Here is a 70,821-nt window from a genome sequence, read left to right as displayed (position 1 = left end):
CTCCCCTGTTGCTTTCATTGCAATATCTGTATCGAGACCCAAGCGCTAAGAAAGCTGAATAACGCAAAAGACATATTCCCGATTTTAATTTAGATACACATTTTCTAATGCAGCTTTCATTACAAGACAGTCTATTTCTCGAAAGCGTGTTATGTAAAAAAGAGAAAAACGAAAATATATGCGACCCACTATGCCTTCCTCCAAATCTTTTTCTAGATCTCTTCGTCATACCTTCTCTTCCTCCCTGGGCCACTTGCCCGCTTCTCTCACTAAACCAGCATTCCGTCTCTTTACAGCTATCTGTTCCAAGACCAGGCTTTCTAACCACCTTCTATTCCATTACAGATGTCGTCGACATAATATTATCCCTAAAGGATTTCACCTTAAATTTAATACCTTTTCTTTTGACTCTGATACCACCCAGAGTAACACTCAGAGACTTCTAAAACAATTTTCTAGGAAACTAATGCTCTCTACCATTTTCTCCCTCACAAAACAGATTATCCTTTACGACAACAACATCAAAGAGGCTAAGGAATTTCTACGGCTGACAGCTCCACATCATCTTCCCTTCATAACTAACCTCATTAGATCTCTCAACTCTAAACTCTACCAGTTTCTCACTACAGAGAAGGACAAAAAACTCAGTCATCTTCTACAGAAGAAAACCATCAACACCCCGAACACCCTCACCAACCCTAACCTTGTTGTCACCATACCTTCTGACCTTTCCCTTTCACAGGATGAGCGATCCCTCCTCAGCAAATGGCTCAGTTTTGTACCAGTTCCCAGGAAACTGGACATCACCCAGACCAATGTCGACCTCAACCGCTTTTACCGCAGGATCCGTCTCAGAGCACATTTTGCCGACAATTTCTCTTCACAGGCAGCTGATAACAACCCGGTTATTGATGTCATTAACAACATTAATCCCAAACAGAGCTGTTGGACTCCCTCCTCTGGCCGTTTTCCACCAGTTGATTATTTCATCAACCAATGCACTAATCAAGCTCCCAAGGCACTCCCTATACCCAGTAAACATAGGTCTAACCTCACCCAAGGAGAAAATCAGGCGCTCCAGTCTCTCCGCAACAGGGATGATATTGTCATCAAACCAGCGGACAAAGGAGGTGCTGTTGTGGTGTGGCGTAAGGATCTATATATCTTTGAAGCCTCTAGACAACTAACTGACACTTCTGCCTACCTCCCTCTCCAACAGGACCGTACCACTGACTACCAAAAGGAAGTGGTATCCACCATTTCCCTTTTTATCAGCAGTAACGAGCTCCCCCAGGAGGCGAACAGGCTCATCATGGAACATCCACAGGTATCTCAATTTTACCTTCTCCCCAAAATCCACAAACCGGACACCCCTGGACGCCCCATCGTATCAGCATGTAACTGTCCAACTACTTACATCTCAGCCTTTCTCGACAGCCTCATGAGACCGCTGGTTGAAGATCTTCCCTCATACATCAAAGACACCAACCACGCGCTCCAACTTTTTAATGATTTCCAATTTCAGGGTACCGAATGCTACATTTTTACCATGGACATCACATCTCTGTACACCGTCATTCCCCATAATGACGGCCTTACAGCCCTCAAGCACACGCTGGACAAACGCACAGTGCTTGATCCACCCACCCACACCCTGGTACGCCGTGCAGAATTGGTCCTCACACTGAACGCATTCTCTTTCAATAATCTTTTTTACCAACAGGTCAGTGGAGTTGCCATGGGCACCAGAATGGGACCCAGCTATGCCAACATTTTTGTCAGCTGGGTAGAAGAACGCTTCTTCGCTTCCTACACTGGCTATGTCCCTGACCTCTACAAGCGATATATTGATGACTGCGTCGGTGCCGCCACATGCTCCAACGATCAGCTTGAGTTCTTCCTGCACCATTTCACCAACTTCCACCCGTCCCTCAAATATACGGTTAACATATCTTCCACCACTCTTCCGTTTCTAGACATCCACTTGTCTATCAACTTCCCCCGACTGTCCGCTTCAGTTTATTACAAACCCACGGATTCACACAGCTACCTCCTGTACAGCTAATTTCACCCCAACCACACTAAAAACTCTCTTCCTTTTTCACAATTCCTTAGGTTACGACGATTATGCAGCGACGACATCGACTTCGAGAACCAAGCCCTCGAAATGTACTCATTTTTCATCAACAGAGGATACCCAGCAGTGTGATTGACAAGGCCCTTGCCCGAGCCAAAAACACCCCCCGGACCATCAACCCGATCAGGAACTCCCGCCGTAAAAACTGCATTCCTTTGGTGCTTCCTTACCACCCTAACACACTTCCTATCCCCAGGACCATTAACCAGAACTTTTCCATCATACAGGATGATCCCTCCATTGGGGCCCTCTTTTCTGATCGCCCTATCATCTCATATCGCCGACCACCTAATCTGCGTAACCTCCTTGTTCACAGCTCCCTTGACCGCCCTCAACAACCATCCACACCAGGCACTTTCCCTTGCAACAGAGCTCGCTGTATCACCTGCAAGTACACAGCCACCACCACAATCATTCAAGGCCCCTCAGGACAATTTCCGGATCACCCAGACAGCATCTTGTACCTCCAGCAACCTTATTTACTGTATCTCTTGCAGTAAATGCCCAGCCATCTACATTGGAGAAACAGGAAGGAGACTCGAAGACCGCTTCAGAGAACACGTCAGGGCTGTGAAGATTAAAGATCTCTCCAAGCCCATTGTTTCTCATTTCACCTCTGACGGCCACAACCACTCTAATATCTCTGTATGTGTTCTCAAAGACAGTTTTCAGAAACTCATACATCAGAAAGACCACCGAAACTAAAATTATTCTGCAGCTAGGATCACACATTCTCCCTTCCCTTAACGACAGACTACTGTTCTTTTAAATTTTCTCCATTCATTGGAAGTTTCATTTCACACCTCTCTGCACCCAATCTGACTTCAAACCTCTTGATTGGCCTCTCTTTCTGTCCCCTGCTCCCGCCTCTCACTCCTCCTCTCTCCCAGCCTTTGTTCTCCCGCTACTTTACCTTTGCCTACTGCCCTGTCTCTCTCACACCTGAAGAAGGCTCCACGGCCGAAACGTTGTGTTCTCTTTCTTCTTTTTTCAGCATGGAATAAACCTATTACTTGACACTGATTTATGCAGAGAGTAGCGGGGGTGGGATGTCAGGGCCATACGACACTTCTTTACGTAGAGAGTGGCAGGCGTGCAATGTCAGGGCCTGACAACACTGCTTAACGCAGAGAGTGGAGGGGTGGGTCTCAGGGCCATATGACAGTGCTTAATGCAGTGAGTGGCGAGGCTGGGATGTCAGGGCTATACAACAGTGCTTTACGCAGAGTGGAGGGGGCGGGATGTCAGGGCCTGACCGTACTGCTTTATGCAGAGAGTGGTGGGGGTGGGATATCAGGGCTTGACGACACTGCTTTATGCAGAGAGTGGCGGGGGTGGGATGTCAGAGCCTGACAACACTGCTTAACGCAGAGAGTGGAGGGGTGGGTGTCATGGCCATAAGACACTGCTTTATGCAGATAGTGGAGGGGTGATTGTCAGAGCCATAAGACACTTCTTTATGCACAGAGTGGCAGGGGTGGGAAGTCAGGGCCTGACGATACTGCTATACGCAGAGAGTGGAAGGGGTTGGATGTCAGGGCCATACGACAGTGCTTTACGCAGAGAGTGGCGGGGGTGGGATGTCAGGGCCTAATGAGACTTCTTTATGCTGAGTGGAAGGGTGGGTGTCAGGGCCATACGACAGGGGTTAACGCAGAGAGTGGCAGGGGTGGGATGTCAGAGCCTGACAGCACTGCTTAACGCAGAGAGTGGAGGGGTTGGTATCAGGGCCATACGACATTTCTTTACTTAGAGGGTGGCGGGGGTGGGATGTCAGGGCCTGATGAGACTGCTTTATGCAGAGAGTGGAGGGGTGGGTGTCAGGGCCTGACAGCACTGCTTAACGCAGAGAGTGGCGGGGGTGGGATGTCAGGGCATGAAGACACTGGTTTATGCAGAGAATGGAGGGGTGGGATGTCAGGGCCTGACGATACTGCTTTACGCAGATAGTGGCGGGGGTGGGATGTCAGGGCTTGACGACACTGCTTTATGCAGAGAGTGGACGGGTGGGTGTCAGGGCCATACAACAGTGCTTAACGCAGTGAGCGGCGAGGCTGGGATGTCAGGGCCATACGACCGTGCTTAACGCAGAGAGTGGAGGGGTGAGTGTCAGGGCCATATGACAGTGCTTTACGCAGAGAGTGGCGGGGGTGGGATGTCAGGCCCTGACGAGACTGCTTAATGCAGAGAGTGGAGGGGTGGGTGTCAGGGCTATACGACACTTATTTATTCAGAGATTGGCGGGGGTGGGATGTCAGTGCATGAAGACACTGGTTTATGCAGAGAGTGGCAGGGGTGGGATGTCAGGGCCTGATGATACTGCTTTACACAGAGAGTGGCGGGGTTGGGATGTCAGGGCCTCACGAGACTGCATTATGCAGAGAGTGGCTGGGGTGGGATGTCAGGGCCTGACGATACTGCTTATCGTAAAGAGTGGCGGGGGTTAGATGTTAGGGCCATACGACATTTCTTTACGCAGATAGTGGGGGGGGTGGGATGTCAGGGCTTGACGACACTGCTTTATGCAGAGAGTGGAGGGGTGGGTGTCAGAGCCATACGACAATTCCTTACGCAGAGAGTGGCGGGGTTGGGATGTCAGAGCCTGACAGCACTGCTTAATGCAGAGAGTGGAGGGGTGAGTGTCAGGGCCATACGACAGTGCTTTAGGCAGAGAGTGTTGTGGGTGGGATGTCAGAGCCTGACCATACTACTTTACGCAGAGAGTGGCAGGGGTGGGATGTCAGGGCCTGATGATACTGCTTTACACAGAGAGTGGCGGGGTTGGGATGTCAGGGCCTCACGAGACTGCATTATGCAGAGAGTGGCTGGGGTGGGATGTCAGGGCCTGACGATACTGCTTATCGTAGAGAGTGGCGGGGGTTAGATGTCAGGGCCATACGACAGTGCTTTACGCAGAGAGTGGCGGGGGTGGGATGTCAGGGCCTGATGAGACTTCTTTATGCTGAGTGGAAGGGTGGGTGTCAGGGCCATACGACAGGGGTTAACGCAGAGAGTGGCAGGGGTGGGATGTCAGAGCCTGACAGCACTGCTTAACGCAGAGAGTGGAGGGGTTGGTATCAGGGCCATACGACATTTCTTTACGTAGAGGGTGGCGGGGGTGGGATGTCAGGGCCTGATGAGACTGCTTTATGCAGAGAGTGGAGGGGTGGGTGTCAGGGCCTGACAGCACTGCTTAACGCAGAGAGTGGCGGGGGTGGGATGTCAGGGCATGAAGACACTGGTTTATGCAGAGAATGGAGGGGTGGGTGTCAGGGCCATACGACAATTCTTTACGGAGAGAGTCGCGGGTTTGGGATGTCAGATCCTGACAGCACTGCTTAACGCAGAGAGTGGAGGGGTGGGTATCAGGGCCATACGACACTTCTTTTCGCAGAGAGTGGCAGGGGTGGGATGTCAGGGCCTGACGATACTGCTTTACGCAGATAGTGGCGGGGGTGGGATGTCAGGGCTTGACGACACTGCTTTATGCAGAGAGTGGACGGGTGGGTGTCAGGGCCATACAACAGTGCTTAACGCAGTGAGCGGCGAGGCTGGGATGTCAGGGCCATACGACCGTGCTTAACGCAGAGAGTGGAGGGGTGAGTGTCAGGGCCATATGACAGTGCTTTACGCAGAGAGTGGCGGGGGTGGGATGTCAGGCCCTGACGAGACTGCTTAATGCAGAGAGTGGAGGGGTGGGTGTCAGGGCTATACGACACTTATTTATTCAGAGATTGGCGGGGGTGGGATGTCAGTGCATGAAGACACTGGTTTATGCAGAGAGTGGAGGGGTGGGTGTCAGGGCCTGACAGCACTGCTTAACGCAGAGAGTGGCGGGGGTGGGATGTCAGGGCATGAAGACACTGGTTTATGCAGAGAATGGAGGGGTGGGATGTCAGGGCCTGACGATACTGCTTTACGCAGATAGTGGCGGGGGTGGGATGTCAGGGCTTGACGACACTGCTTTATGCAGAGAGTGGACGGGTGGGTGTCAGGGCCATACAACAGTGCTTAACGCAGTGAGCGGCGAGGCTGGGATGTCAGGGCCATACGACCGTGCTTAACGCAGAGAGTGGAGGGGTGAGTGTCAGGGCCATATGACAGTGCTTTACGCAGAGAGTGGCGGGGGTGGGATGTCAGGCCCTGACGAGACTGCTTAATGCAGAGAGTGGAGGGGTGGGTGTCAGGGCTATACGACACTTATTTATTCAGAGATTGGCGGGGGTGGGATGTCAGTGCATGAAGACAATGGTTTATGCAGAGAGTGGTAGGGGTGGGATGTCAGGGCCTGATGATACTGCTTTACACAGAGAGTGGCGGGGTTGGGATGTCAGGGCCTCACGAGACTGCATTATGCAGAGAGTGGCTGGGGTGGGATGTCAGGGCCATACGACAGTGCTTTACGCATTGAGTGGCGGGGGTGGGATGTCAGGGCCTGATGAGACTTCTTTATGCTGAGTGGAAGGGTGGGTGTCAGGGCCATACGACAGGGGTTAACGCAGAGAGTGGCAGGGGTGGGATGTCAGAGCCTGACAGCACTGCTTAACGCAGAGAGTGGAGGGGTTGGTATCAGGGCCATATGACACTTCTTTACGCAGAGAGTGGATTGGGTGGGTGTCAGGTCCATACGACAGTGCTTAATGCAGTGAGCGGCGAGGCTGGAATGTCAGGGCCTGACCATACTGCTTTACGCAGAGAGTAACGGGGGTGGGATGTCAGGGCCATACGAAAGTGCTTAACGCAGATAGTGGAGGGTGTGGGATGTCAGGGCTTAACAACACTGCTTTATGCAGAGAGTGGAGGGGTGGGTGTCAGGGCCATACGACAGTGCTTAACGCAGTGAGCGGCGAGGCTGGGATGTCAGGGCCATACGACAGTGCTTTACGCAGAGAGTGTAGGGGGTGGTATGTCAGGGCCTGACCATACTGCTTTACGCAGAGAGTGGCGGGGGTTGGATGTCAGGGCCTGACGAGACTGCTTAATGCAGAGAGTGGAGGGGTGGGTGTCAGGGCTATACGACACTTATTTATTCTGAGAGTGGCAGGGTTGGGATGTCAGAGCCTGACAGCCCTGCTTAACACAGAGTGTGGAGGGGTGGGTATCAGGGCCATACGACACTTATTTACGCAGAGAGTGACAGGGCTTGGATGTCAGGGCCATACGACAGTGCTTTATGCAGAAAGTGGTGGGGGTGGATTTTCAGGGCCAGATGAGACTGCTTTATGCAGAGTGCGGAGGGGTGGGATGTCAGGGCCTGACGATATTGCTTTACGCAGATAGTGGCAGGGGTGGGATGTCAGGGCCTGACGATACTGCTTTACGCAGAGAGTGACAGGGGTGGGATGTCAGGGCCCGACGATACTGCTTTACACAGAGAGTGGCGGGGTTGGGATGTCAGGGCTAAACGACACTATTTTACACAGAGAGTGGAGGGGTGGGTGTCAGGGCTATGCGACAGTGCTTTACGCAGGCAGTCGCAGGGGTGTGATGTCAGGGCCTGACGATACTGCTTTACGCAGAGAGTGGTGGGGGTGTGATGTCAGGGCCATATGACAGTGCCTTACGCAGGGAGTGAAGGGGGTGGAATGTCAGGGCTTGACGTCACTGCTTTAAGCACAGAGTGGAGGGGTGGGTGTCAGGTCCATACGACACTTCTTTACGCAGAGAGTTGCGGGATTGGGATGTCAGGGCCTGAAGATACTACTTTACGCAGTTAGTGGTGGGGGTGGGATATCAGGGCCATACGACACTTCTTTACGTAGAGAGTGGCGGGGGTGGGATGTCGGGGCTTGATGACACTGCTTTATTCATTGAGTGGAGGGGTGGGTGTCAGGGCCATACGACACTGCTTTACACAGTGAGTGGCGGGATTGGGATGTCAGGGATGACAACCGAGGAGCCGAGAGATCATTTCAGCATTTCGCGTCTGAACGGAAAACACAAACGACCAACTCGGAATGACTTGCCTTTGACGCTTTTCAAAGCGTTCTTTGTGCACGACGACTGCGCCACCTAGCAGATACAAATGGGTTGTACAACTTTGAACTAGCAAATGGAAGAGGGCTAAGCCCCCTCTCTTTTAGCCCAGGTTCGATCTGTCTCCCAGAATCACCAGGGCGCACGCACACACCCGTGCCGTTGAAGTGCTCTGCTTCATTTCTAAGGGCAACTCAACATTCACTCCTACCCCGAGTGCAGAAAAGACAGCGTCCGCAGCAACAACAGCTCAGGTCTCTGCACAGGAGCTAAGCTGCCCCCATCTCCTCTGCTCTGCGGCTCCTGCGGAGTGGAGTCCTGCCTGGAGCCGTGTTTGCAGGCGGCGGCTCCCCGCGCCCTGTCTGTGCGTCGTGTCCAAGAGCTCCTGGGAGGAAGAGAGAGCCCTCCAACTCGGGGGCTTATCCACGGTCTGTGTGAGGAGGGGCGGGTGTCTAAAGATCTAAAGGTCCCTGGTTTGATCCCGGGTTTTGGTATTTTGTTTTATCGCGCCCTTTGTTCCTCTCTCCAGCGCACCCTGCCTAAAGTGACGCGTCCCTTTCTCAGCCCGAAACGCAAGCGAGACACCAGCAGCGGTCCCTGCAGGTTTCCGTAGTGTAGCGGCTATCTCGTTCGCCTAACACGCGAGAGGTCCCCGGTTCGAGACCGGGCGGCAACAGCCTCGTTTTGCACGCTCCTGTACTTCACAGAGGTCTTGAGCGGACATTTGTTCCCAATGTATTTCCGGTGCCTTCGTGCACTCTTGTACCAAACGCACGTTCCTTCTGTACGCGGAGCCGATCATTTGCAATTGGGCTGTGCCGACAGACCAGGACGAGAATCGCCTGAGATGACGGAGTAAACGTGAGTTCCTGAATTCCTCTGGCCCGGGGAAGACACCGGTGTATGTAATGGGTGGTTTGCCGTAAGCCCAGAATTTGGTCTGGCAGGCGGTCCGTGGTATTGTGTACAGGCGTTCGAAGCTGGTGTAGGCGTCCCACACTGACAGATTGAAGAAACTGAGTCTCTTTAGTCTGAAGGGAGTGAACCCAGGTGCCCTGTGCTGAGCCAGGATCAGGGTGGAGAGGCGATTGCCATGATCTGGCGAGCACAAAGCTTCATCAGCTGCCCTTTGCCACAGGAGGTAAGAGGATGTCCAGTGATGACGTGCTTCCCTCTCCGTCGTGGCAGTGAACAGGTCCTGGTTACAGGATCTCTAAAAAAGGAAATAAAGACTGAAATCAGATCCGACCCACCATGCTGCCACGGCGACGGTGCACTGCCCAGTGAAAGTGGCAGCCTGTCCCTGGACTGTGGGTGGAAACTGGAGCACCTGGAGGAAACCCCCACAGACAAGGGAGAGAACATGCAAACTCCACACAGACAGCACCCACACCCCAGGTCCAGAACTGTGACGCATGCCCGACGATGCGGAAGGGCTTTATCAAATGAGTGTGTAACTCACACTGGTGCCCAGGATGGCCTGCTACCGGAATGCAACCTAATTTTCTTAATACAGTTTGTTCGAAGCGGTTCGCAGGAGCTGGAGGTGAGGACTGAGCTGGGGTCCAGTGTGCGAGAGTGACTGCTGATGTCACGTGTGTGTGTGTGTGTGTCTGGATCATTGTGAGCGCCGTCAGGTTTGTGTATTTGTTTAAACAAGAGGACGTGTCTGTGCGGGTCTGACTCTGTGTGAGGGTGCAGCTCTAACTGTGCGCGCGGGCGTGTCTATCTCTCTACACTGCATCAGGGGCTAAATCTGCCTCCGAGAACCCGACTTTTCAGAAGAAAAATCTATGAAAAGGCACGGCCTGGCCCTCTTCTCTTGCTCCCGACGTATAACACACTGGGGGATGAAGCTGGTGTCTTCAGCTGTAACCCTAGCTATTTATGCAAACAGCTCTTTTATGAAAAGCAGCTCTAGGCCTAGACAAGAGGAACAGATAAAACAAATCTTGGATTTATGGCTTATTCAAAGCAGACTGAGCGCTGCTATACTGTATGTAGGAGCCAGAGATGAAGAATGAGCTATTTAAGGAAATCAGGAGTGTGAGAGAGGGACTGTGTGCTTTTCCTCCCAAAAGAGAAGGCTTGTGGTTCTTTATGCTTTTCTGCACAGGCTGCCAACGTGAGTACGTGTTGGGTTCTTGGTTTGAATGCTCGAGTTGTCAGGCTGGCGTTTTTTGTTCCTGTTGGAGCCCATAATTGTGAACAAGGCGCTTGAGGACGTCTCTGTGCGGGTGTGCATTTGTAATGACGTGTGTGTGCCTCTCTGTTTCAGTATAAAAAATGCATTTAAGACATTCAGCCTTTTCATGTTCCTAATATTCTTTCCTTCTCGACAGTAATAACTAAGGTGGCTGCTGGAAGAGGTGTTAATGGGGCCAGCAGGGGGTGCTCACCCTGCGGTCTGTGTGGGTCCTAATGCCCCAGTCTAGTGATGGGGACACTGGACTGTAAACTGGCGCCGTCCTTCGGATGAGACGTAAAACCGAGGTCCTGACTCTCTGTGGTCATTAAAAATCCCAGGGTGTTTCTCGAAAAGAGTAGGGGTTTTACCCCAGTGTCCTGGCCAAATTTCCCATTGACCCTTACCAATCATGGCCTCCTAATAACCCCCATTTATGAATTGGCTTCATTACTCTGCTCTCCTCCCCACTGATAGCTGGTGTGTGGGGAGCGTTACTGGTGCACTATGGCTGCCGTCGCATCATCCAGGTGGATGCTGCACATTGGTGGTGGTGGAGGGGAGTCCCGATGTCCTGCAAAGCGCTTTGAGTGGAGTGTCCAGAAAAGCACTATATAAGTGTAAGCAATTATTATTCATTATAATGTAATAAGTCCATTATTTCTCACCCCTCCATTGTAAGGCATACACAACACAAACACCAGGAACAATTATCTCAGAAGCCAGTTAACCTCCCAGAAGAAATAAAAGGTGTTAAAAGTAAGTATCTCCTTTAGGTGAGGACAGACTGGATCAAACAAAAACAACATTTGAAGTGAATTGCAAATGTATTGAGTTGTGATGCAACTGTAACTTGAACCTAACATGACTGGGGCGTGCATTTTTGAAATTGCATTTTCACAGCTGAATTCAAAATGAAGCTGATCGCAGTCCAAACTCAAGGTATTGTTGTAAAACTAAATATTCAACATGTTTCTACCTGTCCCTTTTCAGCTCACTCAGAAGTCCATAGCCTGCAGCCTGGTGCCTCTCTGTCTCTCTCCCTCCACACTGCTGGTCCAGTGGAGGTGCTGTTTGATCCTGCAGGATCTGTCCAATCTCGTATAGTCTTACTGAGCAGCGCAGGGCTCCCTGGCCCCAGGTACGAACAGTGAGTGTCAGTGCAGAACAGCTCTCTGACACTCCGCTCCCTCACTCCAGCTGATCAGGGCAACTACACAGTGAGGGACCTTAAGGGAAGCAGTATCAGCACTGTGATCGTCACTGTGGGTGGTAAGCAGGTCTACAGTAGGGTCACTAGAGGGCTCTATATTCTTGACAGAGTGTGTTCTTATATCATCCTCTGTCCTGATTGTCTTTTAGCTCACAGAGACACTGTCACCCTGCAGCCTGAAGCCTCTCTGTCTGTCCCTCTGTTCACTGGAGAGCCAGTGGAGGTGCTGTTTGATCCTGCAGGAGGTGGAAACTGGACCTCAGTGTGTTCTGTCCAGAACAGCAAAGCCAGCTGTGTCCCCCAGTACAGTTTTTTTTTATTTTTGATGATTAGCCATATGTTGATTACAATATTGTACATAATGTATAATTTGATCTCGATATTTTTCAGGAATGAATGATTGTATATTTTCAGAATAAATTTCGAAACCATATTATTGTCCCTCGATCTCTGTCTCTCTCTCACCCTGCTGTCTGTCTGTCCCTGCCTCTCTGTCTCTCTCTTTCAGCCCCGTCTGTCAGTCTGTCTGTCCCTCGATCTCTGTCTCTCTCTCTCTCCTTCCTCTCTCTCTCTCGGTTTGTTTGTCCCTCAATCTCAATCTTTCTCTTTGCCCGCTGTCTTTCTGTGCCTTCATCTTTGTCTCTCTCTCTCCTTCCTTTCTGTCTGTCACGCTGTCTGTCCTGCGTTGTCCCAGCTGGGCCTGTCTCCCCGGCTCTCTGCCTTCAGCTCTGTTCGCCGATGTCCCACCAGCCCGTCTCTCTCTCAGCCTGTCTCTTGACTTGCAGGAGGAAGAGGAGGTGGAGACGGCTCCTCCGGCAGGAGAGAGGAAGGAGGTCAGTGCTGGTCCCACCCTGCCTCCTGTCCTGTCTGTGGTGGAGTTTCGCCGTCTTGTCTGTCCCTGGGTCTCAGTGTCTCTCTCTCTTTCAGCCCTGTCTGTCAGTGTCTCTCTCTTCCTCCTCTCTGTCCTGTGGTGTCCAGTGAGTGTGTCTCTCTCCTCCTCCTCTCTGTCCTGTGGTGTCCAGTCAGTATGTCTCTCTCCTCCTCCTCTCTGTCCTGTGGTGTCCAGGCAGTGTGTCTCTCTCCTCCTCCTCTCTGTCCTGTGGTGTCCAGTCAGTGTCTCTCTCTACTCCTCCTCCTCTCTGTCCTGTGGTGTCCAGTGGGTCAGTATTAGTGGGCTACACCCAGGCTCACTCACCGCGAGTGTGATCTCAGCAGAGTCTCTGTGCTCTTGGGACACTTGACTCACCTGTCTCCCTCTTTCTCTCCCTGTGCTGTCCCTCTCCTGCCCCCTCTCTCCCTCCTCGGACTCCAGCTGGAGGAGGTCCAATCACCACCTCCTGTGAGACAGAAGAAAAAGAAGGTGGGTAATGCTCTGATCCTCTCTTTACTCTTGTCCAGTGTCCAGTCAGTGTCCAGTCAGTGTGTCTGTATGAACCCCTCTCTCTCTCAGTGCAGTGTTCATGTACTGGAGTGTCCAGTCAGTGTATCTGTATGAACCCCTCTCTCTCAGTGCAGTGTTCATGTACTGGAGTGTCCAGTCAGTGTGTCTGTATGAACCCCTCTCTCTCTCAGTGCAGTGTTCATGTACTGGAGTGTCCAGTCAGTGTGTCTGTGTGAACCCCTCTCTCTCTCTCTCTCTCTCTCTCGCTCAGTGCAGTGTTCATGTCCTGGAGTGTCCAGTCAGTGTGTCTGTATGAACCCCTCTCTCTCTCAGTGCAGTGTTCATGTCCTGGAGTGTCCAGTCCGACTCTTAACGTGACTCTCCTGTCTCTGCTTCAGAAGCACTGGTGCGTCTTTTTAAACTCCCTGAGCTGCGTGTCGGTGGAGACAGATGATCAGGACGAGCCGATGGAGGCGGTGGAGACTGTAGGTCAGGAGAGGAAGAGTGAGGGAGAGGAGGAGCAGGCTGCCGGGAAGGACAAGAAGAAGAAGAGGAGGTGCAGGTGAGCAGACAGGGGGGCGCCGCCCGGTCGTGTCTGTGATTCAAGGAAGAGTCTCCTCTTGCTGTTTGATGTCATGGTGACGTCTGTGTCTGTGTCCCTCACACCTGCAATAACAATATTCTTTCCAGGTTCCTTTCCTGGTTCTGTGCCTGCTAAGATCTGGACTGGACTGGACTGGACTGGACTGGACCAGAGCTGAGGGACACCAGACGATTGGACTGGAGCCTAGGGACACCAGGCTGGACTGGACCGGAGCTGAGAGACACCAGACTGTGCTGAACCGAAGCTGAGGGACACCAGACTGGACTGGACTGGAGCTGACGGACACCAGTCTGGACCGAAGCTGAGGGACCCCAGTCTGTGCTGGACCGAAGCTGAGGGACCCCAGACTGTGCTGGACCGAAGCTGAGGGACCCCATTCTGTGCTGGACTGAAGCTGAGGGACCCCAGACTGTGCTGGACTGAAGCTGAGGGACCCCAGACTGGACTGGACCGGAGCTGAGGGGCCCCAGACTGGACTGGACCGAAGCTGAGGGACCCCATTCTGTGCTGGACTGAAGCTGAGGGACCCCAGACTGTGCTGGACTGAAGCTGAGGGACCCCAGACTGGACTGGACCGGAGCTGAGGGGCCCCAGACTGGACTGGACGAAGCTGAGGGACCCCAGTCTGTGCTGGACCGAAGCTGAGGGACCCCAGTCTGGACTGCACTGGAGCTGAGGGACACCAGACTGGACTGGAGCTGAGGGGCCCCAGACTGGACTGGACTGGAGCTGAGGGGCCCCAGACTGGACTGGACTGGAGCTGAGGGACACCAGACTGGACTGGACTGAAGCTGAGGGGCCCCAGACTGGACTGAAGCTGAGGGGACCCATTCTGTACTGGACAGAAGCTGAGGGGTCCCAGACTGGACTGGACTGAAGCTGAGGGACCCCGGACCCCAGTGTGGACTGAAGCTGAGGGACCCCAGACCCCAGTCTGGACTAAAGCTAAGGGACCCCAGACTTGACTGTGGAAAACTTTCACATTATCTCCACCTGAGTCCTCAGATCGTCTGCATGACCTTGTATCATTAAGTATTATTTTAAGGTCCTGTGATGATCGTAAGATGGGGGGGGGGTCACTAAATAAACCCCTTGACATTAATCTGTATTGTAATTTTTGTTCTTTTGATAAGCATCAATAAAAATTTTTTTAAAAAAATCTGTTTAGCTTTTGGTTTTTTCCCTCCCCCACTGAAACGAACGAACAGAGTCTGTCCTTCTCTTTCATCCCGGAGAGTTTGTGGTTGACGGATTGAGGCCGAGAGCCCTCGTCGTCGGCGTGCCACCAGTTGGCGGGGATAAAGCAGGGGGAGCATCGTGTCCAATATTCCTTGAAACGAGACAGATTTCTAGCCACCTCCGTCTGAAGAGAAGGAAGTCGACCACGAAGTCCAGGGTGTCCTAGGAAGCTCTTTAGCCATTGTTTGCCCAGCAGCCATCTCACCCTGCAGCTCCCAGCTGGCACCCCCCTCCCCACTGGAGCCCAGCAGGTGTGAGCCTGGTCAGTACCTGGAGGGGAGACTCCTGGGAAAAACTAAGGTTGCTGCTGGGAGAGGTGTTAGTGGGGCCAGCAGGGGGCGCTCTCACCCTGCGGTCTGTGTGGGTCCTGATGCCCCAGTATAGTGACGGGGGACACATGCGCCGTCCTTTGGATGAGACGTCAATCCAATCCATCCTGACTCTCTGTGCTCATTTACAATCCCGGGGTGTCTCTGGAGAAGAGAAGGGGTGTTACCCCAGTGTCCTGGCCTGATTCCCCCCCTGGTCTTTACTCATCATGGCCTCCTAATCACCCCCCTCTCTGAACTGGCTCCATCCCTCTGCTCTCCTCCCCAATGAGAGCTGCTGTGTGCTGAGCGGACTGGAGCATCATCCAGGTGGGGGCTGCACACTGGGGGGGCTGGAGGGGATCCCCCTGACCTGGGAAGAGCTCTGAGTGGAGAGTCCAGACTTATTAATTATTATTATTATTCGTGCTGCACTGGGCTCCTGTCCTGGCAGTGAGAGGGGGACTCTGTGATCAGTACAGATACTTATGACTGTCTAATAATACAATTTAGAAATGGAACACAGGGTAGAGCTGTAGTCCCTTCGAAACGTTTTGAACTGCCAGAAGAAGTTTTCACAACCCGGACTCGTGAAGGTACAGGTCTTCTCCCATCGTCCGGAGCAAGGTGTATCGTGTCCTGGTGATTTCTCCCGTTTCGAATGGAGTTTAATGTCGCGTTTCTACTTTATTAGAGAGAGGCACTGAACTTTGGGGAACGTGACATCCACCCAGTAATACTAGTGGGTTGATAAATATAAATGTTTTTTTTCCCCCCATATTATACCTCGCGAAATATAATATGTGTGCGTGTCCTGTAATGGACTGGTGTCCTGTCCAGGGTGTGTGAGTGTGTGTGTCTGTGTGTCCTGTGATGGACAGATGGTACCCAGCCTGGACACCCTTGAGACACTGGCTGTGATGGACTGGTATCCTGTGAAGGACTGGTGTCCTGTCCAGGGTGTGTGTGTTTCCTGTGATGGACTGGTGTCCTGTCCAGGGTGTGTGTGTGTACTGTGATGGACTGGTGTCCTGTCTAGGGTGTGTATGTGTCCTGTGATGGACTGGTGGATCACAATATTAATTCTCCTCCTTGATTCCCTCCTTCATCGCCAGAGTGAAAGCGGGACACGGCAGTAAAAGCTCAGCCCTGCGGGTGGTGGTCCTCTCGGCCACACGGGGGCGCTCTGGCTCCACGGGGGGGGTTATGTTCAAGTCCCGCTGGAAATTGCACCGACGCGGTGGAGTTCGTGAACGTCCCAGACACCAAGAAAACGAGAGAGAGATAAAAGGTCGTTTTCGGGGTTCAAGAAGCAACCCCGAGATTCAGGGAGTTTCCCCGCTGAGCTTACTTTGCCGAAAACACGCAGGTTTTATTTTTTTCCCGTGCCCCCCTCACACAGGCCGTTTCTGTAGCGTGAAGTTTGCGCGGCGGTCGGTGAGAGGCGAAATTTTATTTATTTTTTTCCCATGGTTTGAAACAGAAACAGCCGTGTGGTGTTGTAGAGAGGTCGACGTGCCTGGTTTTCCTCGTCTGCGAAGCCCGTTTTTTTTTTTTTTTTTTGGGGGGCGGGGGGGTCGTGAGGTCCCACGCAGCGCTCGGAAAAGAAAATGGCGTTTCTTTTCCCGGCAGGACGGGGGGGGGGAACCCGTGTTTTTTGGACATGGCGTGGCCCGAAATTTACGCCCTTGGGCGCTAGAGGGGGGTGGATGTTGGTCTTTCTTTGATTTTGGGGTCGGGGGGGGGGTGCTAATTTCACTGAACCAAACCCCACGGAAACCTGTGTTGGACGTGGGGGTGCTGAAGGCGCCCTCGACGTGATTTTGTCTTTAAATTCAAGTGCAGCTTTTGTAACCCTTGGGCCGGAAACACCTGAACCCGTTTCCCCTGCCTGTCCGAGGTGGCGACTACCGGGGTCGTACAGGGACACCCGGCTGGCCGCTGAGAGTTGGAAAAATAAAATGTCCACCCAAAAAAAAAACAACAACCGTGAAAAATGTCGGCCATTTTTGTTTCGCGGCCGAGCCGTGAGCGCGTGGGGGGCGACGTCACGGAGGCGTCACAATGAGCCGCCTGACGTCACAGAGCGGCGGATTCTAGCGGGGGGCGGCGCCGGAGCCCCATGAGCTCAGAGGAGTGAAGAGAGAAGAAGAGGAAAGCGCTATATAGTCCTTTCTAAACACGTGTTTCTTCCAATAAAGTTACTTCGACTTCAATCATTAGTTTCAGCTTCAGAATCGCTCTTCAGTATCCCCGTGAAATCGGTAAGTCAGTCAAAAGTGCCGCTGGCGAGAAATAACAAAATAAGTGGAGAAATAAATTGTTTTTTTACCGTTACTCAACTCTTATGGGTGTGATCGTGCTGTAAAAAGATATTGAGAGGAGGTGCACCTCTACATAGAGAGTGGCGGGGGTGTGGAACAAGCTGCCCAGCCCTGTGGTTGAAGCCGATACCCTGGCTTCTCTCCAGACACAGCTGGGTGAGCTCCTCCAGTCAGGACAGGAGGCTCTTCTGTACACAGAGGGGGGCGGGGGTGGGGAACAAGCCGCCCAGCTGTGTGGCTCCGCCCCCTCCCCTCCCCACTGTGACTCTGCTTGTCTCGGCAGGACGATGCACCGACAGAGATGCCGCATGGCCGTGCGCGGTCGCAGCAGGACCCGGGCCTGGCGAGGCGTCGTAAGTCCACCCCTCCCGCCCGCCGTCCAGCGTCCAGCATCCAGCCCTCCTCCGACTGACCTCTCCGCCCCCAGTAGCGCTCGCTGTATTATAATAATAATAATAATAAACTTCACTGATAGAGCACCTTTCACACACATAGCAGCGCAAAGCGCTTGACAGACCAGGTCTCACGGTAACACCTCTAGACGAGGAGAGACACTTCCAGTGGTGATCTTGACTGAGGACACGCCCTCGGCTCAAGAGACAGGGTCACGTGTACAGTATGGCCTTCTGAGAGCACAGATTGCCTCTGGATGACCCAGACTCTTCCTGGACACACTGTACACACTCACCTGTCCAGACTCTCACTAGACACACTGTAGAGACTCACCTGTCCAGACTCTTACTGGACACACTGTAGAGACTGCCCAAGGCCCCTAGTCTCGACACGACTGGGCTGGGCTATTTGGTCAGAGCTGTCTCGGAGATGGGCTGTTTGGCGTCTTCACAGGTCACACCGGTCAGGCCGAACCCGGACTGGCAGCGGGAGAGGTCCCAGCCCAAGTCCCGGTGCTTTTCCGTAAGTCTGACCCGGTCGCCTTCCGCGAGACTGGACCGGCCGCCCTGTGGTGGGCCCGGTGCCCCACATCTACCCTACAGCTCCCCCACTGACCCCTAAACTCCCGATACCCTACAGCTCCCCCCACTGACCCCTAAACTCCTGATACCCTACAGCTCCCCCACTGACCCCTAAACTCCCGATACCCTACAGCTCCCCCAACTGACCCCTAAACTCCCGATACCCTACAGCTCCCCACTCTGACCCCTAAACTCCCAATACCCTACAGCTCCCCTCACTGACCCCTAAACTCCCGATACCCTACAGCTCCTCACACTGACCCCTAAACTCCCGATACCCTACAGCTCCCCCCACTGACCCCTAAACTCCCGATACCCTACAGTTCCACACTCTGGCCCCTAAACTCCCGATACCCTACAGCTCCCCACTCTGGCCCCTAAACTCCCGATACCCTACAGCTCCCCACTCTGACCCCCACAGTCCTGATGGCCGAGAGGTCTCTGCTTGCTGTAGTGATTGAGTGAGCTCTGTGGACCTAACCTCTGTCTTGTGTCCTCGTTTCCAGCATCTCCTAGTGGTCCGTCATTTCACCAGAGCTGAAGGTGAGATCTGGGGAGGAGACAGAGCACCCCCTAACACCCCTGAGCTAGGTTACAGGGTAAGACAGCTTCTTACTGTTGGACACACCTGTCCACACTCTTTCTGGACACACTGGACACACTCGCCTGTCCGGACTCTTACTGGACACACCCACCTGTCCAGACTCTTACTGGACACACTGTACACAACCACCTGTCCAGACTCTCACTGGACACACTGTCCACACTCACCTGTCTGGGCTCTTATTGGACACACTGTCCACACTCACTTGTCCAGACTCTCACTGGACACACTGTACACACTCACCTTGTCCACACTCTCACTGGACACACTGGACACACTCACCTGTCCAGACTCTTACTGGACACACTGTACACACTCACCTGTCCAGACTCTTACTGGACACACTGTACACACTCACCTGTCCAGGCGTAGTCTCTGCTCCTCATCTCCCCTGCGTTGTGTCTCCCTCTCTCCCTGCTGGACAGAATCCCGTGGTGTCTTCGTGTTTCCCCGAGCTTGTCCAGAAGCTGGAGAGGGCGGCCGAGCTGCAGCTGGAGCTCCCGGGCTCGCCCAGCTCGTTCCGCTCGGTGTCCCCCCCCTCCTCGCCCGAGAGCCCCCTCCGCTCCCCGCCCCGACGCCCCCCCTTCATCCCCACCATGCCCCGCGAGCCCCCCCTGCTGCCCGGGGCGGTGCCCCTGCCCCTGCCCCCGCCCGTCCTGCCCCCCATCGCCCGCCCGGCCCCGCCAGGCCCTGCCTGGGGCTCCCCAGTGCGGAGGGCAAGGAGAGAGGCTGAGATGTCTGACGAGGCAAGTGGGGCAGAGTCTGTCCGTCTGTCTGTCCATCTGTCCTTCTGTCCGTCTATCCTTCAGTCCATCTGTCCCTCTGTCCATCTGTCCCTCTGTCCTTCTGTTCTTTTCTCTGTCCATCTGTCCATCTGTCTTTCTGTCCTTTTCTCTGCCTTTCTGTCCATCAGTCCATCTGTCCTTTTCTCTGTCTTTTTGTCCGTCTGTACTTCTCTCTTTCTGTCTTTCTGTCCTTCTGTCTGAGTCTCTCCATGTCTCCCTGCTCTCTGTCTGTCCTGCGTTGTCCCAGCTGGGCCTGTCTCCCTGTGTCTCTCCGTGTGTCTCCCTGCTCTCTGTCTGTCCTGCATTGTCCCAGCTGGGCCTGTCTCCCTGTGTCTCTCCGTGTGTCTCCCTGCTCTCTGTCTGTCCTGCGTTGTCCCAGCTGGGCCTGTCTCCCTGTGTCTCTCCGTGTGTCTCCCTGCTCTCTGTCTGTCCTGCGTTGTCCCAGCTGGGTCTCTCTCCCTGTGTCTCTCCGTGTGTCTCCCTGTCTGTCTCTCTGTCTGTCCTGCGTTGTCCCAGCTGGGCCTGTCTCCTCTGCTCTTTGCCTTCAGCTCTGTTCGCCGATGTCCCGCCAGCCCGTCACTCTCTCAGCCTGTCTCTTGACTTGCAGGAGGAAGAGGAGGTGGAGACAGCTCTTCCGGCAGGAGAGAGTAAGGAGGTCAGTGCTGGTCCCACCCTGCCTCCTGTCCTGTCTGTCCCTGGGTCTCAGTGTCTCTCTCTCTTTCAGCCCTGTCTGTCAGTGTCTCTCTCGGCCTGCTGTCTGCCTGTCCCTGCCTCTCTGTCTCTCTCTCTTTCAGCCCTGTCTGTCAGTGTCTCTCTCCTCCTCCTCTCTGTCCTCAGTGTGTCTCTCTCCTCCTCTCTGTCCTGTGGTGTCCAGGCGGTGTGTCTCTCTCCTCCTCCTCCTGTCTGTCATGTGGTGTCCAGTGGGTCAGTATTAGTGGGCTACACCCAGGCTCACTCACTGCGAGTGTGATCTCAGCAGAGTCTCTGTGCTCTTGGGACACTTGACTCACCTGTCTCTCTCTTTCTCTCCCTGTGCTGTCCCTCTCCTGCCCCCTCTCTCCCTCCACGGACTCCAGCTGGAGGAGGTCCAATCACCACCTCCTGTGAGACAGAAGAAAAAGAAGGTGGGTAATGCTCTGATCCTCTCTTTACTCCTGTCCAGTGTCAAGTCAGTGTCCAGTCAGTGTGTCTGTATGAACCCCTCTCTCTCTCAGTGCAGTGTTCATGTACTGGAGTATCCAGTCAGTCTGTCTGTATGAACCCCTCTCTCTTTCAGTGCAGTGTTCATGTCCTGGAGTGTCCAGTCATGTGTCTGTATGAACCCCTCTCTCTCTCTCAGTGCAGTGTTCATGTCCTGGAGTGTCCAGTCAGTGTGTCTGTATGAACCCCTCTCTCTCTCAGTGCAGTGTTCATGTCCTGGAGTGTCCAGTCAGTGTGTCTGTATGAACCCCTCTCTCTCTCAGTGCAGTGTTCATGTCCTGGAGTGTCTAGTCAGTGTGTCTGTATCAACCCCTCTCTCTCTCAGTGCAGTGTTCATGTACTGGAGTGTCCAGTCCGACTCTTAACGTGACTCTCCTGTCTCTGCTTCAGAAGCGCCGATGCGTCTTTTTAAAGTCCCTGAGCTGCGTGTCAGTGGAGACAGAAGATCAGGACGAGCCGATGGAGGCGGCGGAGACCGTAGCTCAGGAGAGAAAGAGCGAGGGAGAGGAGGAGCAGGCTGCCAAGAAGGACAAGAAGAGGAAGAGGAGGTGCAGGTGAGCAGACAGGGGGGGCGCCGCCCGGTCGTGTCTGTGATTCAAGGAGGAGTCTCCTCTTGCTGTTTGATGTCATGGTGACGTCTGTGTCTGTGTCCCTCACACCTGCAATAACAATATCTTTCCAGGTTCCTTTCCTGGTTCTGTGCCTGCTAAGATCTGGACTGGACTGGACTGGACTGAATTGGACTGGACCGGAGCTGAGAGACACCAGACTGGACCGAAGCTGAGGGACCCCAGACTGGACTGGACAGGAGCTGAGGGACACCAGACTGTGCTGGACCGAAGCTGAGGGACCCCAGTCTGTGCTGGACCGAAGCTGAGGGACCCCAGACTGTGCTGGACCGATGCTGAAGGACCCCAGTCTGGACTGAAGCTGAGGGACCCCAGACTGCACTGGACTGAAGCTGAGGGGCCCCAGACTGTACTGAAGCTGGGGGGCCCCAGACTGGTCTGAACTGAAGCTGAGGGGCCCCAGACTGGACTGATGGCCTTTTGTTAAGCATCAATAAATTTTTTTTTAAAAAAATCTGTTTAGCTTTTGGTTTTTTCCCTCCCCCCCCCAAGGTTGCTGCTGGGAGAGGTGTGAGTGGGGCCAGCAGGGGGCGCTCTCACCCTGCAGTCTGTGTGGGTCCTGATACCCCAGTATAGTGACGGGGGACACTGGACTGTAAACAGGCGCCGTCCTTCGGATGAGACGTAAAACCGAGGTCCTGCCTCTCTGTGCTTGTTAACAATCCCGGGGTGTTTCTGGAGAAGAGTAGGGGTGTTACCCCAGTGTCCTGGCCTGATTCCCCCCCTGGTCTTGACCCATCATGGCCTCCTTATCACCCCCCTCTCTAAACTGGCTCCATCCCTCTGCTCTCCTCCCCACTGAGAGCTGCTGTGTGCTGAGCGGACTGGAGCATCATCCAGGTAGGGGCTGCACACTGGGGGGGCTGGAGGGGATCCCCCTGACCTGGGAGGAGCTCTGAGTGGAGAGTCCAGACTTATTAATTATTATTATTATTATTCGTGCTGCACTGGTCTTCAGTCCTGGCAGTGAGAGGGGGACTCTGTGATCAGTACAGATACTTATGACTGTCTAATAATACACGATACAAATGGAAAACAGGGTAGCGCTGTAGTCCCTTCGAAACGTTTTGAACTGCCAGAAGAAGTTTTCACAACCCGGACTCGTGAAGGTACAGGTCTTCTCCCTTTGTCCGGCGTAAGGTGAGAGGTCACCCCCTCGGGGCGCAGTATCCCCGATGCACCCCCCCACCACCACCCAAAACGACACACACTTCTGTGACGATTGGGAGACCCCGGTTCGACCAGCCCCTGCGGTGGAGGAAACGACCCGCTGGAGAGAATACGCAGACTCCACACAGAAGGGTCACCTCGGCACTTATTCCAACAGCAAAACAACACCAGAGAGAAACGGTCTCCGAAAGATAAGCGCACACCGGGAAAAACATGATGGGGTTATTACAAATGGGAATAGGAGTTCTTTTTTTTAATGTCGCGTTTCTACTTTATTAGAGAGAGGCACTGAACTTTGGGGAACGTGACATCCACCCAGTATTACTAGTAGGTTGATAAATATAAATGTTCTTTTTCCCCCGTATGATACCTCGCGAAATATAACGATGGCCAACTCCTTAAGTCGAAATTTAAACCCTTCTCACGCTACAAGACAGTCCGTCAACATCGCCGCGGCCCGAAGCGCGACCTTCGGTATGACGTTGGCCGAAGGGGGTGGGGTAAGTACGTCACAGCCGGGGGAAGCCCCTATCACGTGAGAGGGGTGCGGCGGGCGACGAGCCCCAGGGGGCGAAGAGAAGTTGATTTGCGTGGGGTGTGGAAACACTACACGACCGGGCAAGCGAGCCGTTTTTTTTTGTTTTGTTTTTTCCAGAACATCAGAACAACCGCAGAGATGACCATCGATCCACCTCCAGACATTTCCTTTTTTGTCCTCTTTGGCCCCCAAAATAAAAAAAAAACTGGGATCCATCCTGGCGTTGCCAAATTGAAACGTCAACCACTTTTCGGGCTTCCGTGCTGTCCATGATGAAACCGTCATGGTTGTGTAAGCATACGTTACGTCACAGACCGGCGGCGCTCGGAAGTGAGGAGTGTCGTTACGTTTTTGAAATGGCACGTCAGACAAGATCTCTGACAAGATCTCCGAAAAACCCAAACCTGTAAGATTCAATTTCAATTCAGTTTTTTTATATAGCGCCTTTCACAACAAGAATGCCCCAAGGCCCCGAACAAAGGAGTTGTTCCACACCCCCGCCACCCTCTGTGTACAGTAGAGCCCCCTGTACTGACTGGAGGAGCTCACCCAGCTGTGTCTGGAGAGAAGCCGGGGTATCGGCTTTAACCACAGGGCTGGGCGGCTTGTTCCCCACCCCCTTCTGTGTACAGAAGAGCCTCCTGTCCTGACTCCAGTAGGAAATGTCACCTGGAGGCAACACACCGGCTTCTTTTAACAGATCACCTCGGGAATCGGGAACAACGGAGCTGTGTGCGGCCGTCTGTACGGAGGGGTTCAGCGCGGGGGGGCTCCGGGCTCGGGTCTGAACCCGGGGGGGGGGACTGTCTGTGTGGAGTCTGCATGTTCTCCCTGTGTTCTTCGGGTCCAAAGACAGGCTTTTGGGCTAATTGGCTTCTGGGAAAACTGGCCCTGGTGTGTGTGTGTCCTGTGATGGAGTGCTGTCCTGTCCAGGGTGTGTGAGTGAGTGTGTGTTTGTCATGTGATGGACTGGTTCCTGTCCAGGTTGTGTGAGTGTGTGTGTCTGAGTGTCCTGTAAGGGACTGGTGTCCTATCCAGGTTGTGTGTGTGTGTCCTGTGAGGGACTGGTGTCCTGTCCAGGGTGTGTGAGTGAGTGTGTGTGTCTGTGTGTCCTGTGATGGACAGATGGTACCAAGCCTGGACACCCATGAGACACTGGCTTCCTCAGAAGACTCTCACGGAGGGCACACTGTCCCTAACCCGGGTCCAGAAGAAACTACCGTGATCTATAATTCCTGCGCCTCGGAAGGGTTTATGACGTCTATGTCCGGTGCCCGCGCCCGTGGACCGGCGGTTTGGCGTCGCGCTCCGCAGCTCAAGCTTCGGTGCGAGGCAGGGCGGGAGGGAGTCGATGTGGCCTCGGCGCCATCTTTGCTGGTGAGTCAATTGTGACCGTTGCGGTACAACAAACCATCAATAAAGCTTTTCCCACCCCGTCCACCCCGTATTTCTGTCGCGGCCCACGTCCCTTACAATCGACAAACTATAAAAAAAACAGTAGCCCTTCGCAACATTACATGCCATTTTTTTATTTTAAACGTCCGCTAGATACGCAGGTGGCTCGATACCTGTCTTATCCTCGCCGGCGTCTTTATACCAGCAAGTGAATTTTATTTGGGGTCCCTCAGAATTGTGACAGAAATGTCAGTGAACCACAATAAAAAACGAAACTTTTTTTTAAAGGCGGTGAATGGATTTTTTGAGTAACCGTGTAGCGACTAACATAAGGAAAAAAAAGTTGTCTTTCCCTACGAAGAAGTTTTGGTACAGGACTTTCTTTAAATATCAGTTGTGCATAGCATTTTACAAAAAGTTGATGATGATCTTGGAGATAATTGCAAAGGAAAATTGAGATAACTACCAAAACATTACGTGTGAAACGACAGGACAGAACTTTGAACCCACAAAGAAACAAAGGTATGAAATATTGCCTCGTCATGGGGGGTTGATAATTGTAGTAAGTGTTCCTAATTTTCGTAAAGAAATGTATATTATGGGAGTCACACGTGAGATTTAGTGTATATACGTTTCATATTGTGCATATATACGGGGTTAAAAAGTGGAATGAGTATGATTATAAACTCGTGTGTCCTATAATCAGATAATTTTTTAACAAGCTTTGATTAGACAGGTGAAAAACAACATCAGATCCTTTTTTTTAAATATTCTCACGTCTGAATATCAGCTTCTCCCCTCTGGCCAACATTTCAGGGCTCCCAGGTGTAGATCCCAAATTGAAACAAATATTAATTTGTTACCCAGTTAAACAGTTAATAGAAGTGAGTGACCAGGGTAAATAAAGGTGGGTCAGTGTAAACTGTTTATTCTGGACCAGACTTCGTCATGTGTGATATGTCATGACTTCTTATATTAAGTTTTATCTTTATATTTAGTTCTACATGTGTAATAGATGCGATGTGTGTCCATAAAAAGGTTTCTCCAGGGGAAAATCAAGTTCGTTTTAAAACCGTGTTTCCTTTTCAGGGTACGTTTGCATTCCAAGTGTGGGGTTTTTGCCTTTTTATCATATTTTGGATGTGAATCCGTGGTATTTTTGCTGAGACAAGTTGCCTTTCTTATACGCGGAGGGATCTGCTCGTGAGATGTCCGCTTGGTCCATTTCTGAGCTCAGTATAAGGTGTAGAAAGCATGACTGTCATCATAACCCGCATCTCACCCAGGTGTGGAATAATGTTGTGACTATTGCTTCAGCAATAACATGCTGATTGCATGTTTCTAGATGGGTATAAAAGAGATCTCAACTACTGAGGGGCCTTATTAATAAAGTCTCCACAGCCGAAGCGCTGTGTCTCTTTTCAGCTGGCGATAAACCTTTCCTCGATCCTTTGCGGACTTGTAAAACTGTTCCTGATCAGAATAAAAAACGCTCACGCTAATACACAAGCACCCGTGTCTCGCCAAAGCTGACAAATAAACAGACGGACAAGCCGCACTGCACGTGTGAACAGGGGAATGAGCGAGCGAGCGGGGATAGGGCGCCTCCTGCGCTTAAAAGCTTACAGCACCTGGTATCCCCAGGCGGTCTCCCATCCAAGTACTAACCAGGCCCATCCCTGTTTAGCTTCCGAGATCAGACGAGATCAGGCGTGCTCAAGGGGGTGTGGCCAAAAGTGAGGGCAAGGCTCGCTAGCACCCTTCTTATTGAGAGGACAGCTCAGTCACCTCTTTTACGACGCTGCTTTTTTTCCCTTGCGTTTTTCTCTTCTTCCCACGTTCTCTCTCTTCACTGCCTTCGTCCCCGCTCTATTTCACTTCAGCCTTTCACTCTTGCTTCCTTCCAATGAGGACGGAGCTGCGGGAGAAAGGGCGCTATAGAGGATCGCTGTGGAGAGCTGCTGCTGTGCTTTGACATCTGAGCTCTGTGGAAAACGATCTCAATACAATTCTGAAAAACGCGACTCTCCGAACGCCAGCCGAACAAGTCTCCACAGCCGAAGCGCTGTGTCTCTTTTCAGCTGGCGATAAACCTTTCCTCGATCCTTTGCGGACTTGTAAAACTGTTCCTGATCAGAATAAAAAACGCTCACGCTAATACACAAGCACCCGTGTCTCGCCAAAGCTGACAAATAAACAGACGGACAAGCCGCACTGCACGTGTGAACAGGGGAATGAGCGAGCGAGCGGGGATAGGGCGCCTCCTGCGCTTAAAAGCTTACAGCACCTGGTATTCCCAGGCGGTCTCCCATCCAAGTACTAACCAGGCCCATCCCTGTTTAGCTTCCAAGATCAGACGAGATCAGGCATGCTCAAGGGGGTGTGGCCGTAAGCGAGAGCAAGGCTCGCTGGCACCCTTCTTATTGAGAGGACAGCTCCGTCACCTCTTTTACGACGCTGCTTTTTTTCCCTTGCGTTTTTCTCTTCTTCCCACGTTCTCTCTCTTCACTGCCTTCGTCCCCGCTCTATTTCACTTCAGCCTTTCACTCTTGCTTCCTTCCAATGAGGACGGAGCTGCGGGAGAAAGGGCGCTATAGAGGATCGCTGTGGAGAGCTGCTGCTGTGCTTTGACATCTGAGCTCTGTGGAAAACGATCTCAATACAATTCTGAAAAACGCGATTCCCCGAACGCCAGCCGAACAAGTCTCCACAGCCGAAGCGCTGTGTCTCTTTTCAGCTGGCGATAAACCTTTCCTCGATCCTTTGCGGACTTGTAAAACTGTTCCTGATCAGAATAAAAAACGCTCACGCTAATACACAAGCACCCGTGTCTAGCCAAAGCTGACAAATAAACAGACGGACAAGCCGCACTGCACGTGTGAACAGGGGAATGAGCGAGCGAGCGGGGATAGGGCGCCTCCTGCGCTTAAAAGTTTGCAGCACCTGGTATTCCCAGGCGGTCTCCCATCCAAGTACTAACCAGGCCCATCCCTGTTTAGCGTCCGAGATCAGACGAGATCAGGCGTGCTCAAGGGGGTGTGGCCATAAGCGAGAGCAAGGCTCGCTGGCACCCTTCTTATTGAGAGAACAGCTCCGTCACCTCTTTTACGACGCTGCTTTTTTTCCCTTGCGTTTTTCTCTTCTCCCCACGTTCTCTCTCTTCACTGCCTTCGTCCCCACTCTATTTCACTTCAGCCTTTCACTCTTGCTTCCTTCCAATGAGGACGGAGCTGCGGGAGAAAGGGCGCTATAGAGGATCGCTGTGGAGAGCTGCTGCTGTGCTTTGACATCTGAGCTCTGTGGAAAACGATCTCAATACAATTCTGAAAAACGCGACTCTCCGAACGCCAGCCGAACAAGTCTCCACAGCCGAAGCGCTGTGTCTCTTTTCAGCTGGCGATAAACCTTTCCTCGATCCTTTGCGGACTTGTAAAACTGTTCCTGATCAGAATAAAAAACGCTCACGCTAATACACAAGCACCCGTGTCTAGCCAAAGCTGACAAATAAACAGACGGACAAGCCGCACTGCACGTGTGAACAGGGGAATGAGCGAGCGAGCAGGGATAGGGCGCCTCCTGCGCTTAAAAGCTTTCTGAATTCTGAGTACGTACAGGATCCTCGGCCTTGCGCTTATAACAAAGTCCAAGTCCCCTTTGCAGACAACAGCAGTTGTCACATGATTTTCTCTGAGGATGTGCGAAAATGGCCAAGGAGAGCCCCGATCTGAGCTTGCGCTCACTTTTTGACCAAGACACAGATGTGTGCTGATTGGTTGAGAGTTTGGCGGGCATTGGAGACCCACGTGGTATTACCACGCCCTGCCAGTCCCTGATTGGTTGATCAAGTTGAGATATGAGTCACTTACTCTTGACACTTAGGAATGCAGTCCAGATGTCCATTTGGCACTCCCTAGACAGATAGGCGCTAATGGATGACCATTGATCATGCTAGCCAGGCTTAGCTAAGTGCATCCCCATCTGGGAGCTGTCCCTTATCAAAAGAAAACATCTTAAATCAGCCTGCATGAATACTTTCTCTGTGGCTGCACCACAGAGATGGAAGGTGAGATGGGGCCTCATTTAGGACAGCATACCACCGCCTAATTCTGTCTTATTAACAAGCATTGCCGCTACAACGGCATCTCTCCTGTCAAACTTCCTCCTGACGTGTTTGACAGGATCTGGGCCGTGGTGAACAGTGGGAAAGACGCTTGATTTTCTAAAAGCTACAACGAACAACCTTGTGATTACTGCTACAGTTAATAATTGTCTCAGTAAACCATCAAACCACTACAATTCACAGAGATTTAGCCTGGAATGTCGTCCACCAGTGCTTACCGGTACGAACTTTCTTGTACCGTAGGGGCCTCACCCCCAGCCCTCGCTGCGTTAGGGTGGGCTGCGGCGAGGAGGAGACTGTGACCCATCTCCTGTGGTCCTGTTTTTTTGCTAAGGCCTTCTGGGCACAGTTTGAAGATTGGTTGCAAGCTCTCTCGCCCCAATTTACCCTGACCGCTGCTTTCGTCATATAAGGCATCTCTCCTGTCAAACTTCCTCCTGACGTGTTTGACAGGATCTGGGCCGTGGTGAACAGTGGGAAAGACGCCCTGTGGAGAGTGAGGAACATGGGGCTGTTCAAAGGCATCGAGGTCCCAGTCAAGGCAGCAGGTAGCCTGGCCCTGTTCATCACCCGAGAGAACTATTACCTCAGAGATCTGTGGAGAGAAGGGAGGGAGGAAGCAGAAAATCTGTGGGAAATTGAGAGCATAGGTCAATATCTCCCCCCACAAAGTGTGCGCTCCAGGTTCCCTCTCGGGGCTCTGCAACACAGCGGAAAGGCAGCGAGAAGGAGCCTCTTGCTCTGACGCTGCAAGCCACAAGAGGGCGGAGGCGCCGCGCGCCCGGCCGACGTGTTGGACTGGTGTGCTTTATGTGCTGAAATAAACACGCGACAGCCCAGAAATGTTTTCAGAGTGCTGTGCACTGGAGGTTTTTGTCTTGTGAAGACTTGCCTTGTGCTCCTCCGAGCAGTTTGTTTGTTCTCCTCCAGTGCGGGACAAGCCAACACAAGGGAGCACATTCGCCAACATCCAGGTACGCAATGCAATTTGGAAAGAGGCTCCTTTCCAAAGAGTTGCACACGAACGATACTTCAGTCAAGCTCGGGGGGCACGGAACCCCAACCACACACAGCTTCAAGTAGCGAGTCAGGTGCTATTACTTTCACCTGCGGCCACACCACCCTGAACGCGTCTGATCTCTGAAGCTAAGTAGGGTCAGGCCTGGTTAGTGCTTGCATGGGAGACTGCCTGGGAATACCAGGTGCTGTAAGCTTTTGCTCTCTCGGCCAGCAGGGGTCACCGTTGGTGCCTTAGGCTTTGGGAAGAAAACCTGTAGGATGGAAAGGTGATCTATAGCCTCATTTCTAGAGATGTTTTGTTGCTATGGCATGAGTGTGACCCATATAAAAAAAAACCCATTTGTAAAACGAATATCGAATCTGCCTCTAAATCTGCAAATGAAGATGAGTCGATAAACCACTTGTTTTTCGTATAACTATACATATATTCATTTATTACTGATTTCATTAATTGAGCAGGGATACAATAGAGGTACAGCCATTCACTGTTTGACATGTCTACACTGGTACAGAACCTAGCAATCAGAAAACGGGTGAAACTGTCTTGAGAATTAGCATACAGTACCGAGGCCCCCATGACCAAATAAAGGCTAACCTCGATAATCAGCCTAAATAATGCAGACTACAGCAAAACGACTGACTTTGAAAAGGGAATGAATGTCCGGAAGGAGTAGTGCAACGAGCTTGAAATGCTTCTCCGGACCTCTAACTAAAAGAAACCGAGAACCAGCAGTGGAATCGACTCCCTTCGAACTGGGATCCTATCGCAGCTCGTGGTGTCGTAACTCTTCCGCATCTGATATTGGACCAAGCACATCAGGGGAGAGCGCGAACGCAGTCCCCCACTACCAGAAATTATGCAGTCGAGATTCCCACATTTGGGGAATTGGCAGGGGTCAGCACAGCCGGAGTGAAAGCTTTAGAAAGCTTTACATTAATATACATACTTAAAACAGTACAGTATATATGATCACATTTCATTACATTTTGACACGGTACCAGTTACATAGCAACAATTTCTTTTTATCTGGCGCAAATCACATTCTTTACTTCAACATGATAATGTTTTTCACAGTTTCTTGAGATATTGACCTATGCTCTCTATTTCCCTCAGATTTTCTGCTTCCTCCCTCCCTTCTCTCCACAGATCTCTGAGGTAATAGTTCTCTCGGGTGATGAACAGGGCCAGGCTACCTGCTGCCTTGACTGGGACCTCGATGCCTTTGAACAGCCCCATGTTCCTCACTCTCCACAGGGCGTCTTTCCCACTGTTCACCACGGCCCAGATCCTGTCAAACACGTCAGGAGGAAGTTTGACAGGAGAGATGCCTTATATGACGAAAGCAGCGGTCAGGGTAAATTGGGGCGAGAGAGCTTGCAACCAATCTTCAAACTGTGCCCAGAAGGCCTTAGCAAAAAAACAGGACCACAGGAGATGGGTCACAGTCTCCTCCTCGCCGCAGCCCACCCTAACGCAGCGAGGGCTGGGGGTGAGGCCCCTACGGTACAAGAAAGTTCGTACCGGTAAGCACTGGTGGACGACATTCCAGGCTAAATCTCTGTGAATTGTAGTGGTTTGATGGTTTACTGAGACAATTATTAACTGTAGCAGTAATCACAAGGTTGTTCGTTGTAGCTTTTAGAAAATCAATCGTCAGAACAACTAACAACGCACACACACATCTTAAATCAATCTGCATGTATACTTTCTCTGTGGCTGCACCACAGAGATGGAGGGTGAGATGGGGCCTCATTTCGGAAAGCATTCCAACGCTTAATTATGTCTTATTAACAAGCATTGCCGCTACATATCCCCCCTTTTTGAAGGTCACGAGGTCCTGAGGCGTTGTTGCCTTCAAAACAAAAACAGAGTTAAGTGATGTCTGTTGTACCCCGGTGGATTCTACCACCCAATATTCACATTACCTCTCGAGAATTTGTACAGGAAATAGTGTTGGAAAGAACATTGCGTATACCTGCTCTCAGTTATAAGGTACATAGAAATGAGGCATCGGGCGTCATCATTAGCCCTAGACCTTAAACTTCCGGCAGTTCACTATCAGTATCGGATAGCTCTGCAGCAGGCAGACGCTTGGGAGTGGTTACCTGATTTCGGTGATAAACCATTGCTCCCTTTGTCTCATTCAAACTACCCCGCAAGGCTTTGATACAAGAGAACAGCATCCAACACATTACCCCAGCCATGATCCAGCTACCCAGCAGCAGTGTCAAGATGACCACGTTTACTGTTCCTAGCGCCCCAGAGGATCCACAACGACTGTGCTTGGGACCTACCAGTGTAGTTTTTAAGTTTGTGTCGTTGAGAACAAATTCGACTACCTGTACACCCTCAAGACTTACTGTCTCTTGGATTCTCTCATCCAAGTCAACGCTGTGTCCTCTGAAAGCGTCCACAATCTCGAGTTCCGTTTCATACAGTTCTGACTCCAGGTGATACAGTGCTAAATCGTTGAGATGCACTATAGCTCCTTCAGGAACTTGTAGAAAAACTGTTTGGTTGGGTAGCTGCACTTCGGTAGCTGTATCATGTCTGTCATAGGTTATTGTAACCGTTAACTGTGGTGTGCTGACCAGCCATTTCTTTCCCACCTGCTCAACCTGGGGTTCGTTAACCTCACGTTTGCTCGTCACTGTGGCTTTACACTTTTCAGTGGCAGCCCCCTTTCTGATACCACACAACCTCTGAGTTGTGTCCCTAAGGAATGGCTTACTTGGGCATACCCAGTGGATATCCTTGGTTGATATACACAGTTCCAGGTTTGGAACAAGGTACAAATTCGGATCATCCTCCTGGTAAGCTACGAGCGGTGGGGTGGTCAACTTCACATGCATGTCCCCCCTCCAGAAGCCAACGTTCAATATAGACTTGAGTCTATAGATATCCTTGCTACTCACGATGGGAAGGTTCAACAGGAAACCTATTTCCTTGGCTTCGGGGTTGACATGTATGGGAATGGCACTGCCTAGACTGTATGCAAGATGTACTTGCAATGGCTGCACCATCTCGGAAGTGGTTGTCTTCAGTACTTCTTCTACTAAGGACAGTGGAACCAAGTAGGTTGGAATCTGTCCCATGGCTAGGCTAGTTACTGTGGCACTAAGCTCCCTAAGCAGATCCTGCATCAGCATTCTGACCTGTTGCACATAAGCATAGTACCACTGTAACACGTCGACAATCCTGCCCACGGTGTGGAGGGTGTTATTTAACAGTGCTGCATGAAGGTTTACTGCTAAAATTGTGCCCTGTAAGGTTTTCCCTAGGCTTTCCAGCCGCTGCTGCTGTTGATACAGCTTGTCATAAATTTCTGGCATTTCCTTACGTAACCCAGACACCTGCCTTCTCAGGGTGGTCAGGGTGACAGTGTTAGCAGCAAACAGACCCGCTGAAAATAGCGAACCCACGGCGGAGGCCGCAGCAATCAGACCCCCCAAGAACCTTTTGGGGCGGCTGAGGCCTGTCATCTCCTCCTGGGTGACTGTTGCCTTCCTCAGCTGGCGGAGCATGTGTATAGTGTCTAGCTGGGCATGCCATACAGTATCCCCAGCCCACTGCCTACCATGATAGGACACCCTACTGTTCATGTTGATGTGCTTCCGAAACACATCATGTGGGTCCAGCCGTACATACACTCGCTGAGTATATGTTCTGCAATTTGTTAACAACAATCCGGGAGCGTCCTGCAGGACTATGCCGGTAGGAGGACCGGGTTCCACAACTCCACAAGAGGCTGTGTCGAGGCGATCCACAGTACTGTCAGGACCAGCCGTGGCAGTTTTAGGATTCCCATTCTGGAACACAGATGAGGCACATGGTACAGTTCCACTATATTTTTGAATATATTTTCCTAGCAGGACCTACAGTACAGTACCTAACTACCTGCAACTACAAAGGGGCACCCCCCTCTTTGATCGGGTTTAGACTTTTAACCCTATTCTGTGTCCTCTGGCGCCATTTGAGATGGGCGATACAACCGGAGGTGGTTGCGATGCACCCACTTGTAGACCAGAGATTGCCTTCCCTTTTCAATCCGAATTCGATAAGCTACCGGTGATACCTTATCGACAATCTCGTGGGGTCCTGTCCAACTGGGTAAGAACTTCCGGGCCACGCCTGTGGGTTTGGCAAACTGGAAGTACAGGACCTTGTCTCCTACTTGGAGTTCCTGGTTAACTGCCTTTCGGTCATAGTATGCTTTCCTACCCTCTGCACTCCTTCCCAGATTGTTCTGGGCAAAAGCAAAGGTTGCCTGCAGATGTGCTCGCAGGTCTGACACATACTGATGGGCCGTAGCAGCCCCCGTCGTGCTCAGGTCCTCCACCCCATAGAGACAGTGTAGGGGAAGAGTCATCTTCCGACCTGTCATCATCTCAAAAGGTGGGACCCCCGTAGAGCAATGGGGCGTGGCTCGGATGGCCATCAGAACCAGGGGCAGCTTAATGTCCCAGTCCCTACTGTTGGTGGAGACAAACTTTTTGAGCATACTAACCACCGTTCGGTTTGCCCTTTCTGCCTGGCCCGAGGATTGAGGGTGGTAGGAGATATGCAACTGGGCCTTGACCCCAAGCATATTCCACAGGGTTGCCATTACTGTAGCTGTGAAATGGGTTCCCCAATCCGAGTTCACGGTCAGGGGGAGTCCCCATCGACTGAACACATGGTTCACCAACAGCACTGCAGTTGTCTCTGCCGTGTCGTTGGGTGCTGGGAGGCACTCAATCCATTTTGTGAATGCACACGTAACAGTGAGGAAATATTTGTTCCCTCTGGATGACCTCACCAGCGGCCCCACCCAATCCATTTGTAGATTGGACCAGGGGAATGTCATGCCCTTTTTCTGGAGTGGTGCACGGTGCAAGGGCCGTGATGGTTGGAACTGGCTACACGTCAGACACCCCTTTACATACGCGGCGATGTCTTGGCCCATGTGAGGCCAGAATGCCACCTGCGGGATAGTGTCGTACGTGGCCTTGATTTCCCGGTGACCCCCACAGGGTTCGTCATGAGCGTGTTGGATCATGAGCCCCCGATGACAGCGGGGAACTACCCACTTTGGGACACCTTGTGCAACTGGTACACAAACCAACAACCCCTTTATAATTTTTAGGTTGTCTTTCACCTCTGCCAGCTCCTTCAGCTCCGGAGACTGGCTCAGCACCTGCTCTGAAAGAGGTTGACGCACTGGGTCAGCGATATGCTGATACATTTGCCCAATTGCTGGGTCCTGTTTCTGCATTTCCGCAAGATCGGTGTTAAAACCCTGTGACCCAAGCACTACAGATTGAGGGTCGGCTCCGACATCCTGTCTAGCCCTGCTTCGGGTGACCGCCTTGACCTCAGCCACGGTTTCTGGGGGTAGCCATTCCTGCTGGAACTGCCAGGGATCACCCTCTAAGGCGCCAGATTTGGCCAGCCGGTCGGCCTCATCATTCCCGTCTTTGTCGGGTCCCTTCACCTGGGAGTGTCCCTTCACCTTCCTCCAGTAAACCATCATTCCAGCCTCGGTCGTGAGCTTGTCACTGGCCAGGAACAACTCTTTGTTCTTTACTTCCTTGCCCCGGGCATTTTTCATGCCGTTACCCTTCCAATACGGAAGATGGGACACGAAGCTATGTCGGGCGTAGTTCGAGTCACTACAGATGACAAATTGTTTAAGGCCATTTGTCAGGGCCTGCTGGAGGGTGATCAGCACCCCAGCTACTTCCGCATACTGACTAGTCTTTGGTCCTAGCTTATAGCGGGTCGGCCCACAGGGAGTATTGTCTTGCCAGACTACACCTACCCCTGCTAGCACCTGCTGTTCGTGGCGAAAAGAGCAACCGTCAACATAGGCCATGGGTAAGCCCTGGCCCACGTTCTCATCGTAGTACCGATGATTGTTCGGTAGCTCAGCAGCGGGAATCATTTCTGGAGCTTCAATGTCAGTGTCACAGCCGTGACACACTTGGCCCAAAGCCAGGCCCTGTCCCAGGTACATTTTCTTGCTCTGTGCATAACGTACCTCTATCTCATAGCCTTGTAGGGCCATCATCCATGCCACAATCCTGCTATTTGACACCCTGCCTGCTTTCAGTCTCTGGCTATGCAGGAATGTCACAGGTTGGTGGCAGGTTTCGATGATGATCTTTTGTCCCCCAACATAACTACGGAAGTGTTCTACCGACCAGACTGTAGACAACAGGGCCTTCTCGCAGTCCAAGAACTTTTGCTCCACTGGGGTCAGGGCTCGACTGGCATACGCCACCACCCTTCGCTCTTGGTCATATTCCTGACTCAGAGCAGCCCCAAGGCAGTGCTCTGAGAACCCTGCTTCAAGGTAGAAGACCTTATTTTTGTCAGGGTAGGCCAAGCACGGCGCACTACCGAGTTTGCGCTTCAGCTCCATCACAGCCTGTTCTGGGGAAGGTCCCCACTCAAAGGGCACGTCTTTCTGCAACAGCTTGTGGAGGGGCCTTGCTATTTCAGCGTAATCCTCAATGAACTGCCGGGAATAATTACATACTCCCAGAAAGCTGCGCAGTTCAGACAGGTTAGTGGGCGACTACATATTCTGGATAGCTTGGACTCTGCTGGACTGTGGCTGTATGCCTTGGGCTCCAACCAATAGTCCCACGTACTCCACTTGGGTCCTACACCACTGTCCCTTGGCCAGAGACAGTTTGGCCCCTGCACGGGAGAGCTGGGTCAACACATGCCTGATCTCGGCCATGTGTTCTTCCCAGGTCTGACTCCGCATCAGAATATCGTCCACATAGACCAGGTTGCCCCTGGCGGCTGCATCACTCATGGCTTTGTGCAGAAATATGTTGAACTCCGCTGGGGAGCTGGAATACCCAAAGGGGCATCGATTCCAGGTGAACTGCCTGTTTCCGAAGGAAAAGGCCAGTTTGTACTGGTCTGTCGGTTCTACCTTAAGGGTCCAGAACCCATTGGCCAGATCCACTGTGGTGAAATATTTCGCTGTTGTCACCTTGGCTAACTCCTGATCTAAGTAGATCATTGGCCATCGTGACAAAGGAACCTGTTTATTCAGCTGCCGGTAGTCAATGGTCAGACGCCACTTACCATTGGGTTTCAGCACCGGCCACAGTGGGGAGTTATAAGTGGAGTTACACTTCCTTATGATCTGACGCTCTAGTAGAGCATCCAACGTCTGCTTTATGGACTCGTATGCTGTGAGGGGAATGCGATACTGCCTGACATAGGTTGGGCGGGCGCCAGGGGCTGTGGGAATGTGCACTGTGTGCAAATCCGTCACCCCGCAGTCATAGGCGTCCCGTGCAAACACTTCCTGGAAATCCTGGAAGATCTGACGCAGCTGCTGATGCTGGCTTTCCGTTTCCAGGGCATCTGCCTTACCAACCTGTTCCTGTACCTGCTCTAGGAACCCCGCTTTTGACGGCATGGCGGTATCCCGGGTCGCACTCTTAGCTGAGTGGTCCGTCAGAACACCTGTGTGTACTGTGTACACAACCATCTCATCCTTATCGCTAAGGTCCACTCTGCACACCTCCTGGTTGCAGAATCCCTCTATTGGCATAATTGCGATCATCTGCCGGGGGTAGGTGTAGTACACCTGCTCGTTTCCCCCTCCCTGGCCAAGGGACCAGGGAGCTGCCCCAGTACTGGGATGGCCAGTTCAAAATCATAGAAACCATTGTCAATTACCAGTCCCATGTCAGTGCGAGCAGGGATTTTGACATCTTGTTTTGCTATGTTCTGCACCAACAGGCAGGTGGCTCGGCCATTCCGTTCCAGTCTGGGGGTACCACAGACTGCTAGGTTCAGTCTGATAAACTGAGCTGATGGTTGGAAGAAAACCATCTCAGCATCCATTCTCTGTCCCTTCTTCAGGACAAGGCGTACCGGAAACCCTGCTGTTGATGCAGGAACGATCAGGTCCGATTCGTTTATTACCTGGCAGGCCTGAGGAATCGTCTGACCTGACCGAATGTTCTCGGGGTCGCCGCTTAGAGAATGGGCATCTGGGTTCACCCGTGTCCACAGCACACTGTTTACTGTGTCCAGCTGGGCGCCCAGTCGAACCAACAGGTCTGCACCAATACAGACCGAATGGGCCAGCTGAGGTGCTACCTGGAAGTAGTGAGCAAACTTCCTTTTTCCGATGGAGATGGAAGCTACACAACTTCCTTTGCTCCAAATGGACCTATGAGGTGGGGGTGCCCACCACAGAACCTGTGACTGCGTCACCAGGGTCACCTGACGGCTTTGCGACAGGTCCTTGAACAGACCTTCACTGATTATGGACTTCTCAGAGCTGAGGCTGAGAATTACATCGTCAACCTGCACTTCTGCCACCTGGACCCCTCCCACCACCATGGGGTGGTAGTCCTGGTCCCCCTGAGGTACCAGGGCGCACAGAAAGGACTCCCATTCATTACCAGACAGGGAGATCCACTCTTCTTCAGGGATGAAAAGGGGGTGTGCTTTACCTGGCGGGTCAAGCAGCTGCTCGGAGCACTGCTCCTGTAGTTGGGAGACCGTGGGAGTGCTGGCCTGGGCAGGACTTCCCTGTAGTTTTGGAAAGCAAGAAGAGACATTTATTTCTCGTCCAGAGGAACCAGGTGGAACCTCCAACTCAGCTATAGTGTTCAGTGGGCACTGTGTGGTCACAGCATAACCACTGAACCCCCCTTTTTGCTGTACGACAGGCTTAGGGTTCTTGACCTGAGCCCACAATTTTCCACGCTGGCAGTCCACCAGAGGCTCCAGCCTGTCAAGCAGGTCTTGGCCAATGAGTAGTGGCTCTGTTTTAAACCTAGAGATGTAAACAGGATGCACCACATTCATTGGCCCGAACCTAAGTGCCACCCACACTCGGTGTGTGATCCTGGCATGATCCTGGGTATAGCTGGAAATATCTATCTTACACGGTTCTACCTTAAGTCTGATGCCTTTTCCTTTCGCTACTCGTTTGAGCTCGCTGAGTAGATCGGCTGACATCAGACTAATTTCAGCCCCAGTGTCAATCAGTGCTTCTCTATCTAAGACGCTTTCAAGAGAAACCTTGATATAAATACGCCTTGCTTTGCCTTTCTGGCTGAGATTCCCTAAGAATTGTTGGAAGCCTGCCTTTCCTTTGACTTCAGGGGCGGGGTCAGCGCCCAACTCAGAGTCACAGCCTTCTTTCAGGCAGGAACCCTCCCACCCAATCAGATAGACTGAGGGAGGGGTTTGGGGTGTATCCCCGCCTCCTCCAGTGAGAAGGGGCGTGGTCCCCCTAAGCTCATTCACGCTTCCGGCATTCGGTGCGGAAGGTTTACCCTGTCCTGGTCTCTCAAGCAGGAGGTGCAGGTGAGCAGACAGGGGGGGCGCCGCCCGGTCGTGTCTGTGATTCAAGGAGGAGTCTCCTCTTGCTGTTTGATGTCATGGTGACGTCTGTGTCTGTGTCCCTCACACCTGCAATAACAATATCTTTCCAGGTTCCTTTCCTGGTTCTGTGCCTGCTAAGATCTGGACTGGACTGGACTGGACTGAATTGGACTGGACCGGAGCTGAGAGACACCAGACTGGACCGAAGCTGAGGGACCCCAGACTGGACTGGACAGGAGCTGAGGGACACCAGACTGTGCTGGACCGAAGCTGAGGGACCCCAGTCTGTGCTGGACCGAAGCTGAGGGACCCCAGACTGTGCTGGACCGATGCTGAAGGACCCCAGTCTGGACTGAAGCTGAGGGACCCCAGACTGCACTGGACTGAAGCTGAGGGGCCCCAGACTGTACTGAAGCTGGGGGGCCCCAGACTGGTCTGAACTGAAGCTGAGGGGCCCCAGACTGGACTGATGGCCTTTTGTTAAGCATCAATAAATTTTTTTTTAAAAAAATCTGTTTAGCTTTTGGTTTTTTCCCTCCCCCCCCCAAGGTTGCTGCTGGGAGAGGTGTGAGTGGGGCCAGCAGGGGGCGCTCTCACCCTGCAGTCTGTGTGGGTCCTGATACCCCAGTATAGTGACGGGGGACACTGGACTGTAAACAGGCGCCGTCCTTCGGATGAGACGTAAAACCGAGGTCCTGCCTCTCTGTGCTTGTTAACAATCCCGGGGTGTTTCTGGAGAAGAGTAGGGGTGTTACCCCAGTGTCCTGGCCTGATTCCCCCCCTGGTCTTGACCCATCATGGCCTCCTTATCACCCCCCTCTCTAAACTGGCTCCATCCCTCTGCTCTCCTCCCCACTGAGAGCTGCTGTGTGCTGAGCGGACTGGAGCATCATCCAGGTAGGGGCTGCACACTGGGGGGGCTGGAGGGGATCCCCCTGACCTGGGAGGAGCTCTGAGTGGAGAGTCCAGACTTATTAATTATTATTATTATTATTCGTGCTGCACTGGTCTTCAGTCCTGGCAGTGAGAGGGGGACTCTGTGATCAGTACAGATACTTATGACTGTCTAATAATACACGATACAAATGGAAAACAGGGTAGCGCTGTAGTCCCTTCGAAACGTTTTGAACTGCCAGAAGAAGTTTTCACAACCCGGACTCGTGAAGGTACAGGTCTTCTCCCTTTGTCCGGCGTAAGGTGAGAGGTCACCCCCTCGGGGCGCAGTATCCCCGATGCACCCCCCCACCACCACCCAAAACGACACACACTTCTGTGACGATTGGGAGACCCCGGTTCGACCAGCCCCTGCGGTGGAGGAAACGACCCGCTGGAGAGAATACGCAGACTCCACACAGAAGGGTCACCTCGGCACTTATTCCAACAGCAAAACAACACCAGAGAGAAACGGTCTCCGAAAGATAAGCGCACACCGGGAAAAACATGATGGGGTTATTACAAATGGGAATAGGAGTTCTTTTTTTTAATGTCGCGTTTCTACTTTATTAGAGAGAGGCACTGAACTTTGGGGAACGTGACATCCACCCAGTATTACTAGTAGGTTGATAAATATAAATGTTCTTTTTCCCCCGTATGATACCTCGCGAAATATAACGATGGCCAACTCCTTAAGTCGAAATTTAAACCCTTCTCACGCTACAAGACAGTCCGTCAACATCGCCGCGGCCCGAAGCGCGACCTTCGGTATGACGTTGGCCGAAGGGGGTGGGGTAAGTACGTCACAGCCGGGGGAAGCCCCTATCACGTGAGAGGGGTGCGGCGGGCGACGAGCCCCAGGGGGCGAAGAGAAGTTGATTTGCGTGGGGTGTGGAAACACTACACGACCGGGCAAGCGAGCCGTTTTTTTTTGTTTTGTTTTTTCCAGAACATCAGAACAACCGCAGAGATGACCATCGATCCACCTCCAGACATTTCCTTTTTTGTCCTCTTTGGCCCCCAAAATAAAAAAAAAACTGGGATCCATCCTGGCGTTGCCAAATTGAAACGTCAACCACTTTTCGGGCTTCCGTGCTGTCCATGATGAAACCGTCATGGTTGTGTAAGCATACGTTACGTCACAGACCGGCGGCGCTCGGAAGTGAGGAGTGTCGTTACGTTTTTGAAATGGCACGTCAGACAAGATCTCTGACAAGATCTCCGAAAAACCCAAACCTGTAAGATTCAATTTCAATTCAGTTTTTTTATATAGCGCCTTTCACAACAAGAATGCCCCAAGGCCCCGAACAAAGGAGTTGTTCCACACCCCCGCCACCCTCTGTGTACAGTAGAGCCCCCTGTACTGACTGGAGGAGCTCACCCAGCTGTGTCTGGAGAGAAGCCGGGGTATCGGCTTTAACCACAGGGCTGGGCGGCTTGTTCCCCACCCCCTTCTGTGTACAGAAGAGCCTCCTGTCCTGACTCCAGTAGGAAATGTCACCTGGAGGCAACACACCGGCTTCTTTTAACAGATCACCTCGGGAATCGGGAACAACGGAGCTGTGTGCGGCCGTCTGTACGGAGGGGTTCAGCGCGGGGGGGCTCCGGGCTCGGGTCTGAACCCGGGGGGGGGGACTGTCTGTGTGGAGTCTGCATGTTCTCCCTGTGTTCTTCGGGTCCAAAGACAGGCTTTTGGGCTAATTGGCTTCTGGGAAAACTGGCCCTGGTGTGTGTGTGTCCTGTGATGGAGTGCTGTCCTGTCCAGGGTGTGTGAGTGAGTGTGTGTTTGTCATGTGATGGACTGGTTCCTGTCCAGGTTGTGTGAGTGTGTGTGTCTGAGTGTCCTGTAAGGGACTGGTGTCCTATCCAGGTTGTGTGTGTGTGTCCTGTGAGGGACTGGTGTCCTGTCCAGGGTGTGTGAGTGAGTGTGTGTGTCTGTGTGTCCTGTGATGGACAGATGGTACCAAGCCTGGACACCCATGAGACACTGGCTTCCTCAGAAGACTCTCACGGAGGGCACACTGTCCCTAACCCGGGTCCAGAAGAAACTACCGTGATCTATAATTCCTGCGCCTCGGAAGGGTTTATGACGTCTATGTCCGGTGCCCGCGCCCGTGGACCGGCGGTTTGGCGTCGCGCTCCGCAGCTCAAGCTTCGGTGCGAGGCAGGGCGGGAGGGAGTCGATGTGGCCTCGGCGCCATCTTTGCTGGTGAGTCAATTGTGACCGTTGCGGTACAACAAACCATCAATAAAGCTTTTCCCACCCCGTCCACCCCGTATTTCTGTCGCGGCCCACGTCCCTTACAATCGACAAACTATAAAAAAAACAGTAGCCCTTCGCAACATTACATGCCATTTTTTTATTTTAAACGTCCGCTAGATACGCAGGTGGCTCGATACCTGTCTTATCCTCGCCGGCGTCTTTATACCAGCAAGTGAATTTTATTTGGGGTCCCTCAGAATTGTGACAGAAATGTCAGTGAACCACAATAAAAAACGAAACTTTTTTTTAAAGGCGGTGAATGGATTTTTTGAGTAACCGTGTAGCGACTAACATAAGGAAAAAAAAGTTGTCTTTCCCTACGAAGAAGTTTTGGTACAGGACTTTCTTTAAATATCAGTTGTGCATAGCATTTTACAAAAAGTTGATGATGATCTTGGAGATAATTGCAAAGGAAAATTGAGATAACTACCAAAACATTACGTGTGAAACGACAGGACAGAACTTTGAACCCACAAAGAAACAAAGGTATGAAATATTGCCTCGTCATGGGGGGTTGATAATTGTAGTAAGTGTTCCTAATTTTCGTAAAGAAATGTATATTATGGGAGTCACACGTGAGATTTAGTGTATATACGTTTCATATTGTGCATATATACGGGGTTAAAAAGTGGAATGAGTATGATTATAAACTCGTGTGTCCTATAATCAGATAATTTTTTAACAAGCTTTGATTAGACAGGTGAAAAACAACATCAGATCCTTTTTTTTAAATATTCTCACGTCTGAATATCAGCTTCTCCCCTCTGGCCAACATTTCAGGGCTCCCAGGTGTAGATCCCAAATTGAAACAAATATTAATTTGTTACCCAGTTAAACAGTTAATAGAAGTGAGTGACCAGGGTAAATAAAGGTGGGTCAGTGTAAACTGTTTATTCTGGACCAGACTTCGTCATGTGTGATATGTCATGACTTCTTATATTAAGTTTTATCTTTATATTTAGTTCTACATGTGTAATAGATGCGATGTGTGTCCATAAAAAGGTTTCTCCAGGGGAAAATCAAGTTCGTTTTAAAACCGTGTTTCCTTTTCAGGGTACGTTTGCATTCCAAGTGTGGGGTTTTTGCCTTTTTATCATATTTTGGATGTGAATCCGTGGTATTTTTGCTGAGACAAGTTGCCTTTCTTATACGCGGAGGGATCTGCTCGTGAGATGTCCGCTTGGTCCATTTCTGAGCTCAGTATAAGGTGTAGAAAGCATGACTGTCATCATAACCCGCATCTCACCCAGGTGTGGAATAATGTTGTGACTATTGCTTCAGCAATAACATGCTGATTGCATGTTTCTAGATGGGTATAAAAGAGATCTCAACTACTGAGGGGCCTTATTAATAAAGTCTCCACAGCCGAAGCGCTGTGTCTCTTTTCAGCTGGCGATAAACCTTTCCTCGATCCTTTGCGGACTTGTAAAACTGTTCCTGATCAGAATAAAAAACGCTCACGCTAATACACAAGCACCCGTGTCTCGCCAAAGCTGACAAATAAACAGACGGACAAGCCGCACTGCACGTGTGAACAGGGGAATGAGCGAGCGAGCGGGGATAGGGCGCCTCCTGCGCTTAAAAGCTTACAGCACCTGGTATCCCCAGGCGGTCTCCCATCCAAGTACTAACCAGGCCCATCCCTGTTTAGCTTCCGAGATCAGACGAGATCAGGCGTGCTCAAGGGGGTGTGGCCAAAAGTGAGGGCAAGGCTCGCTAGCACCCTTCTTATTGAGAGGACAGCTCAGTCACCTCTTTTACGACGCTGCTTTTTTTCCCTTGCGTTTTTCTCTTCTTCCCACGTTCTCTCTCTTCACTGCCTTCGTCCCCGCTCTATTTCACTTCAGCCTTTCACTCTTGCTTCCTTCCAATGAGGACGGAGCTGCGGGAGAAAGGGCGCTATAGAGGATCGCTGTGGAGAGCTGCTGCTGTGCTTTGACATCTGAGCTCTGTGGAAAACGATCTCAATACAATTCTGAAAAACGCGACTCTCCGAACGCCAGCCGAACAAGTCTCCACAGCCGAAGCGCTGTGTCTCTTTTCAGCTGGCGATAAACCTTTCCTCGATCCTTTGCGGACTTGTAAAACTGTTCCTGATCAGAATAAAAAACGCTCACGCTAATACACAAGCACCCGTGTCTCGCCAAAGCTGACAAATAAACAGACGGACAAGCCGCACTGCACGTGTGAACAGGGGAATGAGCGAGCGAGCGGGGATAGGGCGCCTCCTGCGCTTAAAAGCTTACAGCACCTGGTATTCCCAGGCGGTCTCCCATCCAAGTACTAACCAGGCCCATCCCTGTTTAGCTTCCAAGATCAGACGAGATCAGGCATGCTCAAGGGGGTGTGGCCGTAAGCGAGAGCAAGGCTCGCTGGCACCCTTCTTATTGAGAGGACAGCTCCGTCACCTCTTTTACGACGCTGCTTTTTTTCCCTTGCGTTTTTCTCTTCTTCCCACGTTCTCTCTCTTCACTGCCTTCGTCCCCGCTCTATTTCACTTCAGCCTTTCACTCTTGCTTCCTTCCAATGAGGACGGAGCTGCGGGAGAAAGGGCGCTATAGAGGATCGCTGTGGAGAGCTGCTGCTGTGCTTTGACATCTGAGCTCTGTGGAAAACGATCTCAATACAATTCTGAAAAACGCGATTCCCCGAACGCCAGCCGAACAAGTCTCCACAGCCGAAGCGCTGTGTCTCTTTTCAGCTGGCGATAAACCTTTCCTCGATCCTTTGCGGACTTGTAAAACTGTTCCTGATCAGAATAAAAAACGCTCACGCTAATACACAAGCACCCGTGTCTAGCCAAAGCTGACAAATAAACAGACGGACAAGCCGCACTGCACGTGTGAACAGGGGAATGAGCGAGCGAGCGGGGATAGGGCGCCTCCTGCGCTTAAAAGTTTGCAGCACCTGGTATTCCCAGGCGGTCTCCCATCCAAGTACTAACCAGGCCCATCCCTGTTTAGCGTCCGAGATCAGACGAGATCAGGCGTGCTCAAGGGGGTGTGGCCATAAGCGAGAGCAAGGCTCGCTGGCACCCTTCTTATTGAGAGAACAGCTCCGTCACCTCTTTTACGACGCTGCTTTTTTTCCCTTGCGTTTTTCTCTTCTCCCCACGTTCTCTCTCTTCACTGCCTTCGTCCCCACTCTATTTCACTTCAGCCTTTCACTCTTGCTTCCTTCCAATGAGGACGGAGCTGCGGGAGAAAGGGCGCTATAGAGGATCGCTGTGGAGAGCTGCTGCTGTGCTTTGACATCTGAGCTCTGTGGAAAACGATCTCAATACAATTCTGAAAAACGCGACTCTCCGAACGCCAGCCGAACAAGTCTCCACAGCCGAAGCGCTGTGTCTCTTTTCAGCTGGCGATAAACCTTTCCTCGATCCTTTGCGGACTTGTAAAACTGTTCCTGATCAGAATAAAAAACGCTCACGCTAATACACAAGCACCCGTGTCTAGCCAAAGCTGACAAATAAACAGACGGACAAGCCGCACTGCACGTGTGAACAGGGGAATGAGCGAGCGAGCAGGGATAGGGCGCCTCCTGCGCTTAAAAGCTTTCTGAATTCTGAGTACGTACAGGATCCTCGGCCTTGCGCTTATAACAAAGTCCAAGTCCCCTTTGCAGACAACAGCAGTTGTCACATGATTTTCTCTGAGGATGTGCGAAAATGGCCAAGGAGAGCCCCGATCTGAGCTTGCGCTCACTTTTTGACCAAGACACAGATGTGTGCTGATTGGTTGAGAGTTTGGCGGGCATTGGAGACCCACGTGGTATTACCACGCCCTGCCAGTCCCTGATTGGTTGATCAAGTTGAGATATGAGTCACTTACTCTTGACACTTAGGAATGCAGTCCAGATGTCCATTTGGCACTCCCTAGACAGATAGGCGCTAATGGATGACCATTGATCATGCTAGCCAGGCTTAGCTAAGTGCATCCCCATCTGGGAGCTGTCCCTTATCAAAAGAAAACATCTTAAATCAGCCTGCATGAATACTTTCTCTGTGGCTGCACCACAGAGATGGAAGGTGAGATGGGGCCTCATTTAGGACAGCATACCACCGCCTAATTCTGTCTTATTAACAAGCATTGCCGCTACAACGGCATCTCTCCTGTCAAACTTCCTCCTGACGTGTTTGACAGGATCTGGGCCGTGGTGAACAGTGGGAAAGACGCTTGATTTTCTAAAAGCTACAACGAACAACCTTGTGATTACTGCTACAGTTAATAATTGTCTCAGTAAACCATCAAACCACTACAATTCACAGAGATTTAGCCTGGAATGTCGTCCACCAGTGCTTACCGGTACGAACTTTCTTGTACCGTAGGGGCCTCACCCCCAGCCCTCGCTGCGTTAGGGTGGGCTGCGGCGAGGAGGAGACTGTGACCCATCTCCTGTGGTCCTGTTTTTTTGCTAAGGCCTTCTGGGCACAGTTTGAAGATTGGTTGCAAGCTCTCTCGCCCCAATTTACCCTGACCGCTGCTTTCGTCATATAAGGCATCTCTCCTGTCAAACTTCCTCCTGACGTGTTTGACAGGATCTGGGCCGTGGTGAACAGTGGGAAAGACGCCCTGTGGAGAGTGAGGAACATGGGGCTGTTCAAAGGCATCGAGGTCCCAGTCAAGGCAGCAGGTAGCCTGGCCCTGTTCATCACCCGAGAGAACTATTACCTCAGAGATCTGTGGAGAGAAGGGAGGGAGGAAGCAGAAAATCTGTGGGAAATTGAGAGCATAGGTCAATATCTCCCCCCACAAAGTGTGCGCTCCAGGTTCCCTCTCGGGGCTCTGCAACACAGCGGAAAGGCAGCGAGAAGGAGCCTCTTGCTCTGACGCTGCAAGCCACAAGAGGGCGGAGGCGCCGCGCGCCCGGCCGACGTGTTGGACTGGTGTGCTTTATGTGCTGAAATAAACACGCGACAGCCCAGAAATGTTTTCAGAGTGCTGTGCACTGGAGGTTTTTGTCTTGTGAAGACTTGCCTTGTGCTCCTCCGAGCAGTTTGTTTGTTCTCCTCCAGTGCGGGACAAGCCAACACAAGGGAGCACATTCGCCAACATCCAGGTACGCAATGCAATTTGGAAAGAGGCTCCTTTCCAAAGAGTTGCACACGAACGATACTTCAGTCAAGCTCGGGGGGCACGGAACCCCAACCACACACAGCTTCAAGTAGCGAGTCAGGTGCTATTACTTTCACCTGCGGCCACACCACCCTGAACGCGTCTGATCTCTGAAGCTAAGTAGGGTCAGGCCTGGTTAGTGCTTGCATGGGAGACTGCCTGGGAATACCAGGTGCTGTAAGCTTTTGCTCTCTCGGCCAGCAGGGGTCACCGTTGGTGCCTTAGGCTTTGGGAAGAAAACCTGTAGGATGGAAAGGTGATCTATAGCCTCATTTCTAGAGATGTTTTGTTGCTATGGCATGAGTGTGACCCATATAAAAAAAAACCCATTTGTAAAACGAATATCGAATCTGCCTCTAAATCTGCAAATGAAGATGAGTCGATAAACCACTTGTTTTTCGTATAACTATACATATATTCATTTATTACTGATTTCATTAATTGAGCAGGGATACAATAGAGGTACAGCCATTCACTGTTTGACATGTCTACACTGGTACAGAACCTAGCAATCAGAAAACGGGTGAAACTGTCTTGAGAATTAGCATACAGTACCGAGGCCCCCATGACCAAATAAAGGCTAACCTCGATAATCAGCCTAAATAATGCAGACTACAGCAAAACGACTGACTTTGAAAAGGGAATGAATGTCCGGAAGGAGTAGTGCAACGAGCTTGAAATGCTTCTCCGGACCTCTAACTAAAAGAAACCGAGAACCAGCAGTGGAATCGACTCCCTTCGAACTGGGATCCTATCGCAGCTCGTGGTGTCGTAACTCTTCCGCATCTGATATTGGACCAAGCACATCAGGGGAGAGCGCGAACGCAGTCCCCCACTACCAGAAATTATGCAGTCGAGATTCCCACATTTGGGGAATTGGCAGGGGTCAGCACAGCCGGAGTGAAAGCTTTAGAAAGCTTTACATTAATATACATACTTAAAACAGTACAGTATATATGATCACATTTCATTACATTTTGACACGGTACCAGTTACATAGCAACAATTTCTTTTTATCTGGCGCAAATCACATTCTTTACTTCAACATGATAATGTTTTTCACAGTTTCTTGAGATATTGACCTATGCTCTCTATTTCCCTCAGATTTTCTGCTTCCTCCCTCCCTTCTCTCCACAGATCTCTGAGGTAATAGTTCTCTCGGGTGATGAACAGGGCCAGGCTACCTGCTGCCTTGACTGGGACCTCGATGCCTTTGAACAGCCCCATGTTCCTCACTCTCCACAGGGCGTCTTTCCCACTGTTCACCACGGCCCAGATCCTGTCAAACACGTCAGGAGGAAGTTTGACAGGAGAGATGCCTTATATGACGAAAGCAGCGGTCAGGGTAAATTGGGGCGAGAGAGCTTGCAACCAATCTTCAAACTGTGCCCAGAAGGCCTTAGCAAAAAAACAGGACCACAGGAGATGGGTCACAGTCTCCTCCTCGCCGCAGCCCACCCTAACGCAGCGAGGGCTGGGGGTGAGGCCCCTACGGTACAAGAAAGTTCGTACCGGTAAGCACTGGTGGACGACATTCCAGGCTAAATCTCTGTGAATTGTAGTGGTTTGATGGTTTACTGAGACAATTATTAACTGTAGCAGTAATCACAAGGTTGTTCGTTGTAGCTTTTAGAAAATCAATCGTCAGAACAACTAACAACGCACACACACATCTTAAATCAATCTGCATGTATACTTTCTCTGTGGCTGCACCACAGAGATGGAGGGTGAGATGGGGCCTCATTTCGGAAAGCATTCCAACGCTTAATTATGTCTTATTAACAAGCATTGCCGCTACATATCCCCCCTTTTTGAAGGTCACGAGGTCCTGAGGCGTTGTTGCCTTCAAAACAAAAACAGAGTTAAGTGATGTCTGTTGTACCCCGGTGGATTCTACCACCCAATATTCACATTACCTCTCGAGAATTTGTACAGGAAATAGTGTTGGAAAGAACATTGCGTATACCTGCTCTCAGTTATAAGGTACATAGAAATGAGGCATCGGGCGTCATCATTAGCCCTAGACCTTAAACTTCCGGCAGTTCACTATCAGTATCGGATAGCTCTGCAGCAGGCAGACGCTTGGGAGTGGTTACCTGATTTCGGTGATAAACCATTGCTCCCTTTGTCTCATTCAAACTACCCCGCAAGGCTTTGATACAAGAGAACAGCATCCAACACATTACCCCAGCCATGATCCAGCTACCCAGCAGCAGTGTCAAGATGACCACGTTTACTGTTCCTAGCGCCCCAGAGGATCCACAACGACTGTGCTTGGGACCTACCAGTGTAGTTTTTAAGTTTGTGTCGTTGAGAACAAATTCGACTACCTGTACACCCTCAAGACTTACTGTCTCTTGGATTCTCTCATCCAAGTCAACGCTGTGTCCTCTGAAAGCGTCCACAATCTCGAGTTCCGTTTCATACAGTTCTGACTCCAGGTGATACAGTGCTAAATCGTTGAGATGCACTATAGCTCCTTCAGGAACTTGTAGAAAAACTGTTTGGTTGGGTAGCTGCACTTCGGTAGCTGTATCATGTCTGTCATAGGTTATTGTAACCGTTAACTGTGGTGTGCTGACCAGCCATTTCTTTCCCACCTGCTCAACCTGGGGTTCGTTAACCTCACGTTTGCTCGTCACTGTGGCTTTACACTTTTCAGTGGCAGCCCCCTTTCTGATACCACACAACCTCTGAGTTGTGTCCCTAAGGAATGGCTTACTTGGGCATACCCAGTGGATATCCTTGGTTGATATACACAGTTCCAGGTTTGGAACAAGGTACAAATTCGGATCATCCTCCTGGTAAGCTACGAGCGGTGGGGTGGTCAACTTCACATGCATGTCCCCCCTCCAGAAGCCAACGTTCAATATAGACTTGAGTCTATAGATATCCTTGCTACTCACGATGGGAAGGTTCAACAGGAAACCTATTTCCTTGGCTTCGGGGTTGACATGTATGGGAATGGCACTGCCTAGACTGTATGCAAGATGTACTTGCAATGGCTGCACCATCTCGGAAGTGGTTGTCTTCAGTACTTCTTCTACTAAGGACAGTGGAACCAAGTAGGTTGGAATCTGTCCCATGGCTAGGCTAGTTACTGTGGCACTAAGCTCCCTAAGCAGATCCTGCATCAGCATTCTGACCTGTTGCACATAAGCATAGTACCACTGTAACACGTCGACAATCCTGCCCACGGTGTGGAGGGTGTTATTTAACAGTGCTGCATGAAGGTTTACTGCTAAAATTGTGCCCTGTAAGGTTTTCCCTAGGCTTTCCAGCCGCTGCTGCTGTTGATACAGCTTGTCATAAATTTCTGGCATTTCCTTACGTAACCCAGACACCTGCCTTCTCAGGGTGGTCAGGGTGACAGTGTTAGCAGCAAACAGACCCGCTGAAAATAGCGAACCCACGGCGGAGGCCGCAGCAATCAGACCCCCCAAGAACCTTTTGGGGCGGCTGAGGCCTGTCATCTCCTCCTGGGTGACTGTTGCCTTCCTCAGCTGGCGGAGCATGTGTATAGTGTCTAGCTGGGCATGCCATACAGTATCCCCAGCCCACTGCCTACCATGATAGGACACCCTACTGTTCATGTTGATGTGCTTCCGAAACACATCATGTGGGTCCAGCCGTACATACACTCGCTGAGTATATGTTCTGCAATTTGTTAACAACAATCCGGGAGCGTCCTGCAGGACTATGCCGGTAGGAGGACCGGGTTCCACAACTCCACAAGAGGCTGTGTCGAGGCGATCCACAGTACTGTCAGGACCAGCCGTGGCAGTTTTAGGATTCCCATTCTGGAACACAGATGAGGCACATGGTACAGTTCCACTATATTTTTGAATATATTTTCCTAGCAGGACCTACAGTACAGTACCTAACTACCTGCAACTACAAAGGGGCACCCCCCTCTTTGATCGGGTTTAGACTTTTAACCCTATTCTGTGTCCTCTGGCGCCATTTGAGATGGGCGATACAACCGGAGGTGGTTGCGATGCACCCACTTGTAGACCAGAGATTGCCTTCCCTTTTCAATCCGAATTCGATAAGCTACCGGTGATACCTTATCGACAATCTCGTGGGGTCCTGTCCAACTGGGTAAGAACTTCCGGGCCACGCCTGTGGGTTTGGCAAACTGGAAGTACAGGACCTTGTCTCCTACTTGGAGTTCCTGGTTAACTGCCTTTCGGTCATAGTATGCTTTCCTACCCTCTGCACTCCTTCCCAGATTGTTCTGGGCAAAAGCAAAGGTTGCCTGCAGATGTGCTCGCAGGTCTGACACATACTGATGGGCCGTAGCAGCCCCCGTCGTGCTCAGGTCCTCCACCCCATAGAGACAGTGTAGGGGAAGAGTCATCTTCCGACCTGTCATCATCTCAAAAGGTGGGACCCCCGTAGAGCAATGGGGCGTGGCTCGGATGGCCATCAGAACCAGGGGCAGCTTAATGTCCCAGTCCCTACTGTTGGTGGAGACAAACTTTTTGAGCATACTAACCACCGTTCGGTTTGCCCTTTCTGCCTGGCCCGAGGATTGAGGGTGGTAGGAGATATGCAACTGGGCCTTGACCCCAAGCATATTCCACAGGGTTGCCATTACTGTAGCTGTGAAATGGGTTCCCCAATCCGAGTTCACGGTCAGGGGGAGTCCCCATCGACTGAACACATGGTTCACCAACAGCACTGCAGTTGTCTCTGCCGTGTCGTTGGGTGCTGGGAGGCACTCAATCCATTTTGTGAATGCACACGTAACAGTGAGGAAATATTTGTTCCCTCTGGATGACCTCACCAGCGGCCCCACCCAATCCATTTGTAGATTGGACCAGGGGAATGTCATGCCCTTTTTCTGGAGTGGTGCACGGTGCAAGGGCCGTGATGGTTGGAACTGGCTACACGTCAGACACCCCTTTACATACGCGGCGATGTCTTGGCCCATGTGAGGCCAGAATGCCACCTGCGGGATAGTGTCGTACGTGGCCTTGATTTCCCGGTGACCCCCACAGGGTTCGTCATGAGCGTGTTGGATCATGAGCCCCCGATGACAGCGGGGAACTACCCACTTTGGGACACCTTGTGCAACTGGTACACAAACCAACAACCCCTTTATAATTTTTAGGTTGTCTTTCACCTCTGCCAGCTCCTTCAGCTCCGGAGACTGGCTCAGCACCTGCTCTGAAAGAGGTTGACGCACTGGGTCAGCGATATGCTGATACATTTGCCCAATTGCTGGGTCCTGTTTCTGCATTTCCGCAAGATCGGTGTTAAAACCCTGTGACCCAAGCACTACAGATTGAGGGTCGGCTCCGACATCCTGTCTAGCCCTGCTTCGGGTGACCGCCTTGACCTCAGCCACGGTTTCTGGGGGTAGCCATTCCTGCTGGAACTGCCAGGGATCACCCTCTAAGGCGCCAGATTTGGCCAGCCGGTCGGCCTCATCATTCCCGTCTTTGTCGGGTCCCTTCACCTGGGAGTGTCCCTTCACCTTCCTCCAGTAAACCATCATTCCAGCCTCGGTCGTGAGCTTGTCACTGGCCAGGAACAACTCTTTGTTCTTTACTTCCTTGCCCCGGGCATTTTTCATGCCGTTACCCTTCCAATACGGAAGATGGGACACGAAGCTATGTCGGGCGTAGTTCGAGTCACTACAGATGACAAATTGTTTAAGGCCATTTGTCAGGGCCTGCTGGAGGGTGATCAGCACCCCAGCTACTTCCGCATACTGACTAGTCTTTGGTCCTAGCTTATAGCGGGTCGGCCCACAGGGAGTATTGTCTTGCCAGACTACACCTACCCCTGCTAGCACCTGCTGTTTGTGGCGAAAAGAGCAACCGTCAACATAGGCCATGGGTAAGCCCTGGCCCACGTTCTCATCGTAGTACCGATGATTGTTCGGTAGCTCAGCAGCGGGAATCATTTCTGGAGCTTCAATGTCAGTGTCACAGCCGTGACACACTTGGCCCAAAGCCAGGCCCTGTCCCAGGTACATTTTCTTGCTCTGTGCATAACGTACCTCTATCTCATAGCCTTGTAGGGCCATCATCCATGCCACAATCCTGCTATTTGACACCCTGCCTGCTTTCAGTCTCTGGCTATGCAGGAATGTCACAGGTTGGTGGCAGGTTTCGATGATGATCTTTTGTCCCCCAACATAACTACGGAAGTGTTCTACCGACCAGACTGTAGACAACAGGGCCTTCTCGCAGTCCAAGAACTTTTGCTCCACTGGGGTCAGGGCTCGACTGGCATACGCCACCACCCTTCGCTCTTGGTCATATTCCTGACTCAGAGCAGCCCCAAGGCAGTGCTCTGAGAACCCTGCTTCAAGGTAGAAGACCTTATTTTTGTCAGGGTAGGCCAAGCACGGCGCACTACCGAGTTTGCGCTTCAGCTCCATCACAGCCTGTTCTGGGGAAGGTCCCCACTCAAAGGGCACGTCTTTCTGCAACAGCTTGTGGAGGGGCCTTGCTATTTCAGCGTAATCCTCAATGAACTGCCGGGAATAATTACATACTCCCAGAAAGCTGCGCAGTTCAGACAGGTTAGTGGGCGACTACATATTCTGGATAGCTTGGACTCTGCTGGACTGTGGCTGTATGCCTTGGGCTCCAACCAATAGTCCCACGTACTCCACTTGGGTCCTACACCACTGTCCCTTGGCCAGAGACAGTTTGGCCCCTGCACGGGAGAGCTGGGTCAACACATGCCTGATCTCGGCCATGTGTTCTTCCCAGGTCTGACTCCGCATCAGAATATCGTCCACATAGACCAGGTTGCCCCTGGCGGCTGCATCACTCATGGCTTTGTGCAGAAATATGTTGAACTCCGCTGGGGAGCTGGAATACCCAAAGGGGCATCGATTCCAGGTGAACTGCCTGTTTCCGAAGGAAAAGGCCAGTTTGTACTGGTCTGTCGGTTCTACCTTAAGGGTCCAGAACCCATTGGCCAGATCCACTGTGGTGAAATATTTCGCTGTTGTCACCTTGGCTAACTCCTGATCTAAGTAGATCATTGGCCATCGTGACAAAGGAACCTGTTTATTCAGCTGCCGGTAGTCAATGGTCAGACGCCACTTACCATTGGGTTTCAGCACCGGCCACAGTGGGGAGTTATAAGTGGAGTTACACTTCCTTATGATCTGACGCTCTAGTAGAGCATCCAACGTCTGCTTTATGGACTCGTATGCTGTGAGGGGAATGCGATACTGCCTGACATAGGTTGGGCGGGCGCCAGGGGCTGTGGGAATGTGCACTGTGTGCAAATCCGTCACCCCGCAGTCATAGGCGTCCCGTGCAAACACTTCCTGGAAATCCTGGAAGATCTGACGCAGCTGCTGATGCTGGCTTTCCGTTTCCAGGGCATCTGCCTTACCAACCTGTTCCTGTACCTGCTCTAGGAACCCCGCTTTTGACGGCATGGCGGTATCCCGGGTCGCACTCTTAGCTGAGTGGTCCGTCAGAACACCTGTGTGTACTGTGTACACAACCATCTCATCCTTATCGCTAAGGTCCACTCTGCACACCTCCTGGTTGCAGAATCCCTCTATTGGCATAATTGCGATCATCTGCCGGGGGTAGGTGTAGTACACCTGCTCGTTTCCCCCTCCCTGGCCAAGGGACCAGGGAGCTGCCCCAGTACTGGGATGGCCAGTTCAAAATCATAGAAACCATTGTCAATTACCAGTCCCATGTCAGTGCGAGCAGGGATTTTGACATCTTGTTTTGCTATGTTCTGCACCAACAGGCAGGTGGCTCGGCCATTCCGTTCCAGTCTGGGGGTACCACAGACTGCTAGGTTCAGTCTGATAAACTGAGCTGATGGTTGGAAGAAAACCATCTCAGCATCCATTCTCTGTCCCTTCTTCAGGACAAGGCGTACCGGAAACCCTGCTGTTGATGCAGGAACGATCAGGTCCGATTCGTTTATTACCTGGCAGGCCTGAGGAATCGTCTGACCTGACCGAATGTTCTCGGGGTCGCCGCTTAGAGAATGGGCATCTGGGTTCACCCGTGTCCACAGCACACTGTTTACTGTGTCCAGCTGGGCGCCCAGTCGAACCAACAGGTCTGCACCAATACAGACCGAATGGGCCAGCTGAGGTGCTACCTGGAAGTAGTGAGCAAACTTCCTTTTTCCGATGGAGATGGAAGCTACACAACTTCCTTTGCTCCAAATGGACCTATGAGGTGGGGGTGCCCACCACAGAACCTGTGACTGCGTCACCAGGGTCACCTGACGGCTTTGCGACAGGTCCTTGAACAGACCTTCACTGATTATGGACTTCTCAGAGCTGAGGCTGAGAATTACATCGTCAACCTGCACTTCTGCCACCTGGACCCCTCCCACCACCATGGGGTGGTAGTCCTGGTCCCCCTGAGGTACCAGGGCGCACAGAAAGGACTCCCATTCATTACCAGACAGGGAGATCCACTCTTCTTCAGGGATGAAAAGGGGGTGTGCTTTACCTGGCGGGTCAAGCAGCTGCTCGGAGCACTGCTCCTGTAGTTGGGAGACCGTGGGAGTGCTGGCCTGGGCAGGACTTCCCTGTAGTTTTGGAAAGCAAGAAGAGACATTTATTTCTCGTCCAGAGGAACCAGGTGGAACCTCCAACTCAGCTATAGTGTTCAGTGGGCACTGTGTGGTCACAGCATAACCACTGAACCCCCCTTTTTGCTGTACGACAGGCTTAGGGTTCTTGACCTGAGCCCACAATTTTCCACGCTGGCAGTCCACCAGAGGCTCCAGCCTGTCAAGCAGGTCTTGGCCAATGAGTAGTGGCTCTGTTTTAAACCTAGAGATGTAAACAGGATGCACCACATTCATTGGCCCGAACCTAAGTGCCACCCACACTCGGTGTGTGATCCTGGCATGATCCTGGGTATAGCTGGAAATATCTATCTTACACGGTTCTACCTTAAGTCTGATGCCTTTTCCTTTCGCTACTCGTTTGAGCTCGCTGAGTAGATCGGCTGACATCAGACTAATTTCAGCCCCAGTGTCAATCAGTGCTTCTCTATCTAAGACGCTTTCAAGAGAAACCTTGATATAAATACGCCTTGCTTTGCCTTTCTGGCTGAGATTCCCTAAGAATTGTTGGAAGCCTGCCTTTCCTTTGACTTCAGGGGCGGGGTCAGCGCCCAACTCAGAGTCACAGCCTTCTTTCAGGCAGGAACCCTCCCACCCAATCAGATAGACTGAGGGAGGGGTTTGGGGTGTATCCCCGCCTCCTCCAGTGAGAAGGGGCGTGGTCCCCCTAAGCTCATTCACGCTTCCGGCATTCGGTGCGGAAGGTTTACCCTGTCCTGGTCTCTCAAGCAGGACTTGTTCAAGCCGGGCCAGGCGGGCTGCAGTCGACTCCCTTCGATAGGCTCTGCCTGAGCCCTTGCCTTCCCCGTAGCGCTCACGGCGGCTCTGACGCTTAGTGCGGTCCTGCCTGCCTATTTTGCGCCGGGGCTTATAGGGCTCAGGAACCTCAGCTCCCTCGAGCTGAGGCGAGTCGTCAACCCTGCTGGCTTTAGTGGCGAACACGGCCGTTTTAGCAGGTTTTCGCTCTGAGGAAGCAGAGACTTCAGCTCCCCAGGCTTTTTGAGCCAACCTTCTAATGTCAGCCATTTTCATCGCTTTTGCATCTGTGTGCATCACAATCATTTTCCGGACTGAGGGATGCAGATTAGCAATGAATAAACCTTTGAAATTCACGTTCTCTTCGCAACCCTCTTCATTCCGCCCTGCAAAATAAGTGCGCCTAAGCCTCTCATAATAGTCGCGAGGGGCTTCAGCTTTTTCGTGCTTAATATGGTGCGCAGCGGCCACGGCAGCTATGGGATCGATAAAAGCCGAAAATTCTCCGATCATTGCCTGACACAGCTCCTCAAAGCTATTACAGACCTCCGGTCCTTGTCTGGACATCCACTCGTGTACCGCTCGGCTAGTAGTTTTCCTTACTAACAAAGCCTTTTCCTGTTCGGACGCTCCGGGCATAAACTGCAAAGTATGTCTCAGCTCATCGATGTAGGTTTCCACATTATTCCCTGACACTGACGGGTCAAACCTTTCTACATCTTTGGCTAACTGCCTCAGGGAGTGGAGATTAATTTTTACGGTTTCTCTGCGGGCAGGGGGACGGCCGTGATCAGGAGCAGGGGGTCTCTGCCTGAATTGCATCGCCCTTGCGTCTCGCGCAGGACTCGGCGATCTCCCCCATGCCGATCCGACCACAGACCCTGGCCGGGAGAAACCTCCTCCCGGCGCGCTGGATGAGCGCTCCGGGCTGCTAGGTGGGCTGGCATGCAAGTGGGATCTAGCCTGTTTTGCTTCCAGTACAAAAGCATCTAACTCCTTTTGCCTTTCCTGGCTGAGTTCATTTAAACTCTCAATTTCTTTTTCTTTTTCTTTCAAGCTCACTTCCAGGTCTCTCCTAGCTACCTCAGCTGCAGTTTCTCTAGCAGACAGGTCATCTAATTTACCTAAAACTTCCCTGAGTCTGTCTTCACTTTCCTCATTTTTCACTCTCTTTTCTCTGATTATATCCAACAACTCAACTCGCTCCGCCTTATATCTTTCTAGCTTTCCCTGAAGCTTTTGAAACTTTGTCAGCTCGGACAAAGACAGTTCCAGCTGTTTAGCTAGATTTAAGGCGAAACTCGATAGGACTTGAACTGCGTTCACGGACCCTCCTGTGTTAAGCTGGTTCGCTACCTTGGCTACTAAATCTACTTGCAGCTTCTCAATATCATCAAAGTTCAACTTTTCGATACCGCTCCAGTAACCAGGATTGTCGTCGCTAGAAATAGTACTTATAAGCGACTCCACTTCAGACATTTTAGCAGCCATTGTGATTACGTCAGAGAAACGTTAAGAGTATTACTTTTTTTTTCTTTTACTAAAATACAGTATGGAATTTAAACACCCGAGCAGATGGATTTCCAATCAGCACACGTTACACTAAACGCTAGAAAACAGGGGGATTTCTTTGTGCAGTTATCAGCACACCCGGTATTCGCGTATAGAAGCCGTGGCGCTGTGCTGAACTTGAACTCACAGCAATATCAGTTATTCTGTGCAATTGATTCTCATTTCATTCTTAACTCCGCCCACCCTAGGACGCCATTAAATGTAGTGGTTTTGATGGGTTTACTGAGACAATTATTAATTGTAGCAGTAATCACGAGGTTGTTCGTTGGGGCTTTTAGAAAATCAATCGTCAGAACAACTAACAACGCACACACACGGGTTCAATACACGGGATACATTTATTAATATAACTGTGCAACAAACATATACTAGTCTGCCTGGATACGAGCGGCAGACCTTACGGTGAGGGTTATCAATATACAAGGTATATAATCTCGAAGAGATGCAAACACAAAGAGATACACAACAGAGAATATATGTCAATATATATCGTTCGGTTACCAAATTGCTAATCAGTGTTATTACCCACTGTTAGTGGGGCGGAGGGATCTAACTGCGGCGCGCAGGGCAGTCGTTGCTCCGAGGGGATCTACCAGCAGTCCGGCTGGCTAGTAGAAAGTCTCTATGCACAGAGTGTGACCGCGAGTCCTCACAAGTCACTCTTTTGCCTGGGAAGAAACTGGTTCGTTCCCGGTCCAGCGCTGCTTCTGAATAAGCTATTAGGTTGTCGACGAGGGTCCAACTGTAGGCTGCCGTTGATCAAGCGGAGCATTCACGTTGGTAGAATTCTGAGTACGTACGGGTTCCTCGGCCTCGCGCTTTGAACAAAGTCCAAGTCCTTTTGCAGACAACAGCAGTTGTCACGTGATTGTCTCTGAGGATGAGCGAAAATGGCCAAGGAGAGCCCAGAACTGAGCTTGCGCTCCCTTTTTGATCAAGACCCAGATGTGTGCTGATTGGTTGAGAGTTTGGCGGGCATTGGAGACCCACGTGGTATTACCACGCCCTGCCAGTCCCTGATTGGTTGGTCAAGGTGAGATATAAGTCACTTACTCTTGACACTTAGGAATGCAGTCCAGATGTCCATTCGGCACTCCCTAGACTGATAGGCGCCAATAGATGACCATTGATCATGATAGCCAGGCTCAGCTAATTGCATCCCCGTCTGGGAGCTTGTTTCTTATCACAAGAAAACACTCTTAAATCAGCTTGCATGAATTCTTTCTCTGTGGCTGCACCACAGAGATGGAGAGTGAGATGGGGCCTCTTTTAGGAGCATACCAACGCTTAATTCTGTCTTATTAACAAGCATTGCCGCTACAATGGTATAGAAAAAAGACACGATGTAGACCGCAGGTCACCGCAAAAGAATCTTGCAATTGTCTGTTGTTGTAAAATATGGAATTAGCATTTCTGTTTAAGAAATCAATAATATTCTTGGGAAAAAAAAAGGCTTCGGGTGAAAATTCGTAGGAGTCGAAAAATTCTGCGCCCTCGTCGTCGGGTAAGTAAATAGCCAGCCAGTGTTCACCGGGGCGGTCGTGTGGGTGAGTATTAACTATTAAACTCAGAGGAGGCCACGCCAGTCTCTCGCGCGGTAGGGCATCACTGGGGAACACGCCTAGAAAACTGTCCTGGGTTAGAATGTCTTCCAGCTGTTTGGTGTTCATCTTTATGTGCATGTTGTGTGGCCTCCAGTGCTTTTTAGCTGAAGTCGTAAATGACTTGACGTCTCATATCTAGCTCTATCACGTTGTCGAACAGCGTGTACACAACCATGTTAACTGTAATGGGTAGCGGTAGCGCGATGCGTATTTCAGCTCTCAGATTACCCGTTTTGATAAGTGAATAATGTCCTGTGCACTCGTCGTCGGGGCTGAGGTTGAAAGCGAACAATGTGTAACCGCGCGCGTACTCCTCGTGGTCCACCAGAAGTGGTTTGTCTTTCAGACGCTTCCCGGCTGTTTTCACCAGATTAAAATATTCACGGACGCAATGTCCATTCTGGAAGTCTGGTTGAAGCGGTTTAGTGGGGATTTGTTCACCGTCCACGTAGAGAGCCAGAAAGTTAACGTTGTAGTGTTTAAAATTGAAGGGGTTTTGGGTAAAACTGCCGCTGAATGCCGCGTTGTCCACAAACCCCAAAATGACCACTTTGGGTAACTGTCCGAGAAATAGGTTTTCTTGGTTACACACACGGCTCCCGGCAGGCAGGCTGAAGACTTTCATCTGTACGCGGTCTATGGGGTATTTAGCGTTGGCCGTCAGGAGTGCTTCGGCGTGTCCCAGTCTGACCCCGGGTGACACTCTGACTCTTTTCACAAACAAAGATGCAGAGAGTACGCTCAGTTTGTATTCTCCGGCGTTGTTCATTAAGCAGAAAGCATCTCTGTTTCGTGTGAGTTTTATTTTCAGGTCTACGCCATTCAGTAGTAGTTTGTCCTGAAAAAACAGGTCGGCGTGAATGTGATCCAGGAGCTCTAGTTTTCGGCTTTGCGTCGTGTATGATGCTCTTTTTCTGAACCCCTGATTGGGACCATCCAAAATTGTGGACTCGTGTTCCCCGGCTGTGTCTTTGTCAAAGAGCCCTGTTGAATACTGCGTCTTCAGCGTCTCTTCACTGTAGTTCAGGACCGACTCTATAAAGGCTCTGTAAGGATAGCAGTTGTTGCTCTGGCTGATCAATCGGTCTCCTACGGTGATGTCAACCTGGCTGAAGATGGCTGCGATGGGGTACTTCACCAGGCTCACACGGGCTGCCGCATCAATGTCCCGACCGTCTTCTTCCATTATTTTACAGGTCAAATAGAGCAGGGTGTTGTTTAAATCTAAATAATCTTCTCCGTTGCCTGCGACGTAGAACTCCAGAGGTGCGTTTTCTGTTAGGGCCGTGAGGGGTGGAACTTCTATGTACAAGCTTTTCTCGACGCTTGTTTGGGTAGGTGCTAATTTAAATATGTCCAGCTCCGACTTGGCTCATTCTGCAGACCCGCCATGAACAAAAGCCATGTTTAAAATATATCTCGTTTCGTGTCTCGTTGATTGCGGTGTGTCACGCTCTTCTTTGTCGACCTGAAGCTTTTATGAGTTGCCTGTCTGCGCTTAGCCATTCTTTTATCAGGTTTCGGCGGCCCCCGACGGTGTGATGATGACGTCTGTCTTTTTCTCCTGACACCCCTGCGGATGTATGCTAGACCTGAACCTTCCTGCTGATGTGCAGCCACCTTAGACATGACCGCGCTTGTAACGTTGCTGACCACGTCTTTGGTGATGTTTTTAGCTGCCGATGCCATGTGCGGCTTAGCTATTTCAAACCCGCGTTTCAGAAAAGGCACGGCTTTTCTAAATAGCGCTCTGAAAATACCCCTCGATACCAGCGCCGTACTGAACCGGTAGCCCTGAAAATCCTGGTAATCCATAACCAGCCTGTTGTTTGTAGTAGTGTGTATACAAAGAAGGATCCCCGTAGCTCTTGATGACCGTCATCCTTTTAGATGTTTGTCGCTTTCACAGGTCTGAAATGCAGCTTGACGATGACCTATCCAAATGCAAATGACACGTGTTCGTTTTGATCCGTCTTTATTTCAATAGTGATGTTGTTAAAATGGTCGATGCTCACCAGCACGTAATGGGGTTTGTCGTACAATACTGTGACGAATTCACCATCCACGCCTCTGAAGGGCACACAACACAAAAGCGGTACGTAGATGTCGCCTATTAACTGGTGTTCTATGATATCGGTGTATATATACATGGTGTTAAATCCGCCAGTCATATCGACGGGGTGCGGTGATTTTACACTGGCGACACCCGAATTGAAACCCAACATCCGCGCTAGGTGGTCACGCACTTGCATAACAAACCGTTTATCACTAACAATCCTTACCGACCGGCTAATGGGGTTGTATTTAAGACTTACAGCCGTTAACTTGGATTTTTCAGCAGCCCGTTTCATTTCATGCAAGAGCTGCTCGATGTTGCCGTAGTACCCTCTCGGTAAGGTACAGGTCCAGATAGTCTTGAGCTCCTCGCTGACGAACAGAAAAACTTCGTCTTCATCAAAAGTGTTTAGTGTATGCGGATAGTGCAGCTCGACCAGGCCCACTTCCCAGCCCCCGTCCAGGTCAATCGTCTTTGCCAGATGCTCTGTGAAGCACGCGTTAGTGTTCTTTGGAAACATCTTTGAGGATGAATTACTAGCCAGCGTCACATAGAAACCATTGGGGTTCATTTTTCACCACCTCTATATGTCTCGGACCTCAGAAGCCTTCACTCAACTATTGAATTTATCGCTCCAGCCGCGCCACTTTACCAAAAGCTGTTTGTTTTTGCCACGACCCCTGGCTGCTAAAATCGTTTGGATGCGGTAGATGTTCTCAACATCTGGGTTTATCTTCTGTAGCTCTTCGGCATAGAAGGAGCCCTTAATGTTGTTGCCTGCGTAGTCCTGCAGTTTGTAATAGGGTCTCAGAGCCGCGGTCCACTCTTTGACAATGAAAATTTCATCTGTGAAGGTCTGTTCATATCCCTTCTCAAACACTCCCTTTATTTTGGACGCACGCACGCGATCACCCACATTAAATGAAAACTTTGACGGTTTTCTCTTAAAGTGCTCGTCATAGACCGTTCTCCACACCTCAAGGGAGTTGTCGGACGTAACAGAAGCCGGGGTTCGTTTAATAGTCTTGTGGTAACTATGGTTATAAGCGTAAATAAGATCTGAAAGGACGTCGATATATCGAAAGGTGTTTTTGTGTGTCAGGTACCTCCGCATTTTTGTTTTAATAGTTCTGTTAAACCTCTCGACCACGCTAGCCTTCACATCGCTGGCCGTAACGAAATGTTGGGGCTTTGGGACCCTGAGGCGCCGGACCGACCGGCCAGGGGGAGGCGGGAGTTTCGACCCACACCATTGGCTCCTAAGGGGGTGGGACATGCACACATAACAACACGACATTGGCTGGCAAGGGGGCGGGACAGCCAACCACCTCGGACGACCATTGGCTGGAAAAGGGGGCATGGTACCTGTCAAAAGTTTGACGAAAGGTGTCGCTTTATACTACTACCGTTGTTCCCCAAGAAGGAAAGCTGTTTTACACTGACGTCACTCCTTTTTATTTAATCCAGATTTTAAAGACAACTCCGCCCTCAAAGGAAATCAAAGGAAAATGTTGTATTAGTACGAGCTTCACAGGCTCTGAATCAGACCATTTCAATTAGTCTGATCAGTGCAGGACAAGTTAATGTAGAATTATTGCTTTGTCTGTCTCTTGTTTGTATATAAATGAATGTCTCTTAAAACTTAATGTTAGTTTTTAATTTAGTTTTAGTTTTACGCCATGCGTTGACATATGCACAAACACACGAAATGTCTCATTCCTGATTCAGCTCATGCTCCATAGGAGAGAAAAGATTCCTCCTGTTTTTCGTACAACCATATCAGAACAGAAGCCCGTGTCACCCAGGTCTGATTCAAGATCGAGTTGCATCTTCAACATTTTGTTTTTGTTTCTGATCATAATTTTCTTTAGTTATGATCAATATTGAACATTTTCTAAATAAAACAAAACTAATCAAACATGCAGGCAGATTTTTTAAAAGTATTAGGAGTTGACAGAGCGCTCCTTCGGAATAGTTGTCAGAAAATGTGAGAAAAGGAAAGTTACGTAAACTCTCACACACAGCATTAAAGACTGAAATCTGATCATAAAAAAACTAGCTGTCTCCCCATCGGTAATCAAGCCCCGGTTTCCCGCGTGACAGGCAGGGACACAAACAACTTTACTAACTAGGAGCGCTTGCTAGCTCTTAGGAAGCATTTACTCTTAAATATGTTACTGTTTTGGGTTTCGACTTTAATTTTCCCGATACCAGTTTTTTTACAAAAGTAAAGGCACAGAGCACATGTGTGGCACATCACGTCCGTGTTTAGTGACAACTACCTCAAAGATTGTAAGCGGGGTAGTTTCAGATCACTTTTTTTTAAAGGTTCAAGCAAACCTGAATACCTTTGCAAGAGACATTTCAGAATGCAAGTCACATCCAGTACGATTGCTGGATCCCTCAAATTCGACTGAACTATAGCACAGATCTGCAGTCCACAATTAGAATACTGTAGCTGTGTTGTATAAGCTATACCACCCAAAATAGTTCTAAAACAGGAGATGCATCCTCGTTTAGGAATGTGGTATAAAGTGAAATGGTCTGGGAAGAGTCCTACGTTTGAACAGTTCAAAATAGACGTAAAGGGGTATTTACGGACTCTTTCGAAATGTAAGAACAAGCTGTGCGGACCTTATCTTTATTTACCTTGTGTAATCGTTTTCCAAAAAGTGTAATTGTATTATAGCATGTGCCCCTGACGATTTTCTTGATACGTTATATGTGCTCTTGTTTGTATTGTATGTAGTTTTGTTGTTTAAATAAAATGTAAAAGACACAACTTTCCAGACGCGGATGCTGTAAAAATAAAATGACATCAAGGGTGCTGTACGCATAGGTCTGAAACCTGCTCCACAGAAGATCTTTATCCAGAGGTGTTAAAGAAGTCGAGATCTCGCCATGAGAGGGGAAGCATCTCAGAAAAAGCAGGTGTAGTCGGTTCCACGGTCATAACGCCACTAAGTCGGGTGACAAGAGCAAAACCCACCCGGCTTCCTCCGGGCAAGTAATGAGACAAAGAGACAGCGCACGGTGGGTAGTGTGGCTGAGTGGTCTAAGGCGCTGGATTAAGTTTCCAGTCTCTTCGGGGGTGTAGGTTTGAATCCCACCGCTGCCAGGTGCTTCTGTCAAGACCCCCTTTCAGCTGGCTTCAGACAAAAGGGAGGGAACTGCTTTTCGGCAGTCTCTCGAGAAACTAAGCAAAGTGTTTAAAGATACTTTCTCAGCTTGACATCAAGGCACAAAACAAAAACCTTCTTGCGTCCTCTCAACCCAGAAGCGCTTTGCCACTTTTTGCGTTATGCAGGGAACGACGTCTGCCCAGATCACTTTTGTGTCAATGCAAATCGTTGTGTGCCCTCCGTTATAATGTTGGCTGTGCTGGCGTGCTGCTTCTGTCTGTGAAACTTGAATTTTCTGCTTCTTCACACCAAATTGTCGGCGGGGGTTGAGCTTGTTAAATCTTTGCGCATAGCGCTCCTTTGGAAGTACTTTGTCCAAGTTCAAAAGCGATCGTGGGATTTACTTCATGCGTGCAAAAAGCATGCCTCGCACGAAAGCCAGAAAGGAAACGAACACTTGCATTCACCTGAATTAAAAGGCATGGGATTTGCCTGAAAGGATAAATTCTGTACAGTAAGACAGGAAGAAAGGCACCGCTGGGAATTGGACCCAGGATCTCCTGTTTACTAGACAGGCGCTTTAGCCATCTAAGCCATGGCGCTGGCAAAGTGCTGTCCTTTGACAGCCACTTGGACACGTCTCAACTGCTCTGAGACATCTGTTCGGTGAGCCTGCTCACCTTGCAAGTTGCCTCATTTACATGCGATAGCTCCACCACTAAGAGAAAGGATGAGAAATGGCTTTTATCTGGCACTTTTCATGTCAGAGGATCTCAATCTGCTTTCCGTGTACAAGAGGATGTCCAACTCATGTAGCTAAAGACATAGACGACAGTGCTCCACTGAAATCTTGATCTCACAACCCTCGGCATGACTCCGCTGTTCTGCTTTAGACAAAGGGGGGAAAAGAGTTCTTTCATCACACGTTCTGCACTGTTTACGGTGTTTGCAGTGCTCTTTCTTAATTGAAAACCAGGAATCGGCACCATATGAGGTGAGACTAGATAATATTGGAACAAGTAGCCTCGCCATTCCATGCGTGACGTGAGCAAAGTGTAATTCCTGTCTTTATAGTGTGCTTGTTAGAGACCTAGCTGGCACCCAGAGCGCTTTAAATCCGGGAGACAGCAGCCCAAGACAAGAGAGCTTCCTTCGTCTAAGTTTTTTGCGTGAAGGGGGGAAACCATGCGTGTGCTGCAAACCATCTTAGTATCGAAGTGCCGTCCCACATAACCGATCCGAACAATCTGCTTTACAGAGGAGCACTGCCGGAGCTTATCGTTGGCGAACTGAACACCAGGCCGACCTCTTCTGTGACTCTTAAACTCTAAATCTTAAGGTTGTGATTTCAAGCTCCACACTGGCGGGAAATTCCATAGGTTATGATCAAATTTTCTTGCATGCTAATCAAATGAAATATTAAGAAACTTTTCCCAAAACAAGTTTCACAGTGACTTTGTAGGTGACATTTTCCTGATGAGAATAAGGTTTCGTATGCGATCAATAACAGCACCAGAATAAAATACCGGAAAGAAATGACCTGTCACTAAGAGAATTCATTAAATGACGCCGAGACATAATCAGAAAATCGACATCAAGAAAATGTTAATCACTTTACATATTCTTTAGCATTTTTATATATACACATTCTTATAGACGTTCAAGGTGTTCTAGTCGCTGTACTCTTCGTAGATAATCTAAACGAAATTACAGTACAGTACAGGACACGCAGTGAGGAGCTCACACAACGAATACTCTTGAACACAAAAAAAGTAAAGGCACACGGCACATCACGTCTGAGTTTAGTGACAACTACCTCAGAGATTGTAAGCTGGGTAGTTTCAGATCACTTTTTTATTAAAAGTTCAAGCAAACCTGAATAACTTTGCAAGAGACATTTCAGAATCCTAGTCAAATCCAGTATGATTGCTGTATTGATTGTACTGATTGCGGATGCTGTAAAAATAAAATGACATCAAGGGTGCTGTACGCAGAGGTCTAAAGCCTGCTCCACAGAAGAACCTTATCCAGAGGTGTTAAAGAAGTCGAGATCTCGCCATGAGAGGGGAAGCATCTCAGAAAAAGCAGGTGCAGTCGGTTCCACGGTCATAACGCCACTAAGTCGGGTGACAAGAGCAAAACCCACCCGGCTTCCTCCGGGCAAGTAATGAGACAAAGAGACAGCGCACGGTGGGTAGTGTGGCTGAGTGGTCTAAGGCGCTGGATTAAGGCTCCAGTCTCTTCGGGGGTGTAGGTTTGAATCCCACCGCTGCCAGGTGCTTCTGTCAAGACCCCCTTTCAGCTGGCTTCAGACAAAAGGGAGGGAACTGCTTTTCGGCAGTCTCTCGAGAAACTAAGCAAAGTGTTTAAAGATACTTTCTCAGCTTGACATCAAGGCACAAAACAAAAACCTTCTTGCGTCCTCTCAACCCAGAAGCGCTTTGCCACTTTTTGCGTTATGCAGGGAACGACGTCTGCCCAGATCACTTTTGTGTCAATGCAAATCGTTGTGTGCCCTCCGTTATAATGTTGGCTGTGCTGGCGTGCTGCTTCTGTCTGTGAAACTTGAATTTTCTGCTTCTTCACACCAAATTGTCGGCGGGGGTTGAGCTTGTTAAATCTTTGCGCATAGCGCTCCTTTGGAAGTACTTTGTCCAAGTTCAAAAGCGATCGTGGGATTTACTTCATGCGTGCAAAAAGCATGCCTCGCACGAAAGCCAGAAAGGAAACGAACACTTGCATTCACCTGAATTAAAAGGCATGGGATTTGCCTGAAAGGATAAATTCTGTACAGTAAGACAGGAAGAAAGGCACCGCTGGGAATTGGACCCAGGATCTCCTGTTTACTAGACAGGCGCTATAGCCAACTAAGCCATGGCGCTGGCAAAGTGCTGTCCTTTGACAGCCACTTGGACACGTCTCAACTGCTCTGAGACATCTGTTCGGTGAGCCTGCTCACCTTGCAAGTTGCCTCATTTACATGCGATAGCTCCACCACTAAGAGAAAGGATGAGAAATGGCTTTTATCTGGCACTTTTCATGTCAGAGGATCTCAATCTGCTTTCCGTGTACAAGAGGATGTCCAACTCATGTAGCTAAAGACATAGACGACAGTGCTCCACTGAAATCTTGATCTCACAACCCTCGGCATGACTCCGCTGTTCTGCTTTAGACAAAGGGGGGAAAAGAGTTCTTTCATCACACGTTCTGCACTGTTTACGGTGTTTGCAGTGCTCTTTCTTAATTGAAAACCAGGAATCGGCACCATATGAGGTGAGACTAGATAATATTGGAACAAGTAGCCTCGCCATTCCATGCGTGACGTGAGCAAAGTGTAATTCCTGTCTTTATAGTGTGCTTGTTAGAGACCTAGCTGGCACCCAGAGCGCTTTAAATCCGGGAGACAGCAGCCCAAGACAAGAGAGCTTCCTTCGTCTAAGTTTTTTGCGTGAAGGGGGGAAACCATGCGTGTGCTGCAAACCATCTTAGTATCGAAGTGCCGCCCCACATAACCGATCCGAACAATCTACTTTACAGAGGAGCACTGCCGGAGCTTATCGTTGGCGAACTGAACACCAGGCCGACCTCTTCTGTGACTCTTAAACTCTAAATCTTAAGGTTGTGATTTCAAGCTCCACACTGGCGGGAAATTCCATAGGTTATGATCAAATTTTCTTGCATGCTAATCAAATGAAATATTAAGAAACTTTTCCCAAAACAAGTTTCACAGTGACTTTGTAGGTGACATTTTCCTGATGAGAATAAGGTTTCGTATGCGATCAATAACAGCACCAGAATAAAATACCGGAAAGAAATGACCTGTCACTAAGAGAATTCATTAAATGACGCCGAGACATAATCAGAAAATCGACATCAAGAAAATGTTAATCACTTTACATATTCTTTAGCATTTTTATATATACACATTCTTATAGACGTTCAAGGTGTTCTAGTCGCTGTACTCTTCGTAGATAATCTAAACGAAATTACAGTACAGTACAGGACACGCAGTGAGGAGCTCACACAACGAATACTCTTGAACACAAAAAAAGTAAAGGCACACGGCACATCACGTCTGAGTTTAGTGACAACTACCTCAGAGATTGTAAGCTGGGTAGTTTCAGATCACTTTTTTAAGCCCGAAATAACGCGACCACATTAGTATTTCTTTAAAAACATAATGTTCACTAGCAATATAAAAATGTGGAGCACTATGGTTATTATAAACACCAATAAATATAGAAAACCAGGAACAGTTTCTGTTCCTAAGGCTAAATAATCTAAGGCTATTACCGAACATGAACTAAATTGCTAATTTCAAATTTCATTTCATTTAACATTCAAATTTAATTTAATTTAAAATTAAATTCAAATTACATTTAACATACCAAATACATGGCCTTTATGCTAACTATGAGGATTGGCGCTACCAACTTTGTTCTAATAACTCAATATAATTTAACAAATACACTCAAATCTGAACGGAAAATACTTTTGACATAATAACAAATCATTGACAACTTTTCTCCAAATCACAATCGTGTTTTATACGCTTTTTACCTGAAGAGGGAAATGAGTTATAGTTACTCAACTCTTTCTTTCCTCATCAGTAGCTTTGATTAGTTTGAATGAGGAATGGGAGCTCCCTCTCACTGTTTCACAGACATAAGTAGTAAATTATCGATTAAAACTGTAGACTCTACGGGTAGATAACAGATAAAAAGACTGAACAAAATAACATCCCAGTGAAAACTATACGAAATGACAGCGTCCATTTTACTTTTACATGTATCTATTTTAATGGCTGTGTAACTTTTAATAAACACAGTATCACGTATTCCATTCAGTTTTTTTCAACAAGCAATGTTTGTTACTTCCAATCAGATTGCAATCCATTTTTTTTTTACTTATCGTACTTTTGAGCACACGTTCTGTGCTATTGTGTGCTGTATTATTCTTTCTTGCCTCACCAGGGTTATGAGGTGGAAGGCAGAAGGTTATTCTTTACATTTATACTCCAGTTCTTTCTTCTATCACCCATCCAGGCTTATACTTCTGTCCTCTCCACACCTCACATTCTTCTCCGTCATCGCCACCTCTCGCAGCCCATCACTACCTGTTTTTTTACCCTTTTTGCTTGTCGCACAACCCTTCTTTTAACTTGTTTTAAAAGTTATTTGTCTTCTTTTCTTGACTTAGCATTGCTAATATTAATTCCCTCCCCATATTCTCATAACTTAACAACAATACTATCGCCATTCATTTAGCAGCAGCTGCAACTCACAACTGGCAACCCACTGAAGCTCAGCAGGTGTGAGCCTGGTCAGTACCTGGATGGGAGACCTCCTGGGAAGGTTGCTGCTGGATGAGGTGTTAGTGGGGCCTGCAGGGGGCGCTCACCCTGTAGTCCATGTGGGTCCTAGTGCCCCATTATAGTGACGGGGACACACTTTAAACAGGCGCCGTCCTTCAGATGAGATGTAAAACCGAGGTCCCGAATCTCTGTGGTCATTAAAAATCCCAGGGTGTTTCTTGAAAAAGAGTAGGGGTGTAACCCTGGTGTCCTGGCCAAATTTCCCATTAGCCGTTACTAATCATGGCCTCCTAATAATCCCCATCTCTGCACTGGCTTCATTACTCTGCTCTCCTTCCCACTGAGAGCTG

At 50.4% G+C, this 70,821-nt stretch overlaps 1 protein-coding gene, 1 long non-coding RNA gene and 6 pseudogenes across 2 annotated transcripts; 1 reads left to right on the top strand and 7 right to left on the bottom strand.

Moving 5' to 3' along the window:
- The first annotated feature begins 118 nt into the window (after positions 1-118).
- On the top strand, positions 119-10,409 carry LOC148666731 (uncharacterized). The gene is made up of 2 exons (XM_088630977.1): positions 119-1,327; positions 10,392-10,409. Exons 1-2 carry the CDS (start codon positions 179-181, stop codon positions 10,407-10,409), a joined length of 1,167 nt encoding a protein of 388 aa, XP_088487103.1. The 5' UTR covers positions 119-178.
- Positions 10,410-26,281: 15,872 nt separating this feature from the next.
- On the bottom strand, positions 26,282-26,400 carry LOC148666730 (5S ribosomal RNA; annotated as a pseudogene).
- A 537-nt stretch (positions 26,401-26,937) lies between these two features.
- On the bottom strand, positions 26,938-27,056 carry LOC148666729 (5S ribosomal RNA; annotated as a pseudogene).
- Positions 27,057-27,593: 537 nt separating this feature from the next.
- LOC148666728 (5S ribosomal RNA) lies at positions 27,594-27,712 on the bottom strand (annotated as a pseudogene).
- Positions 27,713-43,933: 16,221 nt separating this feature from the next.
- Positions 43,934-44,052, bottom strand: LOC148666727 (5S ribosomal RNA; annotated as a pseudogene).
- A 537-nt stretch (positions 44,053-44,589) lies between these two features.
- On the bottom strand, positions 44,590-44,708 carry LOC148666726 (5S ribosomal RNA; annotated as a pseudogene).
- A 537-nt stretch (positions 44,709-45,245) lies between these two features.
- LOC148666725 (5S ribosomal RNA) lies at positions 45,246-45,364 on the bottom strand (annotated as a pseudogene).
- A 5,837-nt stretch (positions 45,365-51,201) lies between these two features.
- LOC148666724 (uncharacterized) lies at positions 51,202-57,535 on the bottom strand. Its single transcript, XR_015937014.1, has 3 exons — positions 57,350-57,535; positions 55,927-56,005; positions 51,202-51,264 (listed from the first exon to the last, which is right to left on the bottom strand). It is a non-coding gene; the product is annotated as an uncharacterized LOC148666724 (long non-coding RNA).
- Between the last annotated feature and the right edge of the window lie 13,286 nt (positions 57,536-70,821).

This window comes from Lepisosteus platostomus, chromosome 5 (genome assembly GCF_059453375.1).
Source record: "Lepisosteus platostomus isolate fLepPlt1 chromosome 5, fLepPlt1.hap1, whole genome shotgun sequence".
Lineage (NCBI taxonomy): Eukaryota > Metazoa > Chordata > Actinopteri > Semionotiformes > Lepisosteidae > Lepisosteus > Lepisosteus platostomus.
This window is presented reverse-complemented; position numbering and strand designations above follow the sequence as displayed.

Excerpts from the sequence above, each read along its gene's own strand:
- LOC148666731 (XM_088630977.1), top strand. The coding sequence starts at position 179 with ATGCGACCCACTATGCCTTCCTCCAAATCTTTTTCTAGATCTCTTCGT.